This window comes from Pseudoliparis swirei, chromosome 16 (assembly GCF_029220125.1).
Source record: "Pseudoliparis swirei isolate HS2019 ecotype Mariana Trench chromosome 16, NWPU_hadal_v1, whole genome shotgun sequence".
Lineage (NCBI taxonomy): Eukaryota > Metazoa > Chordata > Actinopteri > Perciformes > Liparidae > Pseudoliparis > Pseudoliparis swirei.
This window is the reverse complement of record NC_079403.1, coordinates 8,532,897-8,604,985: the sequence shown is the minus strand read 5'-3', so window position 1 is coordinate 8,604,985 and position 72,089 is coordinate 8,532,897. Positions and strand designations below refer to the sequence as shown.

General features: G+C 42.1%; 4 protein-coding genes across 5 annotated transcripts; 2 read left to right on the top strand and 2 right to left on the bottom strand.

Moving 5' to 3' along the window:
- The first annotated feature begins 16,207 nt into the window (after window positions 1–16,207).
- On the top strand, window positions 16,208–40,281 carry rnf32 (ring finger protein 32). The gene is made up of 8 exons (XM_056433986.1): window positions 16,208–16,222; window positions 16,722–16,947; window positions 17,029–17,171; window positions 18,524–18,681; window positions 19,228–19,336; window positions 22,876–23,043; window positions 23,880–24,107; window positions 40,198–40,281. The coding sequence occupies exons 1-8, from the start codon at window positions 16,208–16,210 to the stop codon at window positions 40,279–40,281; spliced, it is 1,131 nt and encodes a 376-aa protein (XP_056289961.1).
- On the bottom strand, window positions 24,413–59,528 carry lmbr1 (limb development membrane protein 1). Of its 2 annotated transcripts, none has more exons than XM_056433984.1 (17): window positions 59,313–59,528; window positions 54,542–54,614; window positions 53,075–53,114; window positions 51,472–51,611; window positions 50,018–50,121; window positions 43,320–43,446; window positions 42,878–42,946; window positions 42,673–42,737; window positions 42,338–42,410; window positions 38,805–38,894; window positions 37,802–37,878; window positions 37,301–37,378; window positions 33,235–33,308; window positions 32,900–32,990; window positions 32,236–32,302; window positions 27,765–27,926; window positions 24,413–27,192 (listed from the first exon to the last, which is right to left on the bottom strand). In XM_056433984.1, exons 1-17 carry the CDS (start codon window positions 59,373–59,375, stop codon window positions 27,107–27,109), a joined length of 1,479 nt encoding a protein of 492 aa, XP_056289959.1. In that variant the 5' UTR covers window positions 59,376–59,528; the 3' UTR covers window positions 24,413–27,106. The 2 variants fall into 2 exon arrangements, with proteins under 2 accessions (XP_056289959.1, XP_056289958.1); XM_056433983.1 differs by having other exon boundaries at window positions 38,805–38,897; window positions 59,313–59,527.
- A 101-nt stretch (window positions 59,529–59,629) lies between these two features.
- Window positions 59,630–68,630, top strand: nom1 (nucleolar protein with MIF4G domain 1). Its single transcript, XM_056434369.1, has 11 exons — window positions 59,630–60,762; window positions 60,856–60,968; window positions 61,598–61,793; window positions 62,542–62,865; window positions 63,004–63,114; window positions 63,494–63,664; window positions 64,268–64,389; window positions 64,540–64,672; window positions 65,929–66,060; window positions 66,177–66,286; window positions 66,610–68,630. The coding sequence occupies exons 1-11, from the start codon at window positions 59,851–59,853 to the stop codon at window positions 66,785–66,787; spliced, it is 2,502 nt and encodes an 833-aa protein (XP_056290344.1). The 5' UTR covers window positions 59,630–59,850; the 3' UTR covers window positions 66,788–68,630.
- A 335-nt stretch (window positions 68,631–68,965) lies between these two features.
- On the bottom strand, window positions 68,966–71,785 carry mnx1 (motor neuron and pancreas homeobox 1). The gene is made up of 3 exons (XM_056434370.1): window positions 71,201–71,785; window positions 70,252–70,412; window positions 68,966–69,814 (listed from the first exon to the last, which is right to left on the bottom strand). Exons 1-3 carry the CDS (start codon window positions 71,685–71,687, stop codon window positions 69,527–69,529), a joined length of 936 nt encoding a protein of 311 aa, XP_056290345.1. The 5' UTR covers window positions 71,688–71,785; the 3' UTR covers window positions 68,966–69,526.
- Between the last annotated feature and the right edge of the window lie 304 nt (window positions 71,786–72,089).

Genomic DNA, 72,089 nt, shown 5'->3' with positions numbered 1-72,089 from the left:
TGTTCTGTTAATCAGCATTGTTATATAAGTAAGTGTGCTTTCCTTCAAAACTATGTGATTGAATGCTCCTCGCGAGAGGGTGTATGAAAAATATTGATCGCGAGGGATGAGTATGAGCGCTGCAAATATCATACGAGCGTAACGTTGGGAAAGTGCACTCGGCTCACGGTTGTAACGTCTCCGTGCGGTAAAAGAGTAAACCGCTAGTTATGAGTGTGCAATGTAACGGCATCAATTCTTCATTCCCCAGGAGTTTAATTCCTTGCAGTTGGCATGGAAAACAATCAACAATGCTGACCTGACCTGTGCAGATTAAAATTCGACAAGGAATGCAAAGGATCAGCGACGGCCTAAACTTTGCTACACGAATGTTTACTTCTCTGACTTACATAGAGGGTCAACTCATTAACGGATGCACCTCCGAAAAAGGACTGTTCATTTGCAAAGCAGCAACACTAACCCTAACTCAGTGTGACAAAGTAGGTCACACTGAGTTGGGTGCAACGTCGTGGTATTCGTCGCAGTGTTCATCTCAGCAGAGGTTTGACTTTTTATACGTGTATTGCCAGAGTGAGGCAACTTCCTGATATCTAAAGAGGCCAAACCACAATTGTTCAAGTCATATGAACTGGAAAACTGCTTTAATCCAGAGCCAACACACAAACAGATATAACCTATTGTAAAAAGCACAGAATATAGAGCCTTGTGCAAAGAAAACATACAGAAGTCATGTTACTGTTTGAGCAGGAGGATGCCATTGGGGTCAAATATGACTGTCCATGGAGGTGTATTGTTTTGGTCATTTTTGCCTCTATGCCCCAACGAGACAGAAGCAGACATGTAATGATGTAAGAGAGTTTGGTGATGACATGCAGCCAACATGTCCAACACCTCGGCCTCAGGACTCCCCAAGAGAGACACACGTTTATAAGTAGTCTTTTGTCCAAGATGATCATTTATTTTACTCCTTACAAATAAAGCTTAAACGAGAACCAGATGAAATACATTCTAGACACATTTAGGAAGACAAGGTTTATAAAAATAACAGTAATATACAGTAATTGTTACTTTAAGGCCATGCATGTCCTTGCATAACAAATCCCAAGCGTAACTGTGTCAATGGAAAATCTGCAGAAGGAATATTGTATTTCTGTTCAATATCTTTGAATTTCTTTCATAAGATGTGTGAAAACTAAAGTCGTTGTGTAATGAAATCAAGCCAAACAAATAGTCTGAGGAAATTATGAATGAAATAGGCTCCCTAGCTTCTAACTCCCTAAAAACTTGTGCAGGTCCTGCTTCTACCAGGAAACAGGTTGAAAATAAGAACAAGAATATACAAAAGTGTTGCTTCAGGCAATCTCAAGTGATAATTTTCCAAATTGCTAGTCTCCTCTTTCTACTGTCTCACCGTACTCGTTCAAATCCCTCACTCAGACAGACGACTCTCTCATTACCGCTCGCTCAATACATAAGATGTGAACAGGTAAACAGCGGCAGAACAGAAGTGAGCTGGATGTGCGTCAAACCTAAGCTCCGCAGCGTAATCATTTGACTGAAAAGGTGGGTTTGTGAAGTAAACCGTGTGTGCGCACAGGCGAACGTAGCATAGGGTGTGTATGTGTGAGACGTCACTTCAGATCAGCAATTCAGACGTACAAACATTCAAATTTTTCAGGTTATAATCATACCCAAAGCACTTAATCATATAATAGATTGCATGATTTTGTGCTTTAAATTTGACGTCAGCGAGTACATGAGCAGGACACTGTGTTCCTGCTGCTGCGGTGCAAGGATCCTGGGAATGTGCTCCTGGTGTATTCTGTATATTCACCGCCCGCAATGGGTAGCCAACCAAGGGACATAAAGGATGATAATCTCCTTGGAATTCCACTGCATTTTCTTATAGAGACGAGGGGAGTGATGGACAGTGGGGTTGAAAGGTCAACGGGACCAGTTTGCTGAGGCCCATCTGTCGGCTCCTGCTCTATTTACGCACCATCTCAGGAGTGAAAGGCGAGCGTCTCAAGAGCTATCCTGTTCTCATAACACCACGGCGCTTCATTTCGGGTGGAGGAGACACAGAGGGCAGCTTGTGGTGGTGGTCTGCGCCCGGCTACCAGCAGTGTTCCCCCCCCGCCATTCATCCTCTGCGTGTACGACGAGATCTGCAGACAAAACCTAATAAGCGATAGAAGAGGCTTCGACTCACGAGGGCCTTCGCTTTAGAGATTCGCCGCTTCCAGCTTTGATGCTGCAGATTGCAATACACCAGAAGCACATAGAAGACGCACATTTGTTCTCTGTATAAGGAAAAATCATGTGAAAGCAGGTGTATTTATAGACCACTTTAAGTACTATATTGTACCCATCTAGAAACAGGTTAGAGATACAAAATAAAGATAAAAGAACATACTTATACTTATACAAATATCCCCTTCAAAATCATTGTAAAATATAATATATTACTGCAATGTGTTTACTCCAATGCTTTTAAAATGACACATTCACACCTTGAGGCTTGCCGTGTCGGAAATACTGCAAGTAAATACTTCATACCTACCATTTGACATTTGAGTCGTTTCATTCACAAAATCTATGATTATACATTATAATAACACCGTGCCACTCTATAAGAGAAAAGATGGCTGACTGAATATCAAATGGTGACATATACAAAATGAGACGGTTATCCCAGCCATTTGAAACTATGATACTGTATTTAGAGTGCATTTTGCCTTGACTTGTAAAAATTACAGCCCTGGCTATGTATTTAAGAGGAGCTGACTACAGTCGGAAGGGAATATATGAACAAACCGTGACCACATTAAACAGCACTTTAATATTTGACTTCAAAGCGGCAGAGTAAGAGCACCAGAAGCATGCACTGACAGCAAAAACAATAATTTCTTACATCAATATAAATATTAGTTAAAATTCAAATCAGCTTTTTCTGTGGGATTTTATGATGTTTACCTCGTGTAATGAGCAGTTTAGATGATGACTGTGAGAAGAAGTCACGCTATTTCTCAAAAGAGTGAAGAAAAAAATGAATAATTTCTCATATTCTATACGCAAGATACAGCTCAAGTGTTGTCTACATCTACAAGTCAAGTATGCATTCAAATACAAACCTTTCCAGTTTCTTATTGAACATTAGATGAGAAGATTGATGCATTGACATGGTTGTCCGTTCAATTTAACCCTTGTGTTGCCTTCGGGTCATTTTGACCCGAATCAATATTACACCCTCCCCCCGCCTTTGGGTCATTTTGACCCGATTCAATGTTTCACCCTCCTGTTACCTTTATATTTACTAACATATTTTACCCTTTGGGTTCAATTTGACGCCAGCAATTAAAACCTCCAGAAAATTATTAGAATTAATATTGTTTTCCAAGTTTAAGTGTGAGGCACTTTATGTTTGTTTGTTGACTACCGAAAGAACACCGACATTAAACATTGAATGGGGTCAAATTAATCCTAAAGCGGGGGGAGGGTGTAATATTGATTCGGGTCAAAATGACCCTAAGGCAACACAAGGGTTAAGGCGACAGCTAGCAGCCGATTAGCTTAGCTTAGCATTCAGACTAAAACAAGCGGGAGACAGATAGCATTGCAAAGGTTTGAAAAGCTCTCGAATGTAAATGCTGTATCTTGTTTGTTAATCTGTGGAGAAATAAACACATTACAGGATGTTGTGCGAGGTTACAGGCAGCGTGACAGCGCCTTAACTTCAGGAAGGTCCTTGATTGTACCATGTTTACCCTTTTTACTCTCAGGCTTTCATCAAACGCAACCAAACATGTTTTTATTTTATTTTTACATTTTGTTGTTTGTAAAGACTGGAAAAAAGAGGTGATTCGTGCTGTGATTGAACTCCATGGAGACCACATTGTTAGTGAAATATTTAAAAACTGTCAGAGAAAATAATAAAGACAAATTTCAAAATGGTTAATTACATTAATCCCAGAAGAATAAGAATTTGAGCGAACATCGGTCATGAAAAAGGGAAACAATAAGGCTAAATCTTTAGAGTAAACCTCACTTTGTGTTAGAGTTGTGTAAATTGGGGGAATTCCTATTGTTGGCAGATGTACCAGAAGGCCAGACCTTTAGGCATCGAGTGAGCAAGTCTTGGCTGCGTGAGACACAGCCTGAGAGATCAAACAAACCCAGATACAAAAAAATCATCACACAGGTGAAAGAAGAAACATAAATAGCCTTGGCAACTCAGCAAAAAATGCCCAATTATGTCACCTTAATTTTGTTGTACCATTCAGTAAATAGCTAGTATGAAATAATAACGTGACAAATAGGAAGATCAAAGTTCTCCTAGACTTGCTTTGTGTGGGCAGACCTGAGCATGCCTTGACAAGCCTGCATGAACATTTAATAAATCTTACATTGGAGGAGGAAACCCTTAACAGATTGATTAACTGCTGACAGCTTTATGACAAAATTACTATTGTTGCACTTGGAGCACTCATCATTAGTTAAATCAATGGTAAGGCATGATCATTTATACGATACCGCACTCCTAGTGTCTCTGTCAGTCCTTTCATTTGGTCCAAGTCTTTCACCAGGCCCCAGCCGTGCAACGCACCGGCTCTCCTAATAGCCAATAGTTATGACAGTAGCTGTCATGTATGTAGCTTACTTTACAGCTCAGCAAAGTTTAAATTTTATTTGTAAAGGGCTTATATGGTGTATTTTTAAACTCCAAATGTCTCACTTCAGATCATTAAATGAGCTTACATTTAGTAGCTTATGTAAAATATTTAATTTAGTTTAATTTCTTTTTAAACCTGAGCTAAAGCCTGAATAAGCTAAAGTTCAACACTGGGAGTGACTTTATCAGTAAGCTAGTTTATTGAATAACTTGTGATGCATGATGTAAATGTCTTATTTGCTTGGATTTTGGAGCACTCGGTAAGCGTTGTGGAGCATAATACGATCACGCTTCACACGCACTAGCGTGCACTAGAAGGCACACGCCACCGGCCCGGCTATGTCAACAAGATACAGAGAAGCTCGGATAACAGCGCACAAAGAGAGAGCGCGACTTCCGTCTCTGCTCAGGTGGACAATACTCCACTATATTTTTATATAACAAATAGTTTTTGCTGCAATAGTATTGCTCTAAATATCGTGTTATAATGTAACCAATACATTTTAATTGGAAACGTGGGACTGGAAAAAGTATTTACATTACTTTATTGCTCAACCACAAAAAAATTACAAGTTCCACTAGTCGTCAAATTGCTCTAATAGCTTTTGTCCTTTTGTCCGTGAACTTTTTCTAGTAGTGTTGAGTGGAGACTGAACCTTAACAGTCAAGTTGTGGGCTGTAAAACCAAAACAAGCTGAAAGATGCTCAACGTCCTGCAAAGTCTTTTGATAATTCTCTCACCTTACAGGATGTCATTTGATCAATTCTTCAAATAAAAATATGAATTAATTCGACCGTAAAGAATGATACATTAAGTGTTTCTATTGCTTTAGAATAACAGCTGTTCACGAACTAATCCCATTGTTAGTGTCGGTGTTTCTGTCGTCTTTAAATGACACCTCGAGCATTATTCTGTGTGCTGTATCTTAAACTTTAGCACATGTACCTTAAGTATAGCAACAATGTGGAGAAGAAGTGGAAAAACACCCCAAACAATACCAACTTCTGTCTGAGTGAAATGATTAGGCTAAATCACATTTGTTTGGCTAAAGCAGCTTAGAGCGAGAAGCATAGCGTAATAACACTGACTGGTGAGGAGCTTAAGAAATACCAAAAGTCTGACAAAACAACAAACAGTGGAGTCCAACTGCCTCATTCCCTCTGTGCTTCGGTTAATGTCCATTACTTTTACTCACTGTTACCCGGTCATGTGTTCATAGTGTTCACCTGTGCATCAAAAAAAGACAAATCATCAAAGATCTGAGCTACTTTCTTTCATTGCAATGGAATTTTAATTTAACTTGAATGATGTATGGCGTTTTCCGTCACTGTAATAAAGCCAGAGGGCCCAGATGATAACTGAGCAAATCATGGAGGTAATTAGCACTCAGTTATGCCTAAATGTTTGGCAGGAAAGATCATCCCACACCTTTACAGCTCTATTGCCACGGATGGGAATCTTACTGCTGGCGTTTCCCGAGCTTTGACAACTTCTTGTAAGTGCTCACTGTGCCGGCTCTCACTCGACACGTACCCCTTTCAAGACGGGGCAATCTAATATGCCCTTAGCCTCGGGTCAGCCCCTTCCTTCAGCAACCGCCGCGCAGCTCCAGCAGTTAGTAACTTCATCTCATTCACATCATCTTTCACAAAAGGTGTGTCTGTTTACAAAACCCCGGCAAACGTGACACTTACCACGTCGGCAGGTACAAAGCCCCAGTCGAGTGATCCGGGCCTGGCAATGAAAGATGAAAGACTGAGACTGGTGCTCTGAAGCACGTGTCTGGATGATGCTCTCATCAGCCTTCAGTCGGACAGGTGGAGGAGGAAAGAGTGCAACGAGGGACAAGCGACGAGGGCGGGGGGGGGGGGGGGTTAAGCTCTGGCCGAGGTAGGACTAACGTTATTCCTGTTTGATACACTTTGATATGTGTAATCCACCTTCGCCCATCCTGTGAGTGTGAGGGGCGATGAGCAGGGACTTGTCAGACGCTTTATGGGATGCAGCGTTTGTTTATTAATCACTAGGTTCTGTGATGTCTCTCTCATCACCCCAACAGGTATAATTAAGCTTTAAAGGGCATGGGAGGCTTGATGTGTCTGCAATTCATTTTGTTTTATCTCCTTGTTTCTTTTGAAGTCACTGCTGCGTGGGTAAGGTGTGGGTGTGTGTGTGAGTGTGTGTGCGTGTACAGTGGGTGTGTGCGATTAAACCGCTGCTTGGTCAGAAAGCGTCTTGATGAAGATGTTGTCTGTGGTTTCCATGTTGCATGACCGTGAAAATGTCTGCTTACACGCCAGCGTGTTTAGCCTGACACGTCTTGTTTAGCCTCAGCGGGTTCAGTTGTTCAGAGGAGTGACAGTTCAAAGGTTGTCAGTTTCTGATGGCCAGGTATCGTGCTGCTTGTAGGACATCTTGGGTTCCCAGCAGGCAGCTGCATGCGGCCTGTTTTTCAGTCGTACAAGTATGTGATACATGTTAGAGGGGGGGGGGGGGGGATAAACACAAAGACAACTCGCCGTGACTGACGTAGCGCTATTGACCCGATCAAAAGGTCAAGCACATTGGAATATACATCAGAGAAATGTTTGAATTTCATGAGTTCTTCCCCACTTCATCTCTCCTGAAATTGATTTGTGGTGTCAAATGAAACACGTTGAGTGGGACTGTGTGTAGGAATGTAAACAAGGCAGCGCTGCGCTTTAGCCTTGATCTTTCGTTTCAGCTTTCTTCTTGCAAAGAAAGATCCGTACATTTTAGCTTTAAAGAAGAAGAAAAAAGAAGCTCTTTTCTCACAATCCAAGTTAAACCACACGGACGCTGTATCTGAAGTATCCCGTGTATACGGCATCGTATAGGCTCTCGAAACACCTCTGCGAGCCGTAACTAGGCCAAACTGTTGTCCATAGCTTCTGATGTGCTGCTTCTTTATTCTGTTCCAATGTGATTCTCTGTCAGCAGCAGTCAGAGGTGTGAAAAGATGAGAAGGCTCACCTGTTTACTTTGGCAGTGGAGACTGAGTAGGCAGACAGCCAGTAGCCTGTCACTTCTCCCACTGGATCCTCCGGTTTGGTCCCCTCACATGTGAAATGTTACCCGGCGTTGCACTTAACATGACGAGCACGGTTCAGGGCAACGTTTCAGGATCAGTCCCGCCTGGAGGAGCTTATTTAAATTAAAGGCGGTATTTCTTTGACATAAATCATAAATCATGTGGTAAAAAAACTGAGTGTGTCACTGAGAGAAGACTTTGATTTGGCTTATCGGTGGATTCATAGACGTTATAGATGCGATAGACACTATTTCTAGATTCATCAGCAGGGTTCGGTCCTGTTTTTCTTGTCTATATGTGTTCCCATGCTTCTGGCTACGACTCAAATCTTTGTTTTTCCAATATCCAACTTTCCCATCCCCCACCAGTCAACAAGCTGTCTCTCAAAGTCTTCAGTATGCCCTGAACACACCATGGGAAATGCAATTTAGTGGTGACAATCAAACATCACACCAGCAACTTAGAGTATAGAAATTATAAATTAAATGTGGGCAAAAAAAAACCTCACATTTACTGGTAACTTCTCATTATTGGAAGGAAATCTTGAGAGGTGGTTAGGTCTTTTTTTCTGTATGGGGTTTATGTCATTAGCATAAAGTAATTTGATGCTCACCATTAAAGCCGAGACTCATAAATAAACATTCGTCAAATGTTCGGAGGAAGAGATTGGACGAGACAGATAATAGAAACAAAAACATCTGTGGCTGCACCTTTGGCACATTGAGTAACAAGTAAATAAGTGTTGCTACTTTACCTTTCATCACGCACTAAAATTACAACAAGAAACCAAGAGACTGCGCTTGTTGCTGGCAGAATCTCAACATGCTTTGAAGTAAGCCCGTGTAAGCCCGTGAATGCCCGTGAATGGTGAAGCGCCATGTGTCATTTGGACGGCGGGGATTTGAGTTTTTCTTGAATGATCGTTTTTTGCTTTTGTCGATCAAATTGTTTGTGGTGGTTTTACAGGAGCAGATGTTTGACAGCTAAATGCTGATTGCTGAGGTTGGAATGAAGCATTCGATGTTGTCTGGTTGCAATGCACTCAATTATGTGATACGGGGATATTTTGTTTTCTCATCTTCTATTCTCAAGTTATTTTTCTCAGTTTTATGCCTTTTAGAAATAGAAAGTAGAGAGTAAACAAGAAAGAAGGGGATATAAAAGATGGGGAATGACGTCAAACAAAGTCGGTGGCTGGCTGGACCTGAACCATTGATGGTCTGATGACATGGTCAGCACTCCACACCCGTTACCCTTCAGGACGCCCCAATGCTTCATTACTGATCGTTGTCATTGTCTTACATACAATACATTAAACATATAAATAATGTTAAAGGGATGGAATCGGCATTCTGCATTATATCTCATTATTTCATCTTGTACATGTACATACATGTGAGACGTGTACATTTACACGCTGTGAAAACAAATGAGCCCATTGGACAATAAAGACAACTTGCATATCTCTTAACATAATAAGGTTTATTGCAGGAAGCATGCAATTAAACAGTACATTACTATTTATACTAACAGTAAAATACACAATAGCAGTTACCTTGTATTTACTATGTTGTTCGCGACACAACATTAAGCGCATACCTCTTTAACATGAACCGGAAAAATAATATTTAATGTGTGAAAACCCCCAACTAAAATATTTTATTATAAAAAAATATGCAAGTTGCTAACAGTTAGTTTTTTTTGCCTTTTTTTTGCTGTTGTTGTCTTGAAGCAGTCTTAAATTGTGTGCATTGACAGGCTAAATATGGCTCTTACCACTATGTTCCCACCCCTCATCACCTAAATATGGACTCATCCATTGTAGTACATGTAGGGTAGAAGGATGAGACAGCGGGGTCCTGTGCAGACGCGGAAAGTCCCCAATTATGTGGTAATTCTAGAGAGTGGTTGTGATATTTATTCTTATTGCCCAAAGAACTTGGCATTTATGAGACTCACCACAAACACATTCCCCACAGCACAGGCAAACTTTATGCCCTGTGCACTCGTCCAATAAGATGAAATAGCAGCTGGTGCTGATTTGGGAAGTCTCCAGCAGCCCTGTTTATTTAATTCAGGTGCCCTTTTAAGAAAATGAAATAAGTTAATCACGTTTACAGTAGCTCCTCTTCGACGGTTGTTGATGAATGTGGGTGTAATTCTACACAGCCATGACATACATTTCCTGGTTTTTCCAGTACAAGGATTGGAATTTAGAATGTGCGGTTCTTAGAAATATAATGTGTTCACATAGTACTGATGGATCTGAAAATTACATCAGACAAATTTGATGTCAAGTTGCCAATCAAGCATCTTTTATTTAACAGAATTACTGCCCACATTGTGCCTGGAACACCCCTCAAAGGCCAATCGACTGCACTCACTGCACTTAAAAGGTACGATTTGACTCGACTGGGTGTGCATTGTCTGTAATCAGCATGGAGTCAAAATGTAAGGATGAAAGGGAATGTGCAGAAGTTGCAGTGCCTCTCAGACGCAGCGGGGGCGGCGGGATTTTCAGTGCTCTTGCCTTCACAGGGCACAATTTATGGCCATTATGGTGGTCTATTTCGAGCTTTACTGATGGATTCTGCTCAATTATTGTCCATTATGGAGAAAGATGACCGCACATCCAAGCCAGAAGTTATCGGTGTCCGCTGCTGTGACATTACATTGAAATGAACACTGCATGTTCAGCTCAGTCAAAAGTAACCCAAACTGCAATACTGTGGTTCTGGTCCAGATTTATAGTATAGTACCTAACCTTTTTTGCCTGTCTTGTGGCCCATTATAAAAGGTTGTATATCTACTATTGTGAGCGGTTCCCTCACATAATGATGTTCTCCTTTTCAATTATTTCAGTTGAATAACCAGTGCAGTGCCCTTTCAAAACGTGCTTGTAGCTTTCACACTCGACACTGCACTTCCTAGCGTCCTCAGCAACACACCGGCCAAGTTTGAAGTCAATCGAATGAACAGTTGTTGAGAAAATCATACACGAATACATACATACATACATACATACACACATACATACACACACATACATACATACAAACATACACACATACATACACACATACACACATACATACATACACACATACATACATACACACATACACACACATACACACACATACACACACATACACACATACATACACACACATACATACAAACATACATACACACATACATACACACACATACATACACACATACACACATACATATACACATACATACTAGTGCTGTGAAAAATAACGCGTTAACTCAGTTAATCCAATTACAGGTTTAACTAGTTTTTTTTTTTACGCATTTAACGCATGCGCAGAATGAGCTTCCAATCCGTCTGTTGTTGGTCGTCGGGACGAAAAAAAAGTCACTTGCAAAATGAGTTTCCAATACACCACTTCAATCTGAACTCTGTCCGCTCTCATGCAGACGGTCTGTTCATCGGTAATGATCCTTCCGCAGGTTCACCTCCGGAAACCTTGTTACGACTTTTACTTCCTGTAGATCAGGGTCTCAACACGTCGATCGCGACCTGCCAGTCGATCGCGGCGTAGTGTCGGTAGATCGCATGACATTAAAAAGATTGGCCCGCCCCCTGACATGTTCTCTATTGCACGTCTTTGTTCTTTTATTAAACTAAACGTCTGTTGTTGATCGTATCTCCACAGCAGCATGTCATCTCTGTCTCTACGCGTTGCGTTAACACTTATCGATCTCCGTCTGGCGCGCCACAGAGCTCCGTGCGCGCGCATCGGGACCGAGCAAAAAAAGTCACTTGTCAATCTGTCCACCTTTAGATTGTATCATGGTGGAGTTAATGGTTGACAAACAAGAGAAAAATGCTCTGTTTAACCCTCCTGTTACCTTTACATTTACTAACATATTTTACCCTCGGGGTCAATTTGACTCCAGCAATTAAAACCTCCAGAAAATTATTAGAATTAATATTGCTTCCCAAGTTTAAGTGTGAGGTACTTTATGTTTGTTTGTTGACTACCTAAATAGCCCTTTAAATAAATAAAAAAGTTGATATTTCTGATATGTTTGACAGTGAAAAACAGCCTGGGGTCAAATTGACCCCAAAGAACACCGACATTAAACATTGAATGGGGTCAAATTGACCCGAAAGGTAACAGGAGGGTTAAACATTCTGTTTAGGATGACGATGTATTAATGTTCCATATGGAAGAAAACTGCTAAATAACTGCTGAGTTGCAGCACCATTGTATAGAAGAATGTATAAATGTATATATCCGTCTTTTGTCATAAATCTCTATGTTCTCACAAAATATACCGAGAATATCGGTAATATGTGATTAATCATGATTAATCCACAAAAACCTGTGATTAATCCGATTAAAAATTTTAATCGTTTCACAGCCCTAATACATACACAAACATACATACATACAAACATACACACATACATACACACACATACATACACACACATACATACACATACATACACACACATACATACACATACATACATACACACATACAAACATACAAACATACATACAAACACACATACATACATATAGACATACATACACACACACATACATACATACAGTATATACATACATACATACACACACACATACACACATGCATATATTCATACATACAAACAGACATACAAACACACATACATACATACAAACATACATACATACAAACATACACACATACATACACACACATACATACATACACAGATACAAACATACAAACATACATACATACAAACACACATACATATATACATACATACATACACACACATACATACATATATACATATATACATACATACGTACACACACACATACACACATGCATATATTCATACATACAAACATACATACAAACACACATACATACATATAAACAAACATAAACACACACACATACACACACATACATACATAGCCTACATACATACATACAAACACACGTACATGCATACATAAAGACAGCATTACCAGTGTATCGTTAGCTCACGTTTTCTTTTTTTAGAGGTAAAGGGAAGTTTACACTCCTTCAGTATTTGAGATAGCAAGATTTGTTAGTCTTAATCCTGTTTTTGTTGATAGTGAAACATTTTTTTTAAATTTAACAGCAAAGCATAAATCTAACCTCAGTGTTGCATAAACTACATAAACTAATAACAACACATGTTTATGTTAGAATGAAATGAAACACACTTGAAATGTTCCTAATCATACCACGAGGCTAATGTGCTTCACAAGCTCTCCACTGCGATACAGTCAAGTGCATATTTAAGATTTATTTTACAGGATTTGTGTTTTAAAACACGTCTTCCAGATGTGGACTTTTCAACCAACTCATGGCGCTAACATTCGCTTAAATAGCTAGCTAGCTAGGTGCTGCTGATAAAAGCAACAGTCGCCTTTTCAACCAAATCAAGGGTCACCGGGTGGAAATGAAAAGCTAGATTTTGGCCAGATTCTGTCTGAAATCCAGGCCCCATTGTTTCAAAAAGGACCATTCATCACAAGTGGTAAATCTGCCTTTGTTATCATTATAATCGGCAGTAGCTATGTGAACAATGTCATAACTGAAAATGCATCGCACACAATCCAGCCCAGGATCCATGTGATGTTGGACCGTACGCTCAACATTGTTCATTATTTAACAGTTTTCCAACTCTGGTGCTGACCCATACACATAGGCCTTCAATATATCCAACGAGTAAACCTTCAAAAGCCATTCTCCTGTTTTCTCTATGTCTAAATAATGGTGAAAAATTGGGAAACATAGAGTGAGTTCCTGTTCCTCCTGGCATCGAGGCGCTGCAGTGGCTGTCGTCTTGCCAGAGCTCAGGCTGGCAGTCAGCACAAACTGGAGGTAAGTGAGAGCGAGAAGTCCCCGCCAGTTTCATCGCAGGCCTCCAAGGGCCTCTGAATGCCACCGTAGCCCCCCGGCGGATATTAATCAAAATGCCCGATCAATAACTTCTCAAGTGCTAATAAGCACTGGCACATTTTGTGATATGTGAGCCCCTTCATCATTTCAACTAGCCGCAGATTTATAGGAAATCCATTGTTAGGTCCAAGTATGAGGTAATATAGCACTTAGGAAATGAAGTAAAACCAAAAGCCCGGGGTGATTTGTATTTCATTTACAAAGGACACGTCTAATCATTAGGAGCTTCATCTCTCTAAAAAGCAACCAAACGGCTGTAATGATGGCTGTGTTCTTTTATAGCTTACTTACTCAGCAATGACGCAGGAGATACCAGCAAATAGTAAAGCATCGCTGTCCTCCACTGACTGGTTCCCTCCCAGGTAGCCACTGGGGACTCCTATCCACCATGGAGTGATTAAAGTCATGTTAAGGAAGCATTATGGGTCAAGTCATAAAATAATTAGATTTCTGTCCCCATCCACTGTCTCCTATCAAAGTGATTGGTCTCCTGGTCATCTCACTGGCTGACATAATTGTTAATTAGACATTACGGGCTGCCCTTTCTCATCTATATCTCACAGCAATTACTAATTTGACAACAATGCACTATATCACAGTGTGTGATTTATGGACACAGAGTCGTTTTATGAGTCTGAACTGACTCAGTAGGCCTATCATGAAAGTGTTCGCTGGATGCTTTATTTTACGCTTGTATATTGATTACCATCATGTTAGTCTTGCATATTTTTCTACAGGTGCCAACGATGATTTAGTTTAAAGTCGTGCAGCTCTATCTCACTGAGCACCACAGCATTATGCATGAGCTCTGAAGAACTGACTTTTCCTTTTTCAATGTCTTGTCGGTGCAAACTTGTAAGGCAGTTGCTATGGCGCTTTTTTCTTTTCTTCTTTTTTTCTTTTTTTTTTACCTTTCGCTTAAGTCATCATCTCTTTGCACGTCAAGCTGAGTTGTCTTTTCAAAAATACCACAGATCAGGTAAAGAGGTCCAGGGGGAAGAAAGTTAAATAAAAAGCTCTTTAAAATGGTATTCATGAAGAAAAAGACAAACAATGTACCTGTTGAAAATAAAAGCGCACACAGAAATCCATTCTGATGACAGTTGGAAGAATGCAGGCTTTATGGGGGACTTGAGCCCCATCTTTGCCATATCTTTTAAGCATGATTATTTACTTAAAACAACAAACCAAAGCCCAAAGTCTGGCATTGTGGACGGCGGGCCTTTGATTGAGCTCTGAGCTTGAATTCTTAACTAATAAATTGTTCCACGCCTTTGTCTGGGGCATTAACAGCAGTGGTCTGCGTTTTTCTTGCCCTAATCTCAAGAATGCAGCAGCCTCTTGAGAAGCTCAGGGGTTTCCTCCTCTTCCAGAGCCATGTCTTCACTTTGTTTTCTTAGAGGAGTCCCTGGATTGACAGGCCTCACCGCTAGACCTCTCCTCGGCCATCTGTTTTCACCAATTCCGACTGAACACATCAAAGTCAATCAAGGCTGCAAAGCATTTTTTTAAAGTCACACACACACCCGCGTTGTGTGTGAGAAATAAAGCAAACTTTTCATCAGGCTCACAAAAAGAGACGGTGTGAACTGTTTGTTTGTGTGTATGGTTTTCCATGTGAGGGTGACCTGGGAGGGATCCCTTAGCTCACAGCACAGGTATGAGCAGCTTAGCTTTGTTCACCGCCTACTCTGACGACAGCTTGGTGAGTCACCTATAGACACAGACCTCCTTTGGTCAGGTTCCAACTATTCCCCGACAACTCCCTGACAATAAAATAATCATTAGTGAGATTGAGACACAGCACATCGTTTTTAAAGAGCAAAATTGTCTTTGCATGGTGATGGAAGTGGATAGACATAAAAAACGTTGCAAATGTAAAACTATTAGTAGTGGCAGACTATATCTTGCTACAGTAAAATTACAGCAAATTCAATAAAATTTATTAATCTACAATGCAACTTGCTGTCAATGATGTGGAGTACACAAATAAACCTTCAGTATTCCTCTCTGAATTGTAGTTGTTAGAGGAGAAAAGTACTAAAATAAAGTAAGACAAAATATATATAGTTTTCTTGTTTGAGATTTTACTTTGGTTAATGTATGAGTATGTTAGGTATATTACTGATGTATTTTCTTTGTGGCTTAACAAACTTGTAACCCATTAAAATATAAATGTATTGTTGTATCTAATTTGTTTACATAAAAAAAAAAAAAAAAGTAGGCAAAGTAAATGTACTTATAGTCACATTCTACTACAATTTAAATTTTGGAATAAATAGAATAATTAGGTTTAAAAAATACGTTTTAAATACAAAAACAAATGATACTCTTAAATATGCATGTAATGAACTATTAAATGCATGGTGTTTTTAATTCTTAAACAATAGTCAGCTGACCCAGAGGTCTCAGCTCAGCCAATAAGAGGCACCAACGAGGCTCCACGTGGGGAGGAGGAGGAGGGTCTGGACTGGTTACCTGGCAACCGTTTCAACACTGTGTTGATAGGATGGCAATGCGGAAGGTTTGGACTGATATCGTTCATAAAAATGTAAAACTGTGGCAGATGTATCGTCGGGGTGTCTTCTAATGCGCACGCGCAGTCTTGAGACTTTGTCCGACTTTGTCTTGAGAAGTTGCCCCGTTGTCCGAGTTGCACCTGCGAGCTGAAGGAGATATTAAACTCCTGCGGGAAGTGAACTCCAGACGGTTCCGTCTATGTTGAAAACAGCCAACGCACTTTTTAATTCCAGAGTTAAATGATGTCAGAGTTTCCGACCGCCGCTCGGTATCCGTTTTAAAAAGTAATTTATTTGACGCACTCGTTGCTGCGTATCTTTTTCAATTATACCGTTTTCCATTTGGCCTTGCAGTGATTTATTCCTGCATTTTGCCATTATTGTGTCTAGACAGAGTGGTTCAGAATGCATCTCGCTGTATTTATTGCTATTCCTCGTCTCAGATAAATACTTTGCAGCACTTCATATAAATGCACTGACGGATATGTGTATTATATTTCACAGGGTTTGACACCTAAAGCTAGCAGCCGGTTGGTGCTCACCTCGGTTGCCTTTCAAGACCACATCACACGCAACTTGCTACATCCAAATTTCCCCCTCTCTGACCCTTTTCTGAGAGGTCAAAGGAAAGCGCCCAGAAAAAGAGTGGAGGAAAGGGGTCAGCAGACTCAAGATCAGCAAGAAGAGAGAGAACATGTGCTGGATTCTGCTCCACCCCCTTTAACATTAGGTAAAATCAACACTCTGGGAATTGTAGAAGACAGTATTTCTTGTGATTTGTCTAAACCAGTATTTTTTCTCCGTATTCTAGCTCAGAAGTTGGGTTTGGTGGCCTCTCCTGCGGGGAAACTGACGGAGGACGAGTGGGCTCGGGTCAAGGCGAGGTCTGTTCAGCAGGGGGACTCGGCACAGCCCTGTGTCATCTGCAGAGAGGAGTTCTGCCTTCAGCCTCAGGTATTTCCCCCCCAACACAGATGCTACTGTTAATACTGTGAGAAAGCTCTTTTGTCTTATTTGTTTTTTTTATTGTTGCATGTTTTCAATGTTCCGTCTGTCCTCAGGGAAACCTCCGTACACACACATGGACACGCACACAAAGCCACCCCCAACCACCACTTCCCCCCTGCAGTTCCTCTCTGTCCTAATCTGTGTAGACAACTGTACAAATTTACCCATACTGCCTTGGAACTCAACTGTGACGTGATGATGTAGCAATCAGTGTGTTACTGTGAGGGTCATTCAGTCCTTTACACCTTTCCGATCCCCTTTTAAGATGCCAATCTCCTCAAGAATGTGAGACTAGAATAGGTGGCCTCACAAAGCACAGTTGCCATAGATGCGCGTGTAAATATTAGTTCGACTCAGGGGGTAGTTAATTAGAGCCTGCTAACAAGGGAAAGTGACAAGAGAGAATCTTTGTTGATTTGGCATTTTCCATTCAAACCTTCATATTCTAACGATGCGTTTTTTGTTGTTGTGCCACAGTCTTGCATTGAGGCATTAATATGACGATTGAAAGTGCTTACAGCAGCATTTATTCTGAGTCAGCATGTGGACTTCTACCGTCCACACATCTCGATCCAGCTCATATTGTTTTATTACAAGTCAAAGTTTCTCCTTTAATAGGACTAGAGTTAAAATATTTATGGTACTCTGCGCTCTCTTACATTTTTATTCCCTTTCTATATTGTGTCTATAAACTGTAGCTTGTGGCCTTAAAGCGTTGTGAAAAGTGACATTTCTCTGTGGTCTAATAGCTTGTGGAGCTCCTGGAAATTGTACACTGCAGGGGGCCCTTTCACTGGAGATGGAGTGTGTTGGTCAGGCCAAAACAATGGGAAATCAATATGCCTCCCCCTGCCCTCCAGAGATCGGAGTAAACTGGTTTGTGTGCCAAGCCCAATCGCTGTGGCTGTCTCCTTTCAGACCATAAAAGAATCCCACTCACAGGTAGAAAAGACTATAGTCCAGGTCCCAGCCGGCCCACTGGGGGTCCTGCTGACTCCCTCTGTCCTCTCAGCAAATACCACTTAAATGCAGATACACACATTCTCATACGTGCATGAATACACACATCTAGCATGGCTTAAGGCTCAAATACACATACAGCATGTGCACAGACTGTATTCTGTATGAGAGCTTTTTCCGTAAGCACTCGAAAACCCCGAAAAAACCCACGACACGTTCGGCAGCATCCTCTGGAGACATTTCAAACCATATAGTCAGTCAACCTATGAAATTGCATGCATGATACAATTTTCATTTCAGATACACTAAATAACTTATGTCACTTTTTTTCTTTTTAGGTGTTGCTGTCATGTTCTCATGTTTTCCACAGAGCATGTCTGCGAGCCTTTGAGAGGTTTTCTGGGAGGAGGTGCTGCCCAATGTGCAGGAAGGAGCCGTATGAGGCCCGGGTGATCCATGATGCAGCTCGCCTCTTCAGACACCAGTGTGCCACCAGGTGCATGCACTAAACGTGAAAAAGAAATGCATTAAGTACCGTTTCAATAATTGTATGGGACAGATTCACAATAATGCATAATAACAATGTATCACACAATCTCACCAATAGACTGAGACAAAACAAAAAAAATTGTGCCGGAGGAAAAATTATCCTCTAATATAAAAATATGCTTTAAACATGACATAATGTATAGTAATAATGATAATAAGTAATAATAATTTGGCTGATGCTTAAATAAAGAATGTATACGGCGCATTGTAGTATGAATAAAGTGAATCTGCTTTACATTAAAACATGAAGGCATAATCAAATTGCTCGTATTGTAGTTGCACATAAAGTGATGTTTGTTGTCTTTTTGTGCTATGTGTATTTTGCTATTATAGCTTGGTTGAGGTTTTAGATATGATAAATTATAAAATTTCTCTACATTTAATTGGCCTACCGAGAAGCTAATAGCGTCACATAGTCATAGCAATCGATAAAAAAAAGTGATCTTCGAATTTCTGCTTCGCTTGACTTTCTAACATTCGTGTGTGTGTTTAGAATTCAAGCATGCTGGCGAGGCTACCTCGCTCGGAAAAGATACAGAAAATTGAGAAACTCCATCGGGCCAAAAGACAAACAGCTGCGACGGAAATACTTTGAGGCAAAGGTGAGTTTCGACTTCAAATCTGCGGCGATAACAACGGGGTCTTATAGATCAATCATGCTTCTTTGTATCGCCTCCTAACATAAATACGCTCTCATTGCCTAGCATCGGCCTCCCAGAGGTCTTTCCCATTTCACTCTGACATTTTGAGACTGTTTGGTTAGTCACACAAAGCCTGCGACGGACAGCAAGTCTTGAGGGTCTCAGAGACTCACCGACCCCCCCCCCCCCTGCTCACCTGCAGACACACAGACACACCTTCACCTGCTCTCACCCTCTCAAGATGCTTTGATGCTTTGTGAATCATACACTGATTGTCCACTAACGAGGAGAGAGTTTTGTGTTTTAGTCAAACAGTCTGGACATTCCAGGGTCAACACAAAAGCTCCACGTCTCCTGTGCATGTTTGGGTTCTGGGTTTCCTTCATCTATCTATATGTCTGGTGTGTGTGTGTGTGTGTGTGTGTGTGTGTGTGTGTGTGTGTGTGTGTGTGTGTGTGTGTAGCTTTGTTACCGCGTTGGATGGGAAAGGGTGAAGAGGTGAGGTTGACCAGGATGTTTGGATACCTGACGCAGATTGTCATTTTGGCTTTCTTCTCTAGTCCACTCACAAAGCTCTAAATCATGCAACGATTGGACTTGATGAAGGGATTTAAAAGAAAAATGGCCTCAAGATCAACCAGCGGATAAGTTTGTTACCTTCAGGGTGGCTCTCAGGAAAAGGGAACATTGCCACCTAGTGAACCTCCCCCATTTGAGGCCTCGGATGACCAGAGGTCACCCATTATCTTTTTTTCTTCTTATCAAACATCAGTTCTTCAGGGATGCAGAGTAATCTCTCATTAATATCCATCTAATAACCGAAACATTGTCATAGCTCATGCAATCTATGTCCAATGTCTTCAAGGCCCTCTTCATTTCAATGTGGCGTTGTCATCGTGCAGAGTGCACTTCAAACAGGCCGATTAAGCACGAGTGACAAATGTGCGAAGGCCGCACTCGTAATGTGTTGCAAGGGTCGGAGTGTCCTCCCCATCCCCCCCGTCAGCCTCTCTCATCTCGCCTATAAACCGCGCCTCGACACGTCCCGTAAACAAAGACTCAGCCTTTACTGGGCCCATGAACTGCGCTCTAACGCATTAGGCCGTGTCCTGGTCCGCATGCTGAGGATGGAGTCATCGCCGCGGCTGCCACTTTACACTCACGGTGTGTGATTCCGTGGTTGTGGGTGGTCATGAGATCGTCTCATATCTTTTGTCACACTGAGGATGATCTTCAAGGGCTGTGAGCTGAGCAACGCAGCTCTGACAGGTCTGATCGACTTGATTTTCAGCGGGGAAGACTTATTTGCTTAGCTGACTGTAGTGCAAACAGACGTGTTGGTGCCGGGCTGGAACCTGTGTGAGACGGAGAAACCCATTCTTTCAGTTTCCCCTGTGATAGCAGGAGGCCATAAAGCATCTTTGTACCACCAAGCCACAGGTGTTCCTGGTGGGGGAGAATAACAAAAACTCGGGACCAGTTTCAGAAATCTTATCAGCTGACCAGACCCTGAGTCCACACATTAAGGGGGGACACGGCCGACATCGAGATGGATTGCCGTGAGATAACGCCTCTGCGCTCCTCTTCCACATCTCCTGTAGAGCGAGGCAAAGTTCACCACATCTGTACTGTTTGCCTTCGCTGTCGGAAAGTCCGCCAGGCTCATAAAACCCTCCATCCAAATGGTCAACCGTGGTTTAATTAGCGATACAAGCCGGGCTGTAAAGCAATTCGTATGTCACGATGATCGGCTTTGTGCGCGTTTGTGTGTGTGGAGGTGTGTCACGGGCCGAAAAACGAGGGCATGTGCGGAAGCAGGTGCCGAGGCCAACGCCACTCTGTCACGACAGAAAATGATAGTCGGCAATTTTGGTAACCATTTCACTAAAATGTTCCCAAAAAAGCCAAATAGTGTCTAGTTTCAGCTTTTTTAATTGAGAGAATCTTGTTGCTTTTCTTTGTCTCCTGTGATAGTTCACTGAATATTGACTATGGGTGTTTTTGTATGAAATTCTAATAGAAAAACAAATTAGTGATGGACTGTTAATGATCCATTATTTGCAGCCCTACAAATCTGTATATTTGATCGTATATGGTCAAATTGTCTTTTCCAGAGCTTTCACTCACATCTCATGATCTTCCATAAGTGTTGTAGAAGAGATGTTTTGGTTATTACCTTCGCATTGAAAATGCCGGAGGTTATGTTTTGATCGCCGTGTATTTATTTATTTGTATGCGTGTTATTCGCAAAACTCAAAAAGTATTGAACCGAATCGCATGAAATTTGGTGGGATGATTGTTTATTATCCGGGGACCAGTTGATTAGATTTTGGGATCGATCGGGTCAAAGGTCAAGGTCAAGGTCATCGCAGAACAGGTCAAAAGTATTGAATCGCATGAAATTTGGTGGGATGATTGTTTATTATCCGGGGACCATTTGATTAGATTTTGGGATCGATCGGGTCAAAGGTCAAGGTCAAAGGTCATGAACAGGTCAACATCTTCTTGAATCGCATGAAATTTGGTGATGGTTATTATCCGGGGACCATTTGATTAGACTCAAAGGTCAATTTCTATCCAATTGGCATGCAACTAATGCCCAAATGTTCATAATTCAATGCCCAATCTTGTGATATGCGAAGGTATGCGCTCTACCGAGTGCCCGTTCTAGTTATTTATTGTGAAGATGTTGTTACTTACGTTATATGTCGACATTTATGTCAATTGATGAATTGCATAGTTCTGTTGGATCGTGTACTGTATATAAATAGCCTATTCATACAATTTATTATAATATTTGACTATTGAATATGTTTTGGATATGCATAGGCAGTCATTAATTGTTGCCTAGCAACAGCTGCTGTAAATGGGAGATGCCAGATGACTTATGGGAGGACAGACAATGGAAAGAAATCTATAAAGTCAGTCAATTTGAGAAGACCGGGCACTTGTTTAATTATGTTTTCAAATTATTTTCCCAACCTGAATGTCTAATTATTATTTCAAAGCCTCCTTCACTCAGCCAGGGATAACATTATGGGGGGAAATAAGGACCCTGTGCTCTGGCTAAACTGGTCCAGAAATGCGGCAGCATTTGTTTAAGTTATTAGAAATAATTACAATGATTATAGAAGTCAGAGATTAGTAAGACGCCATTTGTAACGTTCAGTAGTTCATTAGTTTTAGTAATGCGTCCAAACACTGTGTCCAAGATGGGAGAGAGAACATGATTGTGTAGGGATGGAAAAAGCTTCCCGTTTCCCAGCACCGTCTTCCCTTCTTTTTTTCAACTGGTTTCCATTCATTCTCTGTGTTAGTGGGAGATGTGACTGTATTGATCTGGCTGTTCCACAACTGCACCCTGTCAGCATGCCTCAGACACGACAATACAAACAATCAGCCTTCGCCGAAAACACGACTCCATTGTGTATCTGAATGAAACGTGCCTCCTTTGTGCCACTAACGTTCTCCTTTTGTTCTTCTTCTCTCCTTCTAATAAGCTGCAGGAGTTGAACGACAGCTTCGTCCGATACTGTCGCACCGACACGGAGGCTTTTCTGACCGATATCAACCGCTCGCTGTCATCGAGCAGGCGAGTGTTCCGGCAGCTGGAGAGAAAGCACGTCTCCGAACCTGAGGAGAGGGACTGGGACCGGATACAAAGCCAGGTCAGGAGGCAGAAGCCGCTTCCATCACGAAACAAGCCGTTCCCCTCGGCATGTTAACGCCTGCAATGGGACAACGGCATCACAGCTGCTGTATAGAAAGTACGCCTCTCTGAAAGTGACTTCATCAAATGAATGGCAGTGGGTAGGCTAATAATCCACCGTGTTTACAAAAAACATGACCCAGTCTGATGATGCACGGCAGGCCTTTCATCGCCTCGACTGCTGCGGAGAGGTTGAAAAGACATCACGATGTTCCGCGAGGCTCCATTGTTGGCTTTCCTTGCAGCCAGGACCATTTTCCACAGGGAGGGAGCTGGGTGTGTGCAAAGAATATGTCCTTTTTCTTCTTATTTGTTTCTTCCTTCTTCTTCTTCTTCTTTATCTGGTGTGAAAAGGTTGAGCACAAGGCGTGTGTGTGTGTGTGTGGCTCAGCCTTGACACGGAGTATCAAACGGCGAATGAACTTTCAACACATACCATGCACCTTTTTTCACGGGTGCAAACTCTATAAAAACCGAGCGCGGCTCGTTATGAAACATTTAACGGCCGGGTATGTCGGCCCCCTAAAAACAGGAAGCCGTCTCTGGTTAATCATTGGCGGAGCTGTGCGTGTGTTTCTTTGTTTTTATAAGGATCGCTGATAAACACCTTATCTGCCTCGTCTGATCAAACCCGCCGGGGGAGTTCCTCGCAGATTTTGTTCAGTTCTTTATGACAGTGGCGACGATAACGTGTTATTTCCACTTCCAATCATCAAGGAACCAAATTTAGCTCGCAGTGTGCGGTTGTCTGGCCGTGAATATTCTTCAGGTAGTCTAACTTTCCAACGCCAACAGGTGGTCCAGAGAGGCGTGTGGGACTGCCCCATCTGCCTGACTGCATTGTGCAGCCTCAGCCTCCCACCTGGAGGCGGTCCATCCAGCCATCAGCAACGCAGACGCACCGCGCTGCTGTCCTGCTCCCACCTCTTCCACGAGCTCTGTCTGGAGGCCTTTGAGGCCTTTTCTATTCAGAGCAGGCCTTCCTGTCCCCTGTGCAGATCCGTCTACCACAAAAAACTAATCTAATCTAACCGGGGACACATTTAGTTTAAGATGGCCTCTTCTGTATAACCTCAGAGTACCTTTTTATTCTAAGGAATAAACTGTCATTTTACAGAGAATGATGGGATTAAAGGAATATTGCCAATAGTTTTGGATACGTTACTGTAACTATTTCTTTGTGGATTTTTCGACTTTAAATTCACTCATCAGACGCTTGGCAGCAAAACTGAATAAATGTATTTCCCAAAATGACAAACTACTCCGTGCACTCATCTGTATTGATGTCCAGGGGGTTTACGAGGATGAATGAAAAGATGTTCATTAAAGCATTTTTTTCCTACGTTTATTTGCAAACACAGACATCAAAAAAATAACCAAACGTACATTTAGCAAACTGAGAAATCGTAAAAAAAGAAGACGTTCACAAAACATGTACCAAAAATGACGTGCAGCGACCAACTGACATACAGACAAACAGCTGCTTCACTTACAGGCCAACTCTCAACCTTTGAAACCCGACACACAACAGAGATGACGAGATGAACTGTAAAGGCAACCAAAAAATCTCTTGAATAGAAAATGTCTCCCAGTTCTGTATGCAACGTTCTATGAGGGCGGTGACACTTCACTGTTACCAACGTGGATGGATGCACAACCACAAGTGGAAAAAATCCAACTCACGCCGTGTAGTTTATGCAGCCCATCCAGATCAAGTCATACAATATTTTATAAAAATGTATCTAACATTTTAAATGATATTTTGCTAATTTATAGTATCATCCGTTTTGCTTTGCCGTATCACTTTGGCTCATGTTAATTATTCAGACTATCCAATGAAATGGCACACAACACACTAGAACATCTACCTTTACCCTTATCTTTTTGGTAACATTCTCAGTTCAATTTGCTGATTGGAGGAGGTGGCTTCACCAGGGGTTTCAGAACTGAGTTTTCTTTAAATCCAGTCTTTCTAACATCGCAAAAAACAATGGGAGTCAGCTTAGATGTAGAACATTCCCCGCCCTCAGAAACAAATGTTTCAAATGCACATATATACACATATTTATAATATATGCATATATATACACACATATATATATACATATATATATTTATAATATATGTATCTATATACATTTACACATATATACATATATGAATAAACACATATATACACATACATATATATATACATACATAAATAAATGGAAATTTTCCTTCATGCCTTTTCTTTTGTCATAGTCATGTCACTTTAGTCACCATGAAAACACATGACATCTATAACGCCAGAGAGACAACATCACGGATCACTCAATCCTACTCTAGCCGTATGGGTAATGAATGAGTCTCAAAATGTAGCTTCTCACTTCGAAAGAGCTACTGTGAAAACATTCAAGACCAAAAAAAAGTGATGTGTACATAATATCTAGCTGGCTTGAGACTAGAATCTTGGTGGCGTACAGGGGATCACAGTGGAACTGTCTGAGAGACAAACCATGTACTGGTACACATCGGTACGCGCACATCGACAAACAACACGGAACAAGAAACAACCTTAACACGAAGCCTGCGAGATGAGAGTCGTATAAGGCATTTAAGGTGGTGTTGGAGACAGAGAACGTAACGGTTCAGAAGAGTTCGCAGCGATAAACTACATGTAAATTAGGCCTGAGTCACCGAGTCACCCACATTCTCACTCATGCATTCTGTATGTGAAGACTGTTGATTCGATTTAGGTGTTTATACAAAAATATGTACAACAAAATACAGCTTGCTGAGTGAGTCAGACCCTCAATGGGCTCAACAGGAGCCTAATATTTACATCCAAATAATGCAAAAGTATGAAACACAATATAATATGTACAAGTAACTACAACATTTACAAAAATGACAAACTATTTGACAAATGTTTTCTGTGCCCTGTGAATTTAAAATATTTTGTGATGAAATGTGATGACGTTTTTGAAAAAAAAATTATACATTGGCGTTATAAAATTCTAGGAAATACAACCACAGGCTCAACTCCAATGAACTAAAGCATTCTGCCCGTTGGAACTGAAGTGGATGCAACCTCCATAGTTTTCTATTCGTAGAGTAGCTCAAGTTGAATCTAGAGCACCTAAAATAAGTTCTAACCCTACCTCATACCAATCATGACATCATCAATAAAGTTAAAGCGCACTTCAGTAAAGCCAAATAAAAAGACGGATGAGGCCCATCGATGACGACGGTGCCAATGCATATCCTGTGGATCCTATTGATGCCGTGCAGTTTCATATATCGGAGGTGATGAGTGAATAACTGACTTATGTCATGCCTCACAGAGCACATTGAGTTATTTTCACATTTTAAGCTTGAACAGAACAAAAAAAAGACAAATTGACTGCTTATCATGCCCGCCTCAGTTCACATAACAACCAAAGACCAAAGATTAGAGACCATCAACTGTAAATGCTCCATGTGTCACCGACGCCAATTACCATGTACATACCGACTGAAACATTACTCTCATTGGATCGCGGGGGTCTATTTACTATACTATTGCAGAGGAGGAGCATGGTGATAATTAAAAAAAAACCTTTGCCTTTTAGTTAGATGTCGAAAAAAAGACATTGTTTGACCTGCTTTACCTCTAGTGCAGCGGCGAGGAGGTTGTAGAAGAAAAACAGGTAGCAATGCTGGGGACGGGGAGGGAGGGGGAGGGGCGCCCTGAAGCAAGAGATGGTGGTTTAAAGTCACAGTTGCGGTTGAGGTCAACATCAAGGTCACTGCAGTGATGCCAGTCTAATTCACTCCTCAGTCTCATCCCTGGCTCTGTCCCAGCTTCCACCCGAGACGCAGAGGAAGGAATGTCACGAAGCTAAATTGCTCTCAGCCTCCAATTGCAGCATCCGTCAGACATTGCCTGGGTTCACTAAGTTTCTTCCAATCCCTTTTACCTTTCAGTAAGCCAGGCAGTACTGTCGAAATGTCCCTTAGGCTGTGCTCGGGTGTGTATGTGTGTTGATCTATCGTCCCGTTCACAGAGTTTTCTGATGCCCGTTGGCCGAGAGCTTTCCAGATTCAGGGTCCGTGGGGGTGTTTGACAGTTGCAATTTATCCAAACCTGGACAGGGAGAGATAAGGGAGAGAAATCTCATTAAAAAGCCTCAGACTTTCACTTAGACAGAGGTATTGATTTGCTTTTTGTCTCCCCTCAGTGCCTCCGTTTGACATTTTCTAACCCTATCCCACCCTGTGTATCAAACGCCCAGGGTCTGTCACCACAAGCCTTTGAGACTCGCCCCATCCCCTGTCATGTGTCAGTCCCGCAGATCATTGGATCGAGCTGCAATTCCCTCCATTTTGTCACTCAAGGTTGTGCCGTTGAGAAAAGAAAAGAAGAAAAAAGACAGAAATAGACACGTTGTCCCTCCAAAGCTGCAAAGAAGGACGGTCCCGCCAGTGTTTCAGACGTAACCGTCATGGGATGAAGTCGAGTTATCAAAGTGTTTAATGAAATAGATTGCTTTGTATTCTACAGAACATCCAGCCTATCAAAGACAGGATTGTTTGCAAGACAATGAAAGAGTATGTGGCGCAGTCTGGCTTTATTTCCTTATCGTATTTTTTTTTATTTTTTTAAAGATGCTGGTGAGAAACCCTCAGGACACATGAAAAATAAACAGATCAATTTACCCAAGGCCTTGAGAAGCTCTTCCCGTACTGCCGAGGTGAATTTTCGCACTAGACAGAGTGTTGTCACGACCGCAAACAGCAGGTTGTATGAAAGGACAATGTAAAAGTTTCCCAGCCAATTAAATCTCCCGAAGTCTCCCAGGAGATCAAACCTGGTGATACCTGTGGAGGACAGAGAAGAAAGTCAAACAACTGGGTTGGAAAAGTCGACACTCATTTAGTTTTCTGTGATGGACCCAACCAAGACCATACACCCGCCCCCCAATTACTATTTCGGTTGTGTTGAGTCCAAATATAGAAGAGATGTGGTCACCAACAATCACGTTTCCCCTGCACTAGATGTTCATGAGCTAAATTCCTCCAAGCAGAACGTGGCACACATTCAGAATGTCGGTTCCGTCTTCAGCTAAGACCGATTGGAATGCGTCTCTCTCTCTCGGCGTGAAAAAAAGAATTAAAACAAATAATAAACTGCGTGAACATTGAGGTAACAGACTGTATTTTTGATATTCATTGAAATATTGTTTCATATAAAAAGGCTGTTTGTAGTTGTTTGGTGAAAACAAGGTGTAGCAAATAAAAGAGAGAGCCACTCCCGAGTCTCCAGTAGTCACCTGTATTCTCAGGTAGAGGCAGAGGCCACTGACTCATGTTTCCAGGGAGGTGATGGGTTGCACAATATCTGACCGATTTCAACCGGAGAATAGAGATTACTCCTAAATTAATACATACACACCTGATATTATCAGGTATGTTCTTATGTTTTTTTAGCCATGAAAACATTACTAAAGTTGGTGTATCTCAAAAATGGGATCGAAACAGATCCACTCGGGCTCACACAAACAACCACTGAGCTACAAACTTTATGCTTATTTTGATCACGCGTCTTGGTTAACAAGTCCGGACTGTTCCCTGTGTACTATGAAATGATGGGTGACTCAGTGTAGCAGCAGGTACACTTCCTCCCTCTCCCAGGACCTTCAGACGGAGGTGAAGGAGCGGCTCGTCTTCCTGTAGCTCCGCACCACGAGACCAATTTCAAGCCGTCTGTCACAGCTGATTGCCCGCTGCCTGGAAAGCCATCAACACCCTATTGTTTTCCTGCTTATTCATTTTGGCCTGCCAATCCGGGTGTTCTTGCACTCCACCACAAGGCCAAGCCAGCTGTGCCATCCAATAATAAAGTGGTGTACATAATTAAGCTTCCGATAAGCTGATTAAATTCAATTAAATTCAGTTTATTTTATATAGCTCAATATCGCAAATTACTCATTAGCCTCGGAGGGCTTTACGATCTGTACGCATACGACATCCCTGTCCCAGGACCTCGCATCGGATCTGGAAAAACTCCCGAGAACTACAAGATGTGTACATATACACTACCGTTCAAAAGTTTGGGATCACTTAGAAATGACTTTATTTTTCAAAGAAAAGCACTGTTTTTTCAATGAAGATAACATTAAATCAATCAGAAATACACTCTCTACATTGTTAATGTGGTAAATGACTATTCTAGGTGGAAACGTCTGGTTTCTAATGAAATATCTCCATAGGTGTATAGAGGCCCATTTCCATCAACTATCACTCCAGTGTTCTAATGGTACATTGTGTTTGCTAATCGCCTTAGAAGACTAATATCTGATTAGAAAACCCGTGCAATTATGTTAGCACAGCTGAAAACAGTTATGCTGGTGATATAAGCGATACAACTGGCCTTCCTTTGAGCTTGAAGTTTGTAGAACAAAATTAATACTTCAAATATTAATCATTATTTCTAACCTTGTCAATGTCTTGACGATATTTTATATTCATTTGATGAATAAAAGTGTGATTTTTCATGGAAGACACGAAATTGTCTGGGTGATCCCAAACTTTTGAACGGTAGTGTATATGTTACATCTATGCACCACAACCAGTTTCAATTTCGGTCATCTGCATGCAGAAATAAGATGTAGATGTCATAGCACAAGTCTTTATATGTCCTCGTTCTCCCGTCGCATCTTCACAGCCTCCGTCGTCAATTAGATTGGCCAATCGATTACCGTGTCTAGAGAGATGTATTTACAGCCGCAGTAAGCAGTTTGCGAGCATCGAGGACCTTTAACAGAATTGCCTGCGAAGAGACGATGGAGACCCTCGTCGATGCTACAGCCCTCTGTAATGCCAAAGGTTTTGATCTCGGTTTGGTAATTTGAGAGAATTTACGAGGGGGGTAAAAAAGACGCTTGGCATCTGAAATGTCAGGGGGAGCGTCGTTCGAGACATTAGCATGCAGCTCGGCATGCATCAAGGAAGCAGGATTATTTTTCTGATGTCGGTCATGTTTTATAAGAAAGGCATTTTCTGTTGTTTGTTGCTTGTAATGCGTCTGTCTGTTGTGCACTGGACAGTGTGTATTGTTGTCTTTCTGAATCTTTGAGGCGAACGAGTCTCCCCACTGTGGATTAATAAAGCTTTCTGATCTAATCTAATAATCTTAAAATGCGATGCTACTGGCAGATTCTCCCCCTGGAAATGACACATTTGATTCCGTCTGTTGCGACCACAGATACACATTAGTGAGAGGATTATAACAATATTTACACTCGGCATGCCGATTCTTTTTCGTGTTACTGCACAGGTTGTGTGTTTTTGTTTGTTGCTAAAACGATACGACGAGAGCGGAGAGAGAGAACTGAAGCCGGACAGCTCCATAAAGATCTGAAAGTCACTGCAGAGCTGGAGGGGAGCGGTAGGCTCGTCACTTCGAGTGACCCCTTTCACAGTGTGGCTTTGTTTTTTCATTGTAATTTCATTCATCGCTACAGAGTGCTGCAGGAATGAGGACGACTTTACTTTTTTGCACATCTGTTCCCTCCGCTCAAAGTCAATCGTTTGTCTGAGTGGGTTTTTGGTCAGATTCTCGAAATAAGGTCTGCGGTCAACAGAAGCTTAAGATATTTAACGTTTTGTTCTACGCCATAGAGCAGGGGTCGGGAACCTATGGCTCGCGAGCCAAATATGGCTCTTCCGGTGACGGCATATGGCTCGCAGACAATTTTGAGTTGGAAAAAAAAAATCTCCGCCCGCCCCCCTGTACAGCAGAAGTAATGTCAGGTTCTTTTCTTAAAGACGTCTTTGTTCTTTTATAAAACTAAACGTCTGTTATTGATCGTATCTACACAACAGCATGTTATTTCTGTCTCTACGTGTCGCGGAAACACTTCTCGGCTCGCCGTCTCGCTTTTATACTTCTAATCAATTGCATTTACAATCAATGCAAAGCTTATTTTCTGCAATAATCCAAAGAAAAAATACCCATTGGCGTTTTGTCGAGGGAACCCGTGCAACGCTAATTTATGGCAGCAGTCCATTACAAAAACATCTATTCTATCGAATGCAAAGCTCCCTCAGTCTGCACTCGAGGTGAGATGAAGTTTCTTCAAATGTAAATCAAACTCCACGATGACCAACATGCAGAAACTACGTGATAAGGTGTGAACCAACTGCTCAACAAAAATAAATAAAACGTAAACAACTTTTTCATTTGTAGTTTCCAAACAACCAGTATTGTGAGGAGACTGTGTTTTTGGCACACTTTTTGTGTTTCTCTTATACAGAGCAGATTTCCCACACCTCATCTTAGACAGCTCAAAAACCATCAGCTCAAAACACTTTTTGTCTCTTAACGTCTCACTTCTGCACGTCTTTTTTTCCCCCTTTCTTAAGCTCGGAGGCCTTTTCTCCTCCAACTCGGTCTCGTGCATTTATTCCTTTTAATCTATTCAGCGTCACAAAGCAGAACCTGTTGATATTTTCTAAAGCTCCCAATGAGTCACTGTATGACTGACACACACACACACACACACACACACACACACACACACACACACACACACACACACACACACACACACACACACACACACACACACACACACACACACACACACACACACACACACACACACACACACACACACACTATTTGAACAGCTGTGCTCTGCATGTTTATTAGTGCCATTGTGGTGGTGCTGCCCTCGTCATTTTTACCCCGTCACCCTGCACTCTTTTCTAATGTCACTGTGGGAAACTATAGGAGAATTCCACTTGCTAACCTTAATGGTCTGCCGTTTGTGTGTGTGTGGGGGGGGGGGCATTTACTCCTTCTGGTTGTTATGACATCGTCGACAAATCAGTTCAACCGACATGTCTCTTTAGGAAATAATTTAATAATTTGTGAAATAACGGATTCAGAAGAATGAGATGAGAAGATCGATTCCGCTCTTGAGTCTTTTCACTGAATTTGAAGACAGCCAGCAGCTGGTTATCTTAGATTAATATAAAGACTTAAAACAGAGAAAGAGATAACCTGGCTCTGTATAAAGATAGCAACAAAATGTTCGACAAATATTTGATCTGTACACGTAGGCTTTATGCAAATTGGGAATTTAGCACACACACACACACACACACACACAGCTGTACTCACCGAGAGTTCTGGACATCACTGGCAGGGCTGAACTCAGGACCAGAATGGAGACACAGCAACCAATGATCTACAAAATCCACACATAATCAAACTTAAGAAGGCTCAAGCATACATGACGTACAGTCGTGAGACGTGAGGGATGAGCCCCCCCCCCCCCGCTGCACACACAGCTTCAGCTGTGACGTGGCCACACATCACTTGATGTTAAATTGGTTCCACATAGTGTGCAATTAGAACCTCTGAAGTTGCTCATTACCAGGTTCTCTCTGTTGTCCTTTCAAGCCCTTTCACTGGAGCGTCATGGATAGTTAACAAGCATCACCACTCCCAAACTCATTACCAAGTGAATAGGTGCCAAACAGAGTAGACCCCCCCCTCCCCAACCCCAAAAAACCCCAACTCTCCCTGTGATGTACAAGAAAGGGGCTTGCACTTTGCCAGTGTTTGCGCAACACACAAACAAATATTGGACAGATCAACTAAAGCCATTGAGGGGGCCCGGAGGAAAACGTTAGTGAGCAGTAAGAGTTCAGAGAGGAAGGGGGAAAAAAAGAGGAAATAGATGAAACACAGGGGGGTCCCAAACACAGCAGCACCATAGGAGCAATCTCGGCACCCTTGCCCCCACTTCAGCCCGCACCCCGTCCCTCCATCCCATCTTTACCGTTGTCATGGTTGTGTCATCGTTCCTGGGAGTGAGTCCCTCAAAGACTCGCAGGCTGTAGAAGCCAACGACAGAGGACACCATCAAGTAGCTGGTGAGCAAATCAATCAAGGAGCAACAACACTTCTCTGCTGGTAGCAAGTCGCCTTTTAAGTATTCCCAGTCTGCACCTTTTCAGCTACGATAAAAGGTGACGAAACGGCACAACGCGTCTTCCGGAAGGTGTCCGGCTGAACTATGTGCTGGGTAAACAAAGCTGGCCGGACAATGTTGCTCTTGGCCATGGAGCATGCTACTCTGGCCGCGAACAATAGGGGGGGTCACTTAAAGGATACAACATGAGGATGATCTCCAGCACCGCCTGAGCCAAGCCAAATGTGGACAGAGAGGTGTTCCCAATGCCTCGGTCCTGGAAGATGAAGACACAGACAGAAGGACTGGGTTATTCAGGGCCCTCAGACGCCAATCATAAATAAACACATCGCGGGAGAAGAATAAACAAACAGAAAATAGGAAACGACGGCAGAGCAGGCAGTTGCACACACATGCAATTACAGAAATCCTGCAAAGTAAGTATGTGGTGCGTGAAGAATTTCCCCACTTGAGGACAGAATTGAATTGGCTAAGTAATGAATGGAACAAGATGAAAGAGGCTCCTTTCAAATCACTGTCGATCGCACAATATGTGAACAGGTGTTCAAACAAAAACGGCACTTTGCTTACGGTAAGAAGAGTGTGCAGGCTGAACACACGCCAAAAACACAAAAACAACTAAATAAATACTTTGGCAAACACTCGCCGTAGCCGTAACCCCCCCCCCCTCCACTAACACCTAAAGGCCTTTTGAAACCGGAGCAGGAAAGAGGCACATCTACATATGCTGCACATACCAAGCATCTGTGTAGTCAAACCATAAATATTTGCTTTTGTCAATCTTGGCACTGGGGTTGATGCTCCAAGGGATCCGTGTGATGGGGGCACCTACAGTACGATGCTCCATGACCGCAGGCGGCTCACTTTCAGACAAAAAAAACTAAACAAAAATCACAGATCCAAGTTTGAAAGGTTCCTCAAATCGGTATATTGGATTTTTTGGGGGGGATCTTGTCGATAATCATCAATACTTATGTTATATAAATAATATGATTACAACTGTGCAGTATTTTTGACAAACGCTTAATAAACTAAAATATTACCATGCTATCCTCTATCCTGTCTACATAGCTGGATACATTCAATATGCACGTTATTTCTATAGCAATGCAATTCTAATACAGCACCTTGTGATATAATAATAATAACGCATGACATCAATGTGCTTATATACATGATTTACTATTCTTGCAAGAGTCTGCTCCTGGATTTAGCCTTTTAGGTTACTATTTATATTCATTAATTCCTTCTTTACACACGTTGTTTTGTAAAAGAGCCTGAAGTAACCAAAAGGAAAGCCTGGCAGGTTGTTTCAGGCCTTTTAATGCAACTGTCATCCCCGAGCTTACTGCAGAGCCATGCTGCAGTGCTCTCCCTCTTACACGGGGAATTAGCAGACGGCATCTGATGTAATTTATTAATGGAGGGAGGGTGGGCATGCATTAAGATTGTGTGTGCGCTCGCAATATGCGTGTATGCCCGCGCTTAGGGCAGCTAGCTCACACAATACGCCTCCTTTCAACTCGTACTTCTTTTTATTCCACGAGCAGGGAGGGTGATAGAGTGTGCGTTTGTGTGTGTGCGTTTGTGTGTGTGCATTTGTGTGTGTGTGTGTGGGGCTGGTAGATTTGTCCGTGCTGCCTGCGACGGTTCTTTCAGCTGACGCATTTGTAGCAAGATTAACGCCTCACAAAACCTGCGCAGTGGCGTGGTGGTCAGTGTGTGTGTGTGTGTGTGTGTGTGTGTGTGTGCCTCGCGTCGTGACCATTTGACCTCAGGTGGGTCTGCAGTAATGTCAGTAGCATCTTTCTCCAATGTTATTAGATTTAGTATTATAATATACGTCTGTTCCCTTCATTTGCTGCCTTTCACATCGTCATAAGTCTTTCTAACGACCTAACCCTTCATACCCTCATCCTCTTGCACACCAGATAATTCCCCGGGATATCATCTAACATCTAGGAGAAAAAAGTAGTCATAAAAAAAGTAATACAAGAAATATGTATAAATATAATACATGTAGCTGCCATTTACTTCAGGTACAGAGTTCTGAATCACCCAACAGAAATGCATAGGTTCTAAACTGAGTCCGTCTCCACACGCTAATGAAGATGCTGGAGGTTAATGCAAGTAGCCATCAATCTTTACTATTTACAGTCTCACCTTCAGATTCTCTGAATTAGATCGTGTCAACAACACATTCTACAATGTGGAATGTTGATTTATTTATCGATGAGGCTATTTGTTGTCAAACGAAGCAGACAGCTGACAAATCTGGATTATTGTGTGGCCTCTGCCTTTATCGTGAGTCCTTCACAGGCCTAGATACTGCATGGTAGTCACACATCTGTGTCCCTCTGTGGCATGCCCATTGTGTTTTGGGTTCTCGTACAGCATTGTGTGCACATTGATGAAATGGCGATGTTGTGCTATATATTCTCCTGGCCATAGTATTTTCACAAATTTCTTCTCACTTCATCTTGCCATGAAAATCATTCTTTCAAACTTTTTTTACGATGTAGCGGTGGATTTCTGCCAAAGAGTGGTACAACAGTAGTCCCAGAGGTGCATTTACTCTCACTGCGGTCCATTTAGTAAAGAAAATCCTTTTTTTAGCGATTGGTTTTCTATAATTAGTCAAAAAGGTGGGATGATTTTGTGGAATTGAACCTTTTCCCAGAGCTCAGCTGGGTGTGAACCTAACAGCATCATGGCCATAGATTGTGTTTATGGTGGGCGGATATTTCTCCATTTATTTTCATATGAAGCTGTAGGTTAGGTGAGCTTGTCACAGGTGCTTTGAAGCATGTGTGTGTGTGTTCAGAGAAGGGCAACGCTCGTGAGTCCAGGGGCAGCTAATTGTCCATTTCACAAAATATAGCATCAAGTGTTGTGGCTCCCGAAGAGGAGGGCCTGCAATAACAGTTTTATTGGTCCTTCTTAGTGCTCGTTCATCAAGCTGTAAAACGCACTGTCCTTTACAGCTCCAGTTCCTCCTCCTCCTCCTCCTCATCTCCATCTACCTGTTTCTCCTCCCTGCTCTCTTTCTCTCTTCCTAGCTCCTGATCATCCTTCTCCACCTCCACCCTCTGCTCTGTAAAGCCAATTGGGGCACTGCTCAGAATGCTAAGGACTATGGCGGGATGCTTAGTAGGAAGGGAAGACAAACATTGACAGGGCACTTCCATTGTGCTCGCCCCCCCCCCCCCCCCCTACAACAATCAGCGCATGGGGGCCTCATTTGACTTTCCCACAGTCTCTTTACTCTGACAGACTCTTCAGACCTCAAACCAGCCGCTGTCTCTCCTTCTTTATGTCACTTTCTCTCCTCTCTCCTTATCTCCTTCTAGACAGTGTGCGGGTAACTACGAGGGAGTTTCTGTGCTACAGAGGCAGACAGTTCGAGAGCTGGAGGGCAGGGTTAACGGGGTGGATAGATGGATATCATATCTGTATCGATTCTTTCGGAGGACGAGACTCCCCCCCCCCCCCCCACGACGCTCGTAGTGCTGTGAGATCATCGGAGGTGTGGCATCCGTCCAGCTCAACAAACGTATAAACCATTTAGTGAGGCCACACATTCAGGGAAGACAGCTTCAAGCTGCATGACAAGTGTAATTTGGGGGATTTTCTGTGATGCGTCATGCCAAAGAAAACATCTCTGTTCAATAAAATAATTGGAATGTCGAGGGCAGCTCTGTCAGTTGCCCGCGAGACGCAAAATTAAATGAGGGAGAAATAGGATACATTTTGTTGCCCCCTCAGACAAGAATGCAACCACAGACGCACACACGTACAAGCACATGCACGCACGCCTCTCTGCCGCTGCAGATGAGATGAGATAAGGAGAGCTTAAAACACATTGCATGTGAGGCGGAGATGAAGATCTCGAAGAGCCATTCCACACTCAGTGACGCTTCCTCGCAGTCAGAGCCCTTCACCTTCGCAGGAGGGAGGAAAAGCAGCCTGTTCACCCACTGTGGACTTGAGACACGGAGCGAGCTCATTGAATCTGCACAGTGCTGTGAAATGACTTTCAATGAGCTCCCAAAACAAAACCATTGGCACAAGGTTCAAGCCTGATTAACATCTGGTCGGGCCTTTTCTTCCAACAAGCATCTGAGCATATCCGGAATTTGATTTATGTCCCCCGCCAGGTCTGATAGGCAAGCTCTCCTGCAGTTTACACTCTGGGCGTGTGTGTGTGGGGAGTGAAAACGTACTTATGTGAGGTTACAGTAGGCTTACCGTGGATCCTTTGGGCATGGCAGTCTCATCCACCAGAAGGTAGAGGATATTAAATGCCACCATAAGAACTGAGATTGTCTGCAGACAGAGAGGAAGACAAAGATTTGTTTACACACGGCATAATTTTAAAACATTGATCAAATCCTCAGAGTATCCGGCATCATGACATAATTGAATTGTGGTGTCCTTGGTGCGAGGCAAGTATGGTAATGCGTAATAACCGCCTTGTGATGCTCCCGCGTTAAGCCACTCAAAACCTGAACAATGTGGGGATGTTTGATGCACGTGCCATGAAGAAAGCAGAAAACGGATTCCCACACTATAATCTATTGAAAATGGTGGCTATTTAGCATTGTCTTAAACAGCTATTAAACAAAAGTAGTTTCCACACCCAGGATAGGATTTGAGGTACAGGGTGTTAGTCCCAATGGCCACCAGCCAGGCTGTGTACGCCATGAGTAAACAGTTTGGGCTTAATGATAGGTCAGTCACAGTACTCACCGTGCCTGCGAGCAGGATCAGCATCACTATGGGATACAACAAGTTCTTCTCCCAACCCGATGCTTTCTTTCTTCTCTCTGAGTGGAAATGAGTGCAAACATGTGAGGTTATTAGTCTCAAGAAAGATATGTAGAACCAACTCTGTAACGGCAAGATTCAGAGAAACAAACCACTTTCAGCTACTGGTTAATTAATATGCTCGTCAAAGATAAATAATGAAACCTCAAGCCCTCTGGCTTTGTTTTGTACAGCTTGGTTTGGTAAAACATATCGTGAGTGTGTGTAGCAAAACACAATCTCACCTCTCATCGCAACCATCCCCCGCAGGTAATATACATTTCATAACCTGGAAAAGAATTATGCTCTTCCTCTTTAATTAGTGTGTGTGTGTGTGTGTGTATGTTTGTCTGTGTGTTCTTCGAAGCCAGATGATACATTTCAAGTTTATATCTTCCATCTTCCTCGTATTTCAACAGCTCGTCAGTCATGTTTGTTGACACTGCTGACAGCTTGTAGATCACATGCACTATATCTTCTATGATGGACATCACAGTACCCCACAATGTGGATCTGACTGCTCCCTAGTCCTTGCCATATTGACTTCCTTTCTCTATTTCCAACCTCGTTAGTCCTCCTTATTCTCAAAGTGCACCCACCCTGCCTCCCCGAGAAGTTTGCCAAGTGCACTTTATATGCACCATCCTTCTAAATTAATGACATCACTAAAAGGCTTGCTACAATATAAAGTTTGCATCTTGTCCAATATCCTAAGTGCCTTTGTGCTCTCCCCCCCCCCCCCCCTGCTCCCCAAAAGACTCAGGCCTCATTTATAATATCCTAAAATGGATGGGAAATTATCAAGCAGTTCTGGTCCATGCCCAAATTAAAAAATTAAGGCAGACGGGGGGAGAAAGCTGCCTGTCAGCAATATGTAAAAAGCTTACTTCTTGGCATATATTTCTTTAGAGGAACTATATCAGTCCTGCATAATGCAAATACTTACCCAATTTAGTCCTCTGATTTCTAATATTGTCCAGTTCTTTGTTGAGCTGCAGAGTAACGCTTCCTCGAGTATACGTGTGTGAGGACGATCCTGCTGAAACAGAAACCATTGGAATGAACTTCGGTTGGTGCATGATCAGATGCCGTTACGGCTCATTACAGTCTGCAGCTAATTATAAGTCTAAAAAATTAATTCATAAAATAAATTGAAAAAAAGTTCTGAGAGTCTTGTTTTGTCTGCAACAGTCCAAAACAGTGATTCAGGGAACATGACAAATGAAAAGTAGAACATGGTCACATCGAAGAAGCAACTAAAAACAACTACAATATTTTTTTTTAAATAGTAAAAAAAGAAAAAGAGCATTTTTATTCTATTATGTTGCTTCTGTATCTGCAATATATGTACACTGTACAGCTAGACAACTCGGGAACTATTAATTCAGTTAAAAAACTGTATTTTCAGGAATATTTCACACAACAAATACATCACGCTAACGAATGTCTTATGGGATGAGCACATGGTATTTGACTTATTCTTATTAAGAAATCCCATCAAAACAAGTAATGCTGCTCTGAACTCCACAACGTGATCTCAAACAAGTCAACATAATGTCTTGTGTCAGGAGCTGTCTAGCACATGCAGCAACTGGTTTCGTGGGCTGGAGAAGACAGCAAGGGATTCTCCAGGAAAACCACAAGGCTGGCTCATTTAAGGCTAATTTATCTATTTGACTCCGTTTTCCTTCCAACTTGACGCACTAGCGTAAAAGGCCCCAAGGAGCCAAAGTGGAAGAGTATCCATTTGCATCCCCTGGGGTGATTGGCAGATCAAGACCAATTAGTTCAGCGTTACACCGTTACTGGCGTGCAATAAAAATACCATCTTTCATCTTTGTTACAAGAGTGAAGGACCAATCACTTTGATCAAACCTTTTTCTTCCCTCTGTTATTAAGACCCGCCCTGTCTGGATGGGTTTAAGTCGGCAAAAAAAAGACGCGAGCTACATGGGGAGAGAGAGCCAACAGTGTTGTCTGTGCCCTCGCAGATACCTGTCCCGGGATCTAAGTCGGGGAAAGTTTGAACCCTCCGAGCAAACGCAGTCACAACACAACAGGAAATGTCACACGCAGTTCAACAGCTTTTTTTCTCCCTTTCCCCCAGAGATGAACTGAACACTCTGCCTTGGGGTAGTGAGCTAATCTATCACATGTATGCATAACACATCCAAACAAGACCTTAGCCGTCACCCATGACGGCTCGATCACTGATCAAATATCCAATCAGATAGCAGATCGAACCCAAGACGAAGAACAATATCATCGCTTGAATTTCGACTGCAGTATCTTCAATGACATCATTCTAAACTGGAGTTAAATGTGTCCTTCTCCTTCTGCTGGCAGCATCAAGTACGAGACTGAGTTACAGGGAGGCAGAGATGCTGAGTGAGGCTTCTGGCAGCCAGGAAGGCCCGGAGTAATTCAATGTATCCTCTCCAACATTCAGCACAGTAAAAAAAAAAAATTACGTCATCCACACATATGCTAAACACCATGCTGAGACAACAGAGGCACCGGCAAGGTCATTGTGCCGCATAGCATCTGGACAGGCGCTCTGCTCGGCTGCTATCAGCAGATCGGGGTCTTGAGAGGGCGGCGTGGACAAGTGTGCATGTCACACTGCAGTATATGTGTCGACTCTGGTTACTAGCCAGTATCATCCGAGCGAATAACCCACTGGAATCAGAAACACAACGGATATTTAATTAGATACGATTCATAGGTGGAAGCTCCAATTTGAATTCTTTGAAACACCGACAGAACATCAGGGGAGATTAATCTCAAAGATACCTTGATATTTATATCCAGGAGGCCAGGTGTGCACACTATTCCCTGATTCAAACCTAACAGCCGCTATGCGTTTCCTTTTAAATCACCATTACTGCTTTCTGCAAAGTTCGGCATTTTTCGCTTGAACCATAACTTGAAAAAATAACCTATTTGGTCTGGGAGATCTCTCTAACGAATGTAAACGTAAGCCTGAACACATTTGAAAGCGTTAAAGAAGTGACATTGTAAAACCTGGTTGCTCGTAAATAAACTGTGAGCAGCTTATCTGACAGTTCTCGGCGCATGTCCCTAATATGATGCATATTAGGGACATCATACCCGTGACCAGTCAAAACAGATGCACATGTCCAATCAGCCAACGAACTCTCTGAACTATAAGAACTTACAATATCAACAATGTCATTGCAGACGGGCAATTACACACAGAGAGAGGACAACAAAGGCCCAGACGTGGAAATAAACATTGGCGCATCGACTGATGTGGCCCACCAGTCCACATCTGTAAACACAAACTGGGTCGTTGGAGGAGCTGGATGCAGAGCGGACACAGGTGAAGCGAGACAACACTGCTCCTCTGAACTGCTCCTGAACTGCAGGCGCTCTCAGCAGATCAAAGGCCCACCGGTCTAGCCTTCAGTTCCACCCACGTGTGAGCATGAACGCTGAGCATGTGCATCTACACACAGCGTGAACACATTCGTGTCAACATTCTTCTCTGCCTCCAATTCCCACCTTTTCAAACGGGGCAAACGTGTCCCACAGCGAAGCCCCGGTGTGCACACAAAGAGATGTCGACCACAGTTTTTTTTTTTTTTGCCCCACAGAGACTCGTTAAGTTCAAACGGCTTCGGAGATGATAAGGAACAGATTACAATTATTCAGTTAGTTCAAAGCAGGGCCGTGCGGAATGAGCTCGATGGAGCCATACGCCTTGGTGGCAGTCTATGGAGTTGGCCGGTGTGGCATTCGAAAACATGCGTTATCAGGGAGGGATCTCCCTTACCTCCATGCTTTGAAAGGACGCTCATCCTCTTCATTTACTCGCATCCGTACACTTGGTTGCGCGCTTGAGTTAATATTAAAGTAGGTTTTGAAACTCGGCCCCAAGTACTTCCTGCTTTTCGAGATTATTGGACGTCAAACAAGGAATTCGGGAACACAGAGGGTCGGACATGAAAAGGAAATGCAGGCTGAAAAAATAATCTTCACCATCCTTTAACACTTTAAACTATCCTTTTGTGTGCGAGAACAGCACAAGGCTCCTTGTCTCCTTGTCTCCTTTCAGGAGCCGCTGATAAGTCTCTTTAATGTCCAAAGGATTTAGCCTGAAGTTCTTGTAAAAGATTTAATTTCCATCCTTATACCCGGGCTACCGTTCTAGGTCTAACTGAGGCAATCATTTCTCCAGTGTCTGAAATGGATTTTTAAGAACTTCCTTAACATAAAATATGGTCCTTGCCATATGGCTGCTTTGCCCTTTAGCAGAGAGTTGTGAGAGTAAGACAGTGGTGGGGAAAGACCTCTGTAGAGCGTGTGTGTGTGTGTGTGTGTTCATGTCTGTCTCTTTGTGTGTGGCTGAATTTTCAATGCTAATTGATTCCAGTGTGGCGCGCTCCATCACACCCAATAGGACGGTCGACCCCTCCCCTCCCCTTTAATGTGCCAACACGTCTCCCACAGACATACCATTTAATCTCCTCTGAAGGGCTTCCTCCTGCAAATGGATGCAGTAAATCTGCTCATCCAGGTCCTCCAGGATCTGAAGGGAGGGAGCAGAGGAGGAAGTGATGAAATGGGTTATAATTAGGCCCAAAGTGGGACTGGAGAGATGGCAGATGGGAGGATGAGTTGGTGATGTATTTGTAGTCCTCTGCTGCTAATGTAAATGGTCGACTAAGACAGAGGCTATAAGTCTGAGTGTTCAAGTTCAACTCTGTCGTCTTTCCGCAAAAAAAACTGCTAGTTGTACATTTCTACTGACAAAACCATTTCCAGAACAACCACAGGTAATGATTCCTTACTGTAGGCTTCACTAGTAACTGGCCCATGATGGTGAACATCCTGGACAATCCCACAGGAGTGCACACTACACATGAGACAGAGAACAGCAAGATCAACTGTTTAACCAAAATAGGGTGAACAAACTAAACAAAATACAATTGATGGTAGCTTAACATCACATCAGCAAATATACTGTATTTCCTTCAGTGTGTGAAAGTGGCTTACTGAGTAAAAGCAGTCCTCCCATCAGAGATATACAGGAGTAGAGGTATGGTAGGTAAAATTCCCAAAGATCTACAAAGGAAATACAAACATTTATTTAAAAATATATTGGACAGAAAAGAATAGTTAGACATGTTTACAAATGCACAAGATAATTCCATCACAGAACTCCTTGTAGAATACTTTATATTTGTTACATTTGTATTTGTGAAGGTAATAAAACAAACAATTTGAATGCGTGTGCTTTAGAGGCACATTTATTTTTTCAATTCCAGTATTTATGCTAAGCGAAGCTAACCAACTCCCAGTTCAAGCTTCATAGTTCATGCACAGACATGAGAGTTGTATCAATCTCATCGAACTGTCCACCAGAAGGGAAAACGCCAATTTCCCCACATTAAGACATTTACAAGCAATACTGACACAGAATGATTTAAAAATGTACCGTAGAGTGATTCCATGCAGGCTGGATCATTGTCAATGAGCGCTGACGCCACCCACACGATGCCCAGGATGAGCAAAGCCAGCAGGAAGAGCATCACAAAGGTCTCGAGTATACGCGCCTTAATGCCCTGACAGAGGGGGAAAAAAGAAAAACAGAAATCTAATTGGATATGGCTAATACGATTAGTAATTAACACCACGGTTTTATATCAAAACACATCAAAAACACACTGGGAGCTGGGAGGTGGTATTACCCACATGTCATGTCATTTAAAAAGAAAAAAACACACACGAAACAAGATTCAGTTTACGAGACTTCTCCCTCCTCCCGGGCTCATATTAAAACACCATCATTTCCATTCACAGCACACAAACATGACATAAACGCTTCCACGGATCCCTGCGTAAAACAGCTCTTTTATACACACATATTGTGGTCTATAAAGTGGCTCTAACAGGGGCTGGTGGTGGCAGCGGTGAAATGAAAAAGAGGAAGTGGGGTGGGAGGTGCCGTAAGGCGCATGAAGCCTGGCTGGGTCAGCTACTGTCTGCGATCAAGAGCAGGCCTCCCATCTGGGGCCGATTAGGAGCTCCCTCAGCACCGCGGTCGTGTCCCGGGCCGCGCAGACGAGAGGGTTTTGGGGTAATTTGGGTTTTCCGGGTCACAAACTGCTGAGTGGTTAATAAAGTCCTGCTCTACCTGTTCACACAGTTTCCATTTCCCCCCCTGCTGGAGAGCCGAGCGGCCTCTGCCCGTAAGATAGATAGGCGTTCTCGTACACATGTCAGTTAGGCTACCAGGCACGGGATAACAAGGGCTCTCTGCTCGTGCAGCGCCGCTTAAATTGGCCACATATGAGCAATTTGTTACCAGCTAACGTAATGGCTGTGCGGTTGCTGTTCAGTATTCGCCAACAGGTCCGTGATGGGGGTCTCTCTTTGAAAGTATCCCCTGTTAAACAAGTCGCTTTATGGAATGCAAATGGTTTCAATTCTGCAGATTAAATCAGACATGGCTTAGTTTTTTGGGGTTCTTGCTTTACACAGTTCAAGGTTGTTAGCCGAACCACCTGTCCTTCAGCATTTATATTAAGATTCGTTTCCCTGTTTAATAGCCTTCTTCTCTCCGATGCAACCGGAAATCTAGTCCCTCTTCACTCAATCTTGAGATAATTTGCTATTTTACAAGCACGGTTAGTGGGTCACAGACGCATGTGGTACATTTATCATCAGTCCACGCTTTGGATGCTGATGTCGGGATTTAAGCTTATTCTCAGACTCCATACATCGTCAGTGGTGAAATTCCCCGGAGCATCCTTTAGCATTTATTGAGCAATCAGTCGCCTCTCGCCTCCCCTTCGTGGTATTCTGGAATTCTCAGTGAGTGACTGTGGAAGTTTCTAGCACAACAGAGAGGAAAGTGGGCAGGGTCTGGAGTGCCCCAGTGTGGCCAAGGTGGACACTGCAACCACTGACAGGTAATGGTAAAAGGGTGGAATTTGGCCTTATGGATTCTTTAGTCAGCACAAAGAAAACTCAAATCCTAGGGAAGTATTACGAGTACGTATAAATCATGACAGTGATCATTTATGGGCAACTATATTCGCGTAATTTCCGTTAAGGAGATCCACTAAAAACAGAAATACGACACCACATACAAATATGACATTTTGATGACTGCCTCGTGCTCCTTTGCAGACACTTGGGCACTTGTGAGTTCGCCAAATGGATGCTGCGATCGGGAATCTCACACGCCGGCTCAACTGGCCAATGAGGAAAGCACTCAACACCGTCCAAAAGAGGGAGAAAAGAAGAGATGGAAATAAAGAGGGAACATCACTGGCGGAGGAGAGGAGTCGACGCCTGAGCGCATCTCAATCCCAGGAGGTGAGAGAGGTGAGCGAGGAATGCTTTCAGGGACTTCAGCCACGTCCCAGACGCGGTCTCTTAAGGATGCATCAGGACAAGCAGGAGCCGCAGGCAGGACGAGCATCCGCTCAAGCGCACCAGTCCACCTTAACAAGCTGCCCATGCCATGCTGAAGGTGTATTCCCTTCAGATAGGTCTCTCAATCATTTATAAAGACTCAAATCATTACCCATTCAGATCATTTAGGGCAAAGGCAAAGCTTGTCACCTCCCTTACTGTCATCCCTCGTTCCTGCCTCGCTGGAAGAGCAATCCACCGTGTCAGATGTGAGTCGACGGTGCAGGAGAAAGAGGACACTGGACTGTGAGCCCAGATATCATTGATCCATGCACATGCATGACATTGCATGTTCCTCCCTATTCTTGCAGGGGAGACTCGAGTCTTTTGTTCCCCATCAAATATAAAAACGGTGGTATAAAAATAGAAAAATGCAACTCAGCTATCATCACTGCTCAAAGAAGAGACTGTCAACTGGTGAAGGAAGCGAGGGATGAACCAAAAAAAAAGACCTGTGCCCTGGCATCCAGAGCGCCCGCTGAAAGTTTCTATTCTTGCCATTCTAAATGTGTAACGACATCTAAATATAGCAGCTCTGAAATATTCAGCATCCCCTGTTCCTCACACTGACATCGAGTGAGGGGCTGCTTAACTGCAGCTATGCTTGAACATGACTGGAGAGACTGCCAAGAAATGTGTGTAGTGGCCAGAGATTAAACAAATTTAAATCAAAAAAAGGCTTCATATGCAGTAACAAACATGACATGCGTGAACTCACGTACGCACACACACGGACCGACGCACAAGACCGGCGAGGTAAACGAACCTCCAAATCTACCCAATTACACAAAGCCACAGAGGGCCTGGAAACGGTTGACGAGCCTCATCGCCCCGTGTGCGCTGCAGAGAAACTAAAGCACACTATCTGCCACCGTCTTTGATGTTGTGGCTCGGCCCGACGAATCCAGCAGAGAGTCTTCACCTCTGGAAGTTAAATGCCACTGTGCAGTCGTGGACAAGTGTAATAGAGAGTGAGAGATGATATTTGGGAAGATGCAGGGCTGTGTAGGATGTTGGGGTGGGATGGGGTGGGATGGGGGGGGGGGGGAGAGAGAAATCGGACAAAGAACGAGAGTTAGGTGGTGCAGGAGCTTCCGAGTTGCCGCCATCAATCCTGAGCAGGTCAGCGGGCGGTGGCAGAGATCATCCTGCAGACCATCCTTCTGCTCACTGTCAGGGGCGTGTGGAACAAGGGCCACGAGTGTAATACGTGAGGGAGGGGGGGGGGGGGGGTCCTTTTTTTGTTTTGCTCCTTAGCTAAAAGGACTGCACCTCGTTGCTAAAGACATGCCAGATGCCCAGGGACCTTATTAGTGTATCCTTCAACCAGTCGGCCACAGCGCAATGACCGTGTCAAAGACAGAAAGCAGAGGACAGGGACACTCCCCTGTAAAGCTGCACAATGAACTTCTAAAGACTCGTAATAAGACTTCTTAATAAAGCACCAATGACACGAGAGCATGGAAAATGATCGGCATCACATCGTATCGTTCAAACCAGTGGGGGGAGTGTGAGGGGGGCGGTGATTCCCCCCCCACCCCCTAAAAAGGGAGAGAAAACATTGTGAATGTTGATGATTTTGGGGATGTGAATTAAAACTCCTGTTTCCCTGCTGCATTCACGGCTGATTCACCAGATGAGTCAGAAAACAGAAGGATTTAAATGAAGGAAGCAGCCTCAGTACTTTCTGATGTTTGCCAAGTTTTATTTGACATCCTACAGTGACGACAGCTTGATCCGATCACTGAAAGGTGTCAGACTGATAAGTCTTCAAAGAATAAATGACTGTATCCTGACTTTTTCTTCAGATAAAAGGTTAGGGCCGAATAGACCTCACATCCCATCGACATAATACTTCAAATTACGTAAATGAGTTGTGGACGATCTCGTTTTTTCTTTTTTCTTTTTTTAAATCAAGAAAAACAAGAAAAACAATCCGGAGCAGAATGAGTTGAGCTTCAGAACATGTCACTTTGGGTTAGAAAAACTGAGTCACGAGAGGAAAGGGGGAAAGAAATCCCGAGCAACTCACTTGTTCTTTTTTTGAAATTCCCAGCTCGAACTAATATGTTGCCATGGAAACGAACATTGTAACAGGCAGCTTTAGGGAGACATTGTGACCTTAAGGGAAGGTATGTAAACACCACTTTATATTCTCCGACTGGCCCTGGCCGAAAGAAGGCCTGGGAAAAATGTCTGCATGTGCAGGAGATTTGAAATAAATATCCAGGCCCCCATTGTGGAGCTCCAACAAAGAGGAGTATCTTAGTAACACCACGCGGGTTTGCTCGGCGAGACGTGTTCCCCCCCCCCCTCTCCTCCACAATAAACACACTTCTCATCATTGGCGGGTTAGGGCTTAGGATGAGATTGATGAGGAGTTTCTTTAACTACCAGATGAAACCTGTTGGCCCTTTGCTGGGTCAGTCAGGGGGTCAGACTCGTTCCAACTCGTTTCAGGATCAAACACATTTCAATACTGTGGGTAAGACCAAAAGACTATACAGCTGTAAAGCATACTACTCTATATTGTTTCTTAAATAATAATTTTTAAAAACCGAGAATATTAAAACCTACAGTCATTGTGTATATTTTTCCTCATACGGCTACAATAAGTGTGAATAACTCATGCTGTGGCGTTGAATACATATTTCTCCAGCAAAAGATAATAAACATCTGAGCAGTAGTGCTAAGAAAATAAGATTAGACTACACTAGAAATAGACCAGGAAGCTGTCATCGTTTTTTTTTTATATACCTTGATCTAATTGTTTTTGAGTAAATATAGCTTCAAGATATACCACTCGTCATGTATAATTACTAAGCCAACTTAAGTCTCTTGATATAAATAGAAGTTAGAAACAAAGGCTGGTGCTGATGTCCTCACAGTGTCTGTCAGAACACGCTCATCCTCTCGATATGGATGACAGCTGGAGTTGGAGAAAGCGCCAACATTTTTCCCGATGCACTCAAACCAGCGAAAAAATGCATAGTACCTCATTTAGACTAAGCAACTCCCAAATACACCGTGCTATATAGGTTTATATAACACATCCTCGGAACCAATGAACCTGAACTACACAACAACCTTTCGTGGCCTCGGTGATGCGGCTTTTCGGCAAAGATTTGAGAACACGGCAGTAAAGCGGGAGACGTTTTACAGCAGCAAATAAAGCGACATCATAGCATCTGACATCAAGAGCCTAAGTCGCTCCGATTCATCCACAATTTGGACAATTTGCTAAACTATTAATCTCTCGGGTGACAGAGCCTCTAAAGAGCTGAACAGTTAACGTAGGCAAAAAGGAGGAAAAAAAAAAAACATCCACATTTCCATCTTTCTGGTGATGTCTTTTAGTACATCGTCAAAAGTAAACACAGCCACATGAAAAAGGCTGACTGACAACGTTAGAAGTGAAATTCATCATTCACTTCATTTCCGCAGTCAAAAGGGCCTCGCGGTGCCATAGCATTCGCCAAGGAGGTTAAAATGCCACATAAAACCGAATGACAACGTGCTCTAATGCTGTTATTGGGGAAAGGGATAATATCACATTATAAAAACTCGGATCTGTCTTTTACATTCCTCTCGCTGCCGGCCGCATGATTGACTCTGCAGGCAGTTCCGGTTTTTTTTTTTTTAAGTGTCACCTCCACCCCTTTCATAACACACACACACACACAATATATATATACGTGCAAGTGCAGCTCAACATTGAACAGTGCTTCCTCTAAGCACATTTATGGAAGATCAGTAGCAAGAAACAGTCTTGCTGAAATGAAAAAGAATAAAAAACGTGAAAGAGGCCCTCATCCTGCTTCCTACACATCAGTTCCCGCCTTCGACTGAAGAAATCCAACCGAAACAAATTAGTGGGCCGAGGAAGAAAAGAACCGGCTACACACTACAGTACAGACTAATTTTTATGTGCTTTTGCCAGGAGGGACATAAACCAGAGAGGTTTCAAACTGTGACACAGGATAGAGGTGTATTAAAAGTAAATCTTTCCCTCTCCATTTTGCGGGCTTCTATTGTGCTGTCATGTTGCTGCGACTTTATGGACTTTTGGAACACGAGCCCCCAGCCTCTTTTTTTGGGGGTAATCAATTAAACAAGGAAGTTCGCTGAGCCTTACAACTCGATTATTAGCCTGTCCTTTTGAAGTTTTATTTGGGGGGGCTGGGGAGGGGGTGACAAGGAATCAGGCTTTAAATCAGCGGGGCCGATGCAGCAGTGTTGAAGCGTTTGCAGCCGATGGCCTTATTGGAAGGGTTTGTCAGGATGTGGCGCTGGGCGAAGTCCAGATATAGACTTTCATGGCTAATGAACTTTCTGCCGTGGCAGTTACAGTCAGTGGTGTGAGTCAGGGAGAGGACAAGGCACCTGCTGCTGCTGCTGCTAAGAGCGCCCCTTGCATGGATAGCAGAGAAATATATCCACACAGAAGCCATAAAATAAGTTTATGATTTCTCATACGAGGCTTAGTTTTAAAATCATCGCGGATTGTCTTGTTTTCAATTAATCACTTCAGCTACAGTATCACAAAAAAACATTGATACATTTTCCAGATTTTTTTAAGGTCATCAAAGTGTCAAACTCATTTACCATTTCTAACTGTTCTTTTTTGGGGGATGATCGTCGTCACACACAAAGACAATACACAAAAATGAAAATGATGCATATAAATTCTGCAACACGCTTAAGGTAATGTACCTTTTTAGATCCCGCAAATCCCTCAGACTCCAGGAAGAAATAGGCAAAGGGCATCAGGACAAAGAGGCAAAGGTTGGAGAACAGTGACACAAGGTTCCACAGTCCTGCAGAAACCAAGCACAGTGTACACAAACAGGTCGTTCAAACATGATATATATCAATAGTCAATCCTATTTTTAATGTTTAATTGTTTTTAGGCTCTGTGGGATTACATTAACAATTTTTCCCATCAGTTTGAGAGCTTTCCCTTGAATATTAGTAAATTGTGAGTGGAGGGGCACACGTTGGTATTATCTGGTGTCTTTGTATCTTGTCGAAGTCATGGACTCTACCGCCCCCTGGTGGCTGTTGCAGCACCCAACACTGATGGACGGGTTATCATTGACTCTGTGGGGCATGACTGAAATAAACTGTCAATTAATCAGATGTGTGGGGACATGGCAAGTAAAAAAGAAAATACTTTAAAATCTCACATGGTTTGATTTTAAATCATAAAGAAACTAGCGTGCTCCATCTATCTGCTGCTGCTGGTTACACATAGAAAATGAGAGTCAAATCATAATCCACAAATACTAAACATTCAACCATCAAAGTTTAAAGGGGGTCAGCATTCATAGAAAAGTCATCAGTATGTGGTGTGTCAATGTACAGGAATCAGAGCTTGCAGTGTGGTCTGGTAACACAACGAAGACTCCTGAAGACTTCCTATCATTAACAGTGACAACAACCAACAATACTATTAGAAAACTCCAGAGGTGATGTCACTTTTTAAAACTGAGACAAAACAAATGAGATGGGACACTATCAATTTACGTCAAAATGAGTTGGTAAACTACAGTCTATTAATATATTGTTTTAATCCAGTTTGTGTTTTAAGTCGTGATCTTTAAGTCAAACCAAAAGCTTGACAGAATATCTGTTTATCGTGGCAACTCCAATCTACTGTTTTAAATTATATCACAAACAAACTGGATTAAAATAAATTATGAATGTTTTAGTTGATAAAAACTATATATATATATATATATTAATACTATATATTCATTAACCAAGGACTTAAAAAAACTTTTAGATGTATTATTATTATTTTGTAAATAATAAATAAACACAGTTTTGTACACAACCACTATGTAATCTGTATAAAGTAATCAGATTACATTGCTTTCAAATGTAGATGAAACTCTGCCTGAAGTCAAAAATACAACTTTTTCACAAATCGACATTTACGTGGGTACTAGTCCATTGCAATTTACACATCATGCTAATCAACACTGATTCTGACATTAATGCAAAAAGATCATTATGATTCTATTCAATGTTATTGATTAAAATCAATATGTTGGAATATAGAAGATGTTTTCCAATCAAAAGACAAAAGGAGCAGGAGAGAGACACTCGAGACAACTAATATAGTCTAATTAATGAAAAAGACACACGATACGAGATCTACTGACCGTGAATGAGGGAGCCGTTGAGCCACTGGATGTAATAGTTTTTGGGGAAGGAGAGGAGGATCTCGTTACTAATGATTGAGAAAGGCAGGAGGAAGACGGCACCGCCCGACACTGCCAGGGTGAAGGTGCACAAGAAAAATCTGCAGACACACAGACACGCACACAAATGTTAGGACTCGTCGAGATAAAAACACATGCAGAATCAAACATGGGAATAACATACCGCGAACGATTATACGTCACAAGAAAGGACTTGGCTACTGGATGATGCACTTGAGATGACATGTTGTAATATAATAAAGACGTGGAGTGGATATGTTTCTGCAGCCTGCGTTGTCGAGAGGTTCAGAGGCTGGAGGTCTCCTGATTGGACCATGGGGACTGACCATCTGCCCAGTGGTCCTCACATCACCATCTCACTAAAAGAGCTCATGAACTGAAACGCTTTCCATCACTTAGCTGGACCCCGAGGTACGATGTCGCCGAGCTGGAACTAAACATGAGATGCCGCCTTGAGTGTGAGATATGCTGCAACTCTAAACTGAGCGATATGGGATACTGGCCACCACAAGGAGTGTTAAAGGGTAGCCAGTAAACAAATGCAATGCTTTTTCAATTTCTGTAAATGGTTATTATCATTATTGAATAATATCTGATTATTTCAAGATTCATCAATTAAATCGCTTGGTCCATGGAATGTGAGAAACACTCGTCTTCCAATGCCTTTTTGAAAATCCAAAAAACACTCACAACCCCAAATATATTTAGCTCACTGTGGTATTAAATATTCAAAAAAGATTCACTATTGTTGCTTGAAAACATGACGTCAATGATGAACCTATTATAAAAACAGGTGCAGATTTAGTTTCTCGTCATCAATTCATTGTTTCAGCTCAAATTCGCAAGACATTGAATTCAAAGATTTCTTGACTCAAACAGTTCACTCACTTTCTTAACATACGTTTGCTTTCTTGTGTTTATTTGTATATAAAAAAGAAGATGTGATTACTACTTCCTAATTGGTCAAATATACACTACCGTTCAAAAGTTTGGGATCACCTAGACAATTTCGTGTCTTCCATGAAAAATCACACTTTTATTTATCAAATGAATATAAAATATAGTCAAGACATTGACAAGGTTAGAAATAATGATTAATATTTGAAATATTAATTTTGTTCTACAAACTTCAAGCTCAAAGGAAGGCCAGTTGTATAGCTTATATCACCAGCATAACTGTTTTCAGCTGTGCTAACATAATTGCACAAGGGTTTTCTAATCAGATATTAGTCTTCTAAGGCGATTAGCAAACACAATGTACCATTAGAACACTGGAGTGATAGTTGATGGAAATGGGCCTCTATACACCTATGGAGATATTTCATTTGAAACCAGACACTTCCACCTTGAATAGTCATTTACCACATTAACAATGTATAGTGTGTATTTCTGATTAATTTAATGTTATCTTTATTGAAAAAACAGTGCTTTTCTTTGAAAAATAAAGTCATTTCTAAGTGATCCCAAACTTTTGAACGGTAGTGTATATATAGCTAAAATACAGTGTTGTAAAAGAAGAATGAAATCAGATAGATTGACTCACGATATTCTGTTGACAACAGCATCTTCATCCTCGTGGTCATCTGTAAAGGAAACCAAAAGGTGGTCAGAAGGTGGTCGGTGAACCTTTGAGCTGTAACAGTTACACGTTTCATCCATCACGTCTTACTTCAAACAGGAAGAAGAAGAACTCAGCGTTGGCTAAACTCTTTGGACCCGAGAAACACCGATACAGTTATACATCGGATATTATCACATTTGATATCGGCCAATACCCAAACATGCAGAATTGTCGTGTTAGTTCAAAACAGCCAAAGTATTTCAGACATGCCTATTTAAAGGGACGTTTAACACTATCTCCATGCATCTGAAATTGTTTTCGAAACAATGTGAACCACGTAATTTGACTTTTATGCGCAGGTGTTCCTATTCCTTGAAAATCGTAATAGAAATGGGGAATTGTTGGTATTTCACAGCAGAACCAGCTAACTGGTCCCATCCCATCATCAGTGTAGTTATCGACTGCCCCCGTGGTAGACATAGTGTCAACTCATCTTTTGTCGTGCAGAAATTGAACGAGTGTTTCAGCTCTTTGCATTCCGAGAGGCGGGGTTTTGGAAGAAGGAGGCTTTGTGCTCTGTAGCTATGATGCCTTTACTGGTCGTGCTTTGCACAGCAGACATCAGCCCACCTCTTGTTTGAATTATTCTTAAAAAGTGTAACATGAAAATATTACGTAATAACTTAAAAGAATGATTTAAAAAGCATCAAAATATGGGAGACGGTCGACAGTAACGTGGTTTGTGTTAATTCTATTGTTACCGTCAGTGAAAGGAGCAGGCAACCAAACCCCTGTGTGAGGAGACGACGAGCAGCCTAGATTTCTGCTGTCCACAACTCCAGAAGGGATTTCTGGTGCAAAGCGGTCCACTTTCCAAATGAGACGAGGGAAGCCTAGATGACCTGGACGTATTACATTTTACCTGGGAAAACGGCAAGCAGGGCATAATGTCCGCCAGGGCCTTCTTGTTTTCATCACCGTTTGCTCCTGAACTCCATCTCATTTTGATTTTTCTCAGCTCTGGCGGAGATGTCACAGCGGAACGAAGAAGTGCCTTCTGTTCAAGGTCCCTTGAGTTGTCACCGTTTGACTATCACACAGCTGTTGGTCACCAGCCTGTTCAGTCACACTTGTTATTAGGTCACACGTTGTATTCATCTTGCTAAAGCCCTGAAAGCTCTTCTGATAAAGAGCTGCCTGTGGTAGATGACCCTACCTGGGTGTGGCGTCTCACGCATACACCTAAAGCCTTCTTGGAAATGACTTCCCTTCAGTCAAAACACAATGACGGGCTCTGTCTGGGAGCAAATACAGCACAACCAGGCGGGCTGCTGTGAACATGGGTCCACCCTGGACGCTTTTATGCCGTGCAAGTGTGACGCTTTAAGGCGATGAAATCCTCCAGATTTCTGTTCCCACGGAGTGGGAGTTCACATCGGACACACTTACCACTCTTCTTCTTGTATCTCGTGATGATGAAGTAGGACACAATGTAGAGGACCGCGAACATGAGGAAGCAAATCTGAAACAACAGAAGAATCTTGGTGAAGGATTTGCTTGTGGATAAGTCAGCACTCACAATCTCCATTTTCCGTGACTGCATGTCCCATATTACAGACTATAGTATTGTTATGCTACGCTGTATATTTTTTCATCCCCACAATATAATAGTGTATATACAATCCAGCCACAAGACTTCAGTAGAGCTCACACACAGATATACAACACTGATTTTTTGTCAAACCTATACAGCATGTGTACTGCCTTTTGATTCCAATATTAGACTAACATCGTTATAAGTTGTTTGTTAAACAGTGTGTAGTATTTACAGGGTTCTTACACATTTTGACCAATGGATTTCCAGGACTTTTCCAGGACTTTAAACCAAATTTCCATGACCAAACTGAAATCTCGGTATAAAGATGAAAACTGTAGAAAATGTTGCGTATTGAGAGCTATCGCTGGCTGATATTTGGAGCGTCTTTCTTTAAAAAATATATTAATTATTTCAAACTCGGCGTAAATGAACATGTGATTTAAACAAATTTCCATGACTTTTCCAAAACTTTCATGATTTAAGTTTTTTCTATGACTTTTCCAGGCCTGGAAATTATCATTTTAAAATTCCATGAATTTTCCAGGTTTTCCATGACCGCACGAACCCCGATTTAGAAAAGCAACTGACAGTTGTCAACACATCTGATTATTTAGAGAGCAGATTGTATGTGTAGTCTGAGGAGCACAAGATCTAGAACACCGGGTGCGTACAGACTTGCTCAACCTATCGTCTCCCCCATGTTCTAATAATACTTGATCACTAAGTATTTGCACAGTATGTAAAAGTACATATTTGCTCTAAGTACATGTGGTTTAGACCTGTTGAAGTGTGCAAACTCAGGAAAATAAAATAATGCCCTTCCTATTATTACAGAAGTCATTCACTACTAATCTGAATATTATTACAGAAGTCATTCACTACTAATATGAATATTATTCCAGAAGTCATACACTACTAATATGAATATTATTCCAGAAGTCATTCACTACTAATATGAATATTATTACAGAAGTCATTCACTACTAATATGAATATTAGTCCAGAAGTCATACACTACTAATATGAATATTATTACAGAAGTCATACACGACTAATATGAATATTATTACAGAAGTCATTCACTACTAATATGAATATTATTACAGAAGTCATACACTACTAATATGAATATTATTACAGAAGTCATTCACTACTAATATGAATATTATTACAGAAGTCATTCACTACTAATATGAATATTATTACAGAAGTCATACACTACTAATATGAATATTATTACAGAAGTCATACACGACTAATATGAATATTATTACAGAAGTCATTCGCTACTAATATGAATATTAGTCCAGAAGTCATACACTACTAATATGAATATTATTACAGAAGTCATACACTACTAATATGAATATTATTACAGAAGTCATTCACTACTAATATGAATATTATTACAGAAGTCATACACTACTAATATGAATATTATTACAGAAGTCATACACTACTAATATGAATATTATAGAAGTCATACACTACTAATATGAATATTATTACAGAAGTCATTCACTACTAATATGAATATTATTACAGAAGTCATACACGACTAATATGAATATTATTACAGAAGTCATACACGACTAATATGAATATTATTACAGAAGTCATACACTACTAATATGAATATTATTACAGAAGTCATACACTACTAATATGAATATTATTACAGAAGTCATTCACTACTAATATGAATATTATTACAGAAGTCATTCGCTACTCATATGAATTTTAATACATATTTTAGGATAAAGAATGACAGTGATTTGTTTTTTCCAACTTTGGTAATACTTCTCAGGCCAGGACATGCAGAAATGACCACGGCATGGCATTTATTCGGTAACCGCAGCCTCAAAACCAGCTGGATGGTCTTACAGAAGGATCCCATTCCACATGGCCCCCTTCTACTATGACAGGGACTGCCCCGTAACTAATGTTAGAAGCTCCTACTTCAGCACTTCGCACCCTGTCAACATTGGAAAACTCATCACGGCTGCTGGGATCATGGGGTGACTCAGCCAGACAGCCGGCAGGCCGTGCACATTCCAGACAGACGAGCATTAAAACATTAAGAGAAATGCTAAACATCCTCGGTCCATCTGGGAGGTATGCGGTGCTTTCTGCCAGCTGTAGCCAAAAACGGTTCGTCTCATCGCCTCCAGTCCCCTTCCAAATGAAAGACAGCCGATACATACGAGCTACACAACTCTGCGGTGACAGAGGCTCAAGTTAAACCATGTTCACTGAGAGGAAACCCCAGATTAACACAGAATCCTGTGCCCTGAGCTGACAAACTGGCACAGACTCAATGCAACAGTCCGGGGAAGATATAACAACAAGTGACAAGCAGACCGACGGCCAACGCCACCGGCAAAGTTATTCGCTCTTAATCTCCCTGGACAAATACAGAGTAATACTTTAAGCAATGGAAGGAAGAAGCCGGGAATAACACATGTAGCTACAAGCAGTTTGCACCCCCAACCAATTCAGGAACAGTATTCCACACCTTTATGCTATATGGACATGAACAATTTTTTTTTTAGAAAGGGTCTTAGGAAGAATTGATAAGAAGGATTTCATGCACTGAAGAAAATGTCATTGCATAACTTTTTTAGCAGTAATCAGATTTCAGATGTGTCAACATTAGACATGGGCTAATGCAGTTTTAGGCATTGCACAGTGGATAACCTGATTAACAGTTGTCTGCTGAAGAAACCATAACACCAGGCCATGCGTCATGTCATTAGCTGGGTGTATGAAAGTGGGGGGGGCTTTAACATGGAAGAGACCGTGGAAAGGAAGAGTAACAAGATGTTGTAAAAGTGTGTTGAGAACACGCGTTATATTGTTCAGGTGTGTCACAACTTTGCATCTTGTTCCACACAGTGCATCTCTAAATTCATTCGAAAATCATAAAGCCGGATAATGCCGTGACATGCGTGTTTGTGAGGCGGTAGGGGAACATTCGATTACCCACCCAACTACAAGCTTGTCTCACTTTATCCTGCACCAACTTGATTTCTCACAGTAAAACGGTTTTCTCTGCATTCTTCAACGCTCCTCTCGGACCCCAGTTCGTCACAAACAGTTTCCCACACTTCAGGTCGAATGAGAGCGAACCGCTTTGTCACCGAGTCTTGTTTACCAACTCGAAACTTAACCCAGAGTAACCTTGGCTGCGAAATATAAGCATGCGCAACAATAAATATAATTATGCACCTGCAGAAACCAAACCATCAGCTGGCTCGCATTCGGACATTACGGTGTCATCACAGCATCCCGCAAAAGACATCTTACAGTGAGAATGTTGATATAGGATCCTGAGAGTGAGATGTAGAGAGATACTGAGGACAACATGTGCACGCTAAAGTGGAGCTGTTCAGCTTGTCTGCTGGTGAAACATTTTATAGTTTCTATATTGCAAAAGTGTCAGGAATATTCAAAAAGACACTCTCCTTGCAAAGTATCCTCACTTGAACTTTCTTACTTAAGTTGCTTGTTTGTTTTTCTGAAATGATAGCTGTAAGTCTCTGGATACTCGACACAAGATAGAACAATGTGGTTCCTGGCAAAGGAAGACCATCAGCAACAGGACGTTGCACTGCATGACAATAGTGTATTAGTTATGTCATCTATTGTCTCAAGCATTTGCAGGTGGCCAGCGCACAGGGGCTTAAAGGACACCAGAGTAAAGTTGCAGTGGTGAAACATTGGTCAGACAAGAAGACGTCTTCCTAAATGTAATATTACACTGCAAACTGTCTCCTCTTCCAATCTCGACAGGTACGATTAGCCACAAAAAGGTTTCTTTCCAGAAACACAAAGTGGTTTACAATAACCCAGCCAAAGGAACTGATCAGTAATGAAGGACATACACACAGCTGAAATATAAAATACATATATTGATTGAATCACGTAACAACCAAAGCATTTTCTTTTTAGGGATCAAATTAAAACTACATCCCTCTCAAGGGGTATTGTACCTGAACACAACTGTTCACCAACAGGTCTTTGTATTATTTTGGTAAATGTTTCTAAACAGTGTTTTCTTCTTCTTCCAGAGACAATACGATATTGGGTCTGCATATAACACAAACAGACTACCTTTCCTTACACGTGAACATATTTGAGATGAGAATCATGAACATTATGCTGTACCTTGTTTTGGAAAACACAACATAAATAAGACATAACAACAACAAATGAATATTTCCTGCCACTAAATCAGGTACATTGAAATCGGGAGATGTCCCAGTCCTCACTGGGACATTGTGTCCATGTCCCAAATAAAGATCTTCCTCCTGAATCGCAGGCATATCCATAACAACTGTGTCCCAAAATGGATCAATACACGAGCGAAGTTATAATACTGAGACAAACTATTTCCCGCGAACGATCGCTATAACGTTAGCTCACTTTAATTAGCGCGTTCACTCATTGTTTTATTTGATTTTATTCCATTCAAATCTGACTTAAATGGACATAACGTAAGACGTGTTTTGGGTGCGTCACAAAGTGAACGGTCGTTATCAGGCGTGCGACATCCCGCCGCGTCTTAACTGACAGGTGGAGCGAACGTTGTTAGCCTGCTAGCCTTCACTCGCCATTACTTACGATGTACTCTCGAACTTGGCTGTGGAAATTCTGCTCTCTGATAGTGACATCGTCTTCTTCCATTCTTCATATTGCAAATACAAAGAAAAAACTACAAATTCACTGCATGCTCGGTCGTGCAACTGGCACCGACGACTACAACTCCAGTGTCTTCTTCCCCTCTGCCAATATTGCCCCGACTGGTTAAGGGACCGTTTACATCCGAGGAAAACCGCTCCGTGCTTAAAAAAGAAAACGAAAAAAAGAAACGCCCCACAATAAAGTACGTCATCACTCGGCGCCAGTCATTCAGCGTGCCCTGGAAGGAAATCGTCACATGCCTGTGGGTCATATTTACAGTTTTCCTCATGGAGATACATGTGTAGTCCAAAGTATTACAGCTGTTATGTGGTTAAAGTAAGCAAGAGGTATCTTTTCGTCTTTAGTTTGTTTCAAACCCTCCGTAATTAATAACGTAAGCTAAGCGGCTGTAGGTACATTCTGAAAGAAAGGTAACAGCCGGTTGAGTTAACGTCTACAAACCTCTTAATTTGTCGAGATGAAGGAAAAATTGAGGCAGAGCAGCAAAAAGAAGAAGGGTAATCTTGTGTTACAAAGGTACATGGTGGCTGTGGGTGAGTTTATTAAAAGCAAAAGTGTCAAAGAAGAAGAAGAAGAGGAGGAACATGACCATGGCTTGAGATTTGTAAAAAAGAAAAGCCGAAAGGAGCTGCGCAAGGAAAAGAGAAAAATGAAAAAAGCCCAGATGAAAAATTATTATGAGGGTAACAAGACACCCCTCGATGTTGTTGAAAACTCGGAAATACTCGCCGATGAGCAGCAGAAGAAGAAGCTGAAGCAGAAACAAAAGAAAATGGAAAAAAAAGAGAAGTTAAAAACACAGTCCAGAAGTGATACTCCGGAGAAATCAGCCGGCTCTAAAACACCACCATCTTCCAAGAAAGTCAAGAAAAGCAACACGCTTCAAGAATCGAGAAAAATGGCACTTCTGGAGGCAAATGAAGAGGAGGACAAAGAAATAAAGAAAATGGAGCGATTACTTGGATTAAACAAGAGAAGAAACAAAAAGACTCTCCCTCAATCCTTTGTGGCTGATGGACTGGATTACATCCTGGGCGTGCTGGACTCGGGCTCATCGGCTGTGGGCTTGTATGATGATGATGATGAAGACATGGACAAGGCCAAGGCTAACTTCGAAAAACTGGAAGAGAACAACTCTCAGCTGTCAGATGAGGGCAAAGAATCTGGAGATGAGATGGCGAGTGACGGTAGTGATGAAGATATGGCTTCGTTTGACGATGAAAATGATGATGAAATGGTTGAGACAAAGGAAATAGAGGATGAGCTAGAAGAGAGTGATGCAGCTGACTCAGAAAATGAAAATGATGGTGAAACGAAGGAAGAAGCAGAAACTCAGAAGACAACATCGGCTGGCTTATATTCAGAAACCGTGAGTTCAGATATTTTTCCGTAACCTTGTCATAGCATTGAAATCATGTTTGCTGCAATGGATAATAATTGAAAAATATCTTCCAATGTCCAGGTCAACTGTGCATCAGGTAAATACGTGCCGCCTCAATTAAGAGGCGCTGGAGATGAAAAACGCAAAGCTGAGCTCGAAAAACTGAAGAGGACCGTGAAAGGCCTGCTGAACAGGTAGCTGACCTCAGCATAGAAATAGCACCATCCCTCTCACAAGTTGTAAAACACACCACTGCTCAATATAGTCCACTCAGGGTTTGTGCTGGTAGGTTATGATGGCTGATGTTACCTCGTGTTAGGAAACATTCATTTGATATGAAGTTCGTCTCTACTTCTGCTACTTTTACACTACGTTTCAACATTAACAGTTTTTTGCCACTTTTTTCAGTTTAAGTCACATTTCTTTGTTTTAAAAATCCTTTAGAAAAATATATTAAAGCATTTTCTGTGTCATTACCTTGATTTCATGAGTAAATTCACTCTAGTGGATGCCAAAGGAAATGCATTTAGCCAGAGCTGCTATCAAAGTCCTTTCCCTGTCTTTGCCCCGTCGGTACGGTACCCCTTGATTATAAATAACCTGCAAGTCGACCTTCATCATAAAGATATCGAGCACCGTTGCCAAGAGTGTGGAACAGGTTGTCGTTGCCCCCAGGAGCTCAGCTGGGTCCTGCTTTGTAATATCCACAGTTGATGTACAGATGGAAATAGTGCATGCGTTAATATCGTCGTCACAGTAACGGCTGATTTCTGAGCTCTGTTAAAAATACCTGTGATAATCCTCGTTTTTCTAACTTCTTCAGGCTGACTGAGCCCAACATGGCGCCCATCAGTGGTCAGCTGGAGGAGCTGTACATGAGCTGCAGCAGGAAGGACATGAATGACACCCTAACAGAGGTGCTGCTAGCGGCCTGCGTCACCCCGTCCCTGATGCCTGACAGACTCCTGATGGAGCACATCCTGCTTGTGAGCATCCTCCACCACGCCGTCGGGATAGAGGTAAACGCCCCCTCAAGTGATGCTTGGATGGATTCTAATTTAACAGGTTTTACCTTTTGAAGGTATTTCCATTTGGAGAGCTTAATTTCACCGTCTCATCCGCTGATGAGTGGCAGCAGGGGTCGGGTAGCTTTTGTTATTTTGTGTGAGAACATTGACCACTGACCTGAAAACTGACATCAGCTCATGGATCATTCAATGGAGACCTTTTATTCAAAAAAAGAGTTTACCTGCTTCTGCACATTTCCACTGAAAGATAAAGCTCTTTTAATGAATTGTAAAGTAATATCTAACACCGTTTTTTCTTTTGTTTGAGGTGTAACAGGATTGTTATCGCTGTTGTGTTGACTTTCCATCTAGTAAATGACGCTAATCATGATAATCAGTCAAATTAGCCACAGTCAACGGTTGGCTTTAAACAGTGTGAGGGAGTTTGGTAGTTTTGAATCGCCCACAATTTCTTTCAATTTATTTGCTCTAATCTGGGGATCCAATAAGATCTATAACATTGAACATTGACTTCTGTTTGCTGTGTGTGTTTATAGAGTTTTACAATGCAATAAGCATTCATTGTTTATATTTTGAAGATGTCCTTTAACTTGAACTGTGGGGTTTGTCTAACCGGTGTGACGCTGTTATATTGACCCATTATTCATGATATGGCATCTTCCACAGACATTAACGTGCATAAAACCAATCATAACATGAATCACAAGTTTTATAACATTTCCTTTTGCTTATTTTCCAGGTCGGTGCCAATTTTCTGGAGACGGTCGTGCGGAAGTTTCACGAGGTGTACAAGAACCCAACAGAAGGCAAAGAATGCGACAACCTGGTCTCCATTGTCGGTCACCTCTATAACTTCCAGGTGGTGCATTCCGGCCTCATCTTTGACATCCTCAAGCTTTTCGTTGGAGCCTTTACAGAGAAGGACATTGAACTAGTTCTGTTGCTGCTGAGGAATGTCGGCTTCGCCCTGAGGAAGGACGACGCTCTGGCTCTCAAGGAGCTCATCACCGAGGGCCAACGCAAGGCCTGCGACGTCGGGTCGAAGTTTGAGGATCAGACCAGGGTAGGGCGAACAGAAGGACCTCTTACTTTAACTCCCTTTCATTTGTCGGGCATCGTTAATTGCACAACAATGTCCAGGTGATTGCCACGGCATTGTGTATTTGCTCTCCCTGAAGTGTATGTGCGCTCGTGCTCCCAGGTGCGTTTCATGCTGGAAACCATGATGGCTTTGAAGAACAATGACATGCGGAAGATCCCCGGCTACGATCCTGAGCCTGTGGAGAAGCTGAGGAAGCTGCAGAGGACTGTGGTGGGTGATCTCCCCAACATGACTCATCTTATTTGAAATTTCCATTTCACTACATTAGTGAAAACCAATTTAGATTATGTCGCATATAGGCAGTGTTGTCATGACTTATACTGAATGGACTTGGTTGTTGTGTTCTTACAAGATGTTATTTTCCGGTAGCTTCCACTTGTACCACCAGGTGGCCCTAGAGTACCACCTGTACAGCCCCCTTAAGTCCAGAGTGTTGGGGACGCTTTCATCATTATCCGGACTATTAATTGTAGCCGTTTGAAGAGTTGTTTACTTCAGGTTTGCTACGGTGGTGCTCTTCTTTGATGTCTTCTAACTGGCGTGGTCCTCCCGAGTGCACTTGGCTAATCCTGGGTAATTTCCTCCTCAGATCCAGCGGCGTGCAGGAGGCACTGACATGAAACTGAGGGTGTCTCTGGACAACCTCCTGGCAGCAGAGCAGGTGGGCCGCTGGTGGATCGTCGGCTCCTCGTGGAGGGGAGCGCCCATGATCGGCGAGCAAGGGAACGCGACGTCCAAACCGAGTACTGCAGGAGGACAGGTAGCGTACTGGAGCCACAGGAGATGAGCAAAAGCATGTACCGAAGTGATCGTGTCCCATTTCAGTCTGGGTCGCAGCGTTTAGAGTATCTACAGTATTCTTTTTGATTTCTCCAATTTCTGATTTAACTCGTTTATTTTATCATGAATGTTAACATTTTTTAAATAAATGTATTTTTTGCCACGGTGCATTGTATATGTTGGTACATCATCAGTAGTATTTTAAATGCTAAAGAAGATGGACAGATTTTCCGTGATTAGTCAATGCTCATTGGTGAGTATTAGTCTGGGTATCAAACCTCAATCCTTTATTTGTAATCAGTCAGTTGCATCAAGTATCAACAACTAGAACTAGTCTAGTTTCAAATTTGTAATCTTGTTTACTTATTCCTTTTTTGCCAAATGTATATAATTGTATTTACCCTCAGTTATTGTGCTCTTGCTTGTGATATAAGCAAAAGTAACATTTGGGGAGCTTGTAGCTAAATGTTTATATATTTTCAACATTGTCATAGTGTTGATATAAAAACATGTAGTCAATATGATTCAATAAGTGTATTTGGCTATTTTTCACTTTACTGTATTTTACTTTTATTCATTTCAGTTCAGTGCCAACGTCTTAGAACTGGCGAGGAAACAGAGGATGAACACCGAGGTCAGGAAAAACATCTTCTGTGTGATAATGACCAGCGAAGATTACATGGATGCATTCGAGAAACTGCTCAGGTTTGTAATCACTTACCTCTCCCACGTTTCTCCATGTTAAGGTTGCCCAGAGACAGAAAGAATGAAAAATGCTTATTTTAGCTGTTTAGTGTCAAAGTAGCCCACCGGTAAGGGTAAATTTATAACGCCTTTAATTTGTTCTCTGTGAAGGATGGGCCTGAAGGACAAGCAGGAGAGGGAGATCGTTCATGTTCTGATGGACTGCTGCCTGCAGGAGAAAACCTTCAACGCCTATTACGCCGTACTGGGAGAGAAGTTCTGCTCCCATGATCGCCGCTTTCAGGTACTCGGCTGCCAAAACCCACACCGTGACGACTGAGAATGGAAAATAAAACTACTCTCACTGATACAGAACTTTGCAAATATACTAACTGAGTTCTAAATCTCAATCTCTTATCAACGACAACGTCATCAATCAACTTGTACTACCACCACAACTACAATCAGATTGGTGCATACAGTTAACTCTCATCCTCCTAGACAATTGTTTAATATATAAACGCATAAAATCATTATCTCAAGAGCAGTAAATAGGAAAAATCTCCTAACTTCTTCCTTCCTAATTTCAAGGATCGGAACCAAAATAATGTATCTATATAAAAGATGCACCTATACAAATTCATTTTATTTAAATTATTTGTAAATATGCTTATTTTTGCAGGATAATCAATAGTTTAGTTTATAAAATATTATAGTTATGTAGAATACCAAGTACAATCTCCTAAAACCCATGATGATGGTATTCAATTGCTTGTTTTGTCCAACCAGCACCCCAAAACCGAAAGACATTTAATTTACTTTTGCAAATAAGCCCCCAATCATCAAAATGTTTGACATTTTATCTTGAAAAATTACTTTATGACTAAATTTGAACTAATTGGTAATATTGATCCCCCACCAATGCTCAGATCAAGTAATTAGAAGGATCAAATTGAGAGAGAAAATCTCTTATTACTTGTATGAATTTTGCAACTTCAACAAATGATAAAGGCATCATTTAAAGCATAAATTGAATGTAGATCATGTGGACGCTAAAGATCTGGTTAAATGAAATTGTACTCTCATGGAAGAATGTTTTACAGCTGGAGAGGTCACGGTGAGAAAATCTAAAAGAGTTGCGTTTCTGGTTAAGTTCCCGGCTGGATGTGTGTGACCACCCAGAGTCTTAGACGTTGTGTGGCCTGCAGTTCACCTCTGCAGTGTGGGAGCCTCTCGCACCTCTCACCTCCTGATTATTGTTAGTTGACTCAAACGGTGACGGCAAACAATGAGGGTGAGCCCACACTTCCTACTTTGCTGTCAGGTAGTTCCACGGGTCCATATCAGAGACTGATGACCATTGTCCTCATCAAAGAGCTCCAACCAGAGCTGGTGGGAATGTTTGCTGTTCTCATGTAAACTGGATCTGGAAGGAGACTTACCTTTATGCAGAGCCCGTTTCTGTTCCCTATACTTTACGCTCCTCTTTTGGGGAACCACAAGTGTATCATTCAGTGCCGTTAGGAACTCTTTTTAATTCAATGTCCTGTATTCTCCAAGATGACGTTCCAGTTCTGCCTATGGGACAAGTTCAGGGAGATGTCCAACCTTCCCAGCGGCACCTTTAACAACTTGATTCAGCTCGTAACCCTCTTCCTTCAGAAGAAGTGCCTTTCACTCTCCATACTCAAAGTAAGTGGCGTGTCGTGTGGAGGTTGTACAATATCATATTTCTATGTTTGATGATGTATATTTAATTATATATTGAAAAATCTTCATCATGGTCTGCTCTGTGTTTTTCCGTGTAGGTAATAGAGTTTGGAGAGCTCGATACGCCCACAGTACGCTTCCTGCGCCAGGTGCTCACCAAACTGCTGAAAGACATGGAGCCCGAAGACCTCGCCAGTATATTTGGAAGGTGAGCCTGTCCATACTCTTACGACGAGGAACATGTGAATTCATGTAAAATACGACCTGGAGCCTTTCTCTCAACTCTACAATGCTGAAGTGGTCTCATTAGTTTTGCAGGTTTAGTCATAAACCAAAGTATCGGGCGGCATTTGACCTCATGGTGGCGCTAGATTAAAAGTCAGAGGATGAAACCATGAATGTCCAATTGATATTTCCGTTTGGATGACCTGTCTCTCGATTAGCCCGCGTCTTGTAAAACTGCTCCTCGGGGCTGCTTCGCACCATGTGAACCTCTGACATCAATGTCCTTTGTTGTTTCCCATCCACCAGGATTTCAGGAATTCCCCAGCTCGGAATGCTGCGGGAGGGCTTGAAGCTTTTCATCAGCCACTTTCTGCTGAAGAATGCCCGGTCACAGGGACCAGCTGAGCAAGCAGCGACGCTGTCAGAGCGCGCTCAGGTCGCCACCAAAGCCATGGAGGCCAAAGAGGCCAAGCTCAAACTGTAAAACACTGACACACACACACACACACACACACACACACACCAGACACACGTACGTGACCCAACTATAGAACAGAAAAAGACTTTGTCCCTGAACACAAACCGACAGCTTTCTTCAAAGAAGAATAAATCAGTTTTTTTATATTAAATTAATGTTTTTGCGATGGGGAGTCCTTGTACATTATTGTTACCATGACAATTTTTTAAATCTGGAAGATACACTCATCCAATATCGGACTATCTAGATTGTTATAATGCAGCGTGTGCAGCTCAGCTTCATTATTCGGTGATGAATAACTACAGATTTTGCTTTATAACGATGTGAAAGCGATACCGTGGGGTTTCTTATGTATTTCACTTCCTAAATCTATAATGGTGCTTATAAATTTAGCGTGTCACAATTTTTAAAAGTGACGGTCGTAAAAGTCTCAATAATCACTGACATTTTGACTCGTGCTTTGACTCTTTTTGTAAAGGGAAATAAATTATTTCCTCGAACGGCCCTCGTTGCTTCTTCTTACCTCCATGTTCTTTATCGCCGACCTCCCCCCGGAAGGCACAGCCGAGTTAATATCGTTGGGTTCGTACACCTGGAGCTATTCTTCTTGGCTTTGTCTATTTACTCTTACACAAAATAAAGCATGTAATATTTAAGTCTTTCTCAGCCTTAAATGCAACTGATTAGTGAATATGTGTATGTTTTTATTCTTTTCTGTTGATATTTCCACTTGGCTTGTGACAGACTGGAGCTGTGAGAATGGGGAGCGACGGAGTTGTTGGTTCTGTGTTTACACACCCGGATGAAATGACCCCGGGGCCTTAAGTCTAGCCTCCTGTGTTTGCTGGCTGACACCAGTATCTGCCCTCGTGGTTAGCATAGCAGAGTCATTATGTTACATTTGATACTTGCTCCTATTAATTAGCTCCATTGGTGCGGCCTGTATCAATCTGAGGCTGCAGTGTGGCCTGAGGTCAGGAATGGGCCATCAAGGTCAACCAGAGGAAATGTCCTTCACTGGTCCACAAAGCCCAACCCCATGTTGAAGGGGAAGATGTTTTAATTGCATGTAATATTTAAGACGCCCTGTTTGATGACAAAAAGGACAAATACGCTTTGGTCTTGAGTCGCGGGGATGTGTATGTTTGAGAAAAGATGGGAGACAACGAGGAGAAAAACTTGAGAATCTGTCAGTTAGAAGGTGGAGCTGGTGGGATCAACAGGCTCACTGTGCGCTCCTTACACCGGCCATTGTCTGCCGCCGTGAGCCAGCGAGTTGCCATCAGCGTTGCCTGCTGTTTGGGTTTGACCCTCAGCTGAACTTTGATTTATTCAGCTAAAGCAAACAGCTGAAGATAACCAACAAATCACTCAGTAATCCTGTTGCAAATGGCACATAATCAGCCAACCCTGCTGTAGTTTACCGCTAATGACTGCGGGAACATAGGACCACACTGTGTTTTCTGTAAAGTAAACAATGTACAGATGAGTTATTAAACCGGCCCTATCGCCCGGGCACATTGGTGAGCAAACAATACTAAAATAAGAGACTATAGCTGAAAGATAATCAACTTATATATGTACTTATTAGTTAATAACACACCCTAAATACATTATTGTTTGGATATGAAAAGTAGGCTAATGGGATGTTTTGTTTACATTTGAGGAAGTCCACTCTTATTTTTCTTGAGCCCATGTATATGTGCCATGTCTGTAATTCCTCATTGTTGCATCTCTGGTGTTTTAATTCAAAGTAAAAACAGTCTGTCTATGCAGTCTATGGCACAAGTAAAGGATCAAATGTTGTTTGATTCTGATTTTTTTATTTCATTAAAACACATTTAAAATATTTTTTTCTGAATGCTAAATAAGTTTTAAATGATCTCATCCCTGAAAAAGAGTGCCTGATGAGCCCAGTTGTCGCTCAGCAAGCCTTTTAAAAGCTTTTATTAATGCGAGCCCATTGCTAGTGTGGTGTGAGATGTTTCCTCCGTCTGCCTGCCGGCTCGCTGTTTGCTCTCGCTGCACGTTTGCACAGATCCGACAGCGCTATTAACAGTAATTCTCATGACCCGCGCGGTCCTCGCAGGAAGAAAAACACACGCCTGAGTTCGCGCTATAGCGCTGGAACGCTAAAGTCGTAAATCAACTTTTCAACCACAAGACTTGCGCCAAAACGCCGACTGAGCTTTTATATAAAAAAACAGTTTTTATTTCACATTGTTTGCACCAAGTGAGACGCTAAACAATAATTCAGCATGCACGGGGATGAAGTTTTTATAAATACAGTATAGAAAAATAAACATAACACTTTCTTTCTTCTTCTTTTTTTTTATCAGCGTGATATGACACATTACGGAACACCACAAAGAACAAAATAAGGTTAAAAAATATGACACATAACAGCGGGTTATTTACTGTAGGGCTACACATGATTTTACTGACACGTGATTGCAAAGTCCTGAGCCAGTTTACAGCGGTTGCATATAAACCATGCAACATGTCACAGTTCACCTATAGTGCTGCTGGATGCTCCCATTATATATATATATCCTGCTTTATTGCTGGTTTGTGACACCAAGATCATCTATTCTTGACCTAAATTGGGTTTTTCATGAAAAAAATAAATGCCATGGGAGGTGATTTAGAGGTTGGATTACATGCAACTGTTTTTTATCGCAAAAATCCCCCCTGCCCCCCATAGTCATTACAAATGGAGATTCCTTCCTTCGCCCTTCTCCAGCTTCAAGGCTGCGGGCTTATGTCGCTGGTTTGATTCCTCTCGTCGTCCGAAGAGCAGTCTGACGAGTTGTACAGGAAATTGTCGCCTTCGTCGTCGTCACTGTCTCTAAAGTCTCTTATTCTGCCATTTTTTGAGTCCGTCTTGCTCTTATAGTCCGACTGTTCGTGTCCGTCCGATTTCTCCTGGCCGCCCTTGTTGCCTTTCTGCTTCTCGGCCTCCTGGGCGGCCTGCTCTTTGGCCTTCTTACTCCTCTTCCACTTCATGCGTCTGTTCTGGAACCAGATTTTGACCTGAGGGAAAGAACGTATATAGTTGAATTAAAGTGCTTTCAACCTGTGCGTAAACTATGCGTAAAGATCGCGTAAATGTCACGGTCCACCTGACATTGACCTCTGCGGCGGTGATTCTATTACAGTGAAAGCATGACATTTTTTACAATCCCTTCAATCGATTGGGAATAACATATTAACGGCATGACCTAATGCCAAGTTGAGACAATTGGGGCAATCAGAAAAGTACTGGGACAAAGTCTAAAAGGGGGAGGATGCTTTGGTCTCGAGAGGAATGAGATGTCACAACATGTATCAGTTCTTTTCTGAAAACTAAACCAATTTTAATATCTTTGAGTACCTTTTTAAAACAAACACATATCGAATTCTTTAAACAGAGGAACTAAATTGGTAAGAAAAAAAAGACAACAACAGGAAAAGAGAGAAAGCAACGTTACCTGAGTTTCTGTCAGCATGAGGGACGTGGCCACTTCAAAGCGCTTCGGTCGTGACAGGTACTTATTCAGCTTGAATTGATGCTCCAGTTCCAGCAGCTGCTGACTGGTGAATGCAGTTCTTGGTCTTCTGCACTTGCCAAGCAAGTTAGACTGAGCCTGAGCTGCAACAATAACAAACAAAAAAAGATAAACACATCAATACCATATACTTAATATTAAGCGATTAATGTGCATAACGAACGTCTTTTTTGGCTGCTAAAATAACCACACATTTGAGTAGTATTGGTACAAAATGGGCATCCCTCTGTTGTTATGGTGTAATAAAACATAATTGTCTATCTGCTCCCTGCTTGAACAACAAGGTCGTCCACTTATGAATATCTCCATAGAGAAGCTATTTGCCACTCCATTTTGAACAAATCTGTTAAAACGAGCCGAGACAAAAAGGCAGTATCTGGTGAGCAAATAGCATGTCAACTGTGGGTTTCACACTACTCTGCTACTTTCCCACTGTCCATTATCTGTCCATTTCAGTTCCTCTTAGAAAAAACGTCAATCTGCAGCCTCAACATTCAGAAAATCGTAACATGTGAGGGGAATAGTGCCTCATAAATAGAAAAAAGACTTGATTTATAGGCTAAATAAGAAAGTCATGCTTGCCTATAGCACAGTGACATAATATGTCTTGAAGCAGCATCATGACCAACATCATTTAAAAAAAATATTATTTGCAAAACTATAACAAATAAAGCAGACTTTTTGGGGTACCATTGCACATTTTTAATCAGCCTGGGTTACCATACATAACCAAAAATGCATCTATTATTATTATTTTTATTATTGTTTTTGTTATTATTATTATTATTATTATTATTATTATTATTATTTGGAGTTTAAAAAAAAGGCAAATATGCCAGAACATTTATTTCTGAAACTGCAAAATACTTACAATTGAAGTCAGACATTTTGGGCAGCATCATCCCGGCCGTGGACACGCGCAGCCAGTGGTCCAGCTGGAAGGTGCTGGCTGTCAGTTTGATGGGATCGCTGTGGTGGTGATGGGAGCCGTGTGGATAGGAGTAGGACAGGCCAGGGTGTTGGCCTGCGAGCGCCGCTGCGGAGTAGGTGTACATGGGGTGGCCGTAGAGAGCATGTGCGGGGATCCCTGCGGGGCTCTGCGGATGTAATCCAATCATGCTGTGCGGACTGTTGAGGAAACCCGGTTTAGGAATCAACCCGCAGTTGGAAATCCTCGGCGGAGACGGCGTCTCGGTGCGTAAAGAGTCGACTCGGCAGGTCAGCTCCGTGGCTGACACACTTCCAGACGACAGGATGGAGGAGGACAGGGAAGTCACAAGCGCGAGCGGAGAGGTCTGCACCTTGGGGGTATCGACTGCTAAAAGCGCGTCAATGCGAAAGTTTTTAGATTTCTCCATCGGGCCCCCGGTGCGCGTCTTGGTCGCTTCTGCTGCGAAGGAGAAGTCAGTGGCGTATTCCCACCTCTCAAAAGTTATGATGTGGTCGGGAGTGTGAGAGAGGAGCTCGCTGTGACACTTAGTCCCTGTCAGAGCGAGGCGATTGGTGCAGCTGTCTGCAGTGGGCGGGCCCAAACGTCACAACCCCTCTCTGCTCTAATCACAGTGCAGCCCGGTGTTGGCTGCTTGAGTGCGTTAGGTATTGCTGTTACTGGGAAATGACGTACACGTTTGAAATAAAACTCAAGTTTTTTGATAAATTATAACTGCATGTTGTGTTTTTAATGATACAAGTCAGTGGGTCTGTCTGTGAGTAAAAGGTCCCAAAGGGATTATAACGGAATACTTTATTGGGTTTATGAT

Coding starts and splice junctions, on each gene's coding strand:
- rnf32 (XM_056433986.1), top strand. Junction 18,682..19,227: donor AGACACCAGTGTGCCACCAG/GTGCATGCACTA, acceptor GTGTGTGTTTAG/AATTCAAGCATGCTGGCGAG. Junction 23,044..23,879: donor GGGACCGGATACAAAGCCAG/GTCAGGAGGCAG, acceptor CAACGCCAACAG/GTGGTCCAGAGAGGCGTGTG.
- lmbr1 (XM_056433983.1), bottom strand. CDS start 59,375: ATGGAAGAAGACGATGTCACTATCAGAGAGCAGAATTTCCACAGCCAA. Junction 53,115..54,541: donor GAGATACAAGAAGAAGAGTG/GTAAGTGTGTCC, acceptor TTTCCTTTACAG/ATGACCACGAGGATGAAGAT. Junction 27,927..32,235: donor AGTGATGTCCAGAACTCTCG/GTGAGTACAGCT, acceptor TGTCCTCCACAG/GTATCACCAGGTTTGATCTC.
- nom1 (XM_056434369.1), top strand. CDS start 59,851: ATGAAGGAAAAATTGAGGCAGAGCAGCAAAAAGAAGAAGGGTAATCTT. Junction 60,763..60,855: donor CTGGCTTATATTCAGAAACC/GTGAGTTCAGAT, acceptor TCCAATGTCCAG/GTCAACTGTGCATCAGGTAA. Junction 60,969..61,597: donor GTGAAAGGCCTGCTGAACAG/GTAGCTGACCTC, acceptor TAACTTCTTCAG/GCTGACTGAGCCCAACATGG.
- mnx1 (XM_056434370.1), bottom strand. CDS start 71,687: ATGGAGAAATCTAAAAACTTTCGCATTGACGCGCTTTTAGCAGTCGAT. Junction 70,413..71,200: donor CAAAATGTCTGACTTCAATT/GTAAGTATTTTG, acceptor TTATTGTTGCAG/CTCAGGCTCAGTCTAACTTG. Junction 69,815..70,251: donor TCATGCTGACAGAAACTCAG/GTAACGTTGCTT, acceptor TCTTTCCCTCAG/GTCAAAATCTGGTTCCAGAA.